The sequence below is a fragment of the Cavia porcellus genome, unplaced genomic scaffold (assembly GCF_034190915.1).
Source record: "Cavia porcellus strain 051 isolate PalLab524CR breed Dunkin Hartley unplaced genomic scaffold, mCavPor4.1 scaffold_14, whole genome shotgun sequence".
In the NCBI taxonomy this organism is placed as follows: Eukaryota; Metazoa; Chordata; class Mammalia; order Rodentia; family Caviidae; genus Cavia; species Cavia porcellus.
Window position 1 is genome coordinate 18,639,373 of NW_026947497.1, and position 72,089 is coordinate 18,711,461.

General features: G+C 37.5%; 1 protein-coding gene across 2 annotated transcripts; it reads right to left on the reverse strand.

The window, feature by feature from the left end:
• Nucleotides 1–18,572: 18,572 nt before the first annotated feature.
• On the reverse strand, nucleotides 18,573–52,922 carry Tnip3 (TNFAIP3 interacting protein 3). 2 transcript variants are annotated; one of them, XM_063260721.1, is made up of 12 exons: nucleotides 52,807–52,922; nucleotides 51,659–51,745; nucleotides 48,401–48,481; nucleotides 46,701–46,766; nucleotides 45,185–45,325; nucleotides 42,388–42,516; nucleotides 37,692–37,811; nucleotides 34,666–34,791; nucleotides 30,680–30,730; nucleotides 29,714–29,812; nucleotides 26,961–27,021; nucleotides 18,573–20,064 (listed from the first exon to the last, which is right to left on the reverse strand). In XM_063260721.1, exons 2-12 carry the CDS (start codon nucleotides 51,722–51,724, stop codon nucleotides 20,033–20,035), a joined length of 972 nt encoding a protein of 323 aa, XP_063116791.1. In that variant the 5' UTR covers nucleotides 51,725–51,745; nucleotides 52,807–52,922; the 3' UTR covers nucleotides 18,573–20,032. The 2 variants fall into 2 exon arrangements, with proteins under 2 accessions (XP_063116791.1, XP_023416145.1); XM_023560377.2 differs by lacking the exon at nucleotides 52,807–52,922 and having other exon boundaries at nucleotides 51,659–51,983.
• Between the last annotated feature and the right edge of the window lie 19,167 nt (nucleotides 52,923–72,089).

Below are 72,089 nucleotides of genomic sequence, written 5' to 3' on the forward strand. Positions count from 1 at the left end.
TTCTGTAAAATATATCTAGAATTACTTTTATTTCAAAAGACCAGATGGTTGATTGAGAGTGTACTTTTATTTTGGTTCAAAATCAAAATGACTATGCTCTTGGCAAATGTTATAAGATGCATAGATTGGGTTTTCTTATGCAAGAATGCTTGGGCTGAGGCAGGACATCTCTTCCCACCTCCTCCTCCCCTGGATGGTGACTGAATCAGCTGGGATGGGAATATACAAACTGAGTTCTGAGTAATCCCAGTTCACCTCTGTGCCTGGCATCTCTGTACCTGTTTTGCACATCTTGGGTTCAATTCTAAGGCTTCCCAGTGGTGTTTTTTATGTTGAGGCTTGTGAAGTAGAATCTCTCCAAGGACTCCCATATACCTTTTGGGTCCCAAAATTCCACTTTGCAATTATAAAACTTCATTCATGTGGTTCTTGAATGCCTTCTATCTAAGCTACAAAAGTTAAGAATTCTTGTCCTCTCACTGGATGGATATACTATCTAAGTCATTTTTCATGTATGAGCTACAAAGTAACTTAGCCTTCAAGGATCTTGAACTCAGAAAACATGTTACCTAATGATTTTTCTCCAGAATAGCATGTACCACATAGATCTGAAGGTAAACTGCTAAAATAGACTTTTCGAGAATAAAATGTCAAAGAGGTAATAAATCTAGGGATGATATATTGATCCGTGTAAGCGGTTGGAACAAAACTCTTGTGAGCTTTTAAGAGGAAAAGATGTAACAACAGGCAGACAAAAGCAGCTGGATTATAATAAAAATCTAGTGGCTGAATTATGTGGCATTTTGAAATGATAAAAACGATGAGCAATGATTATTCTCTTACTGTGTTTCAGACATGATACTAGCCCCTTCACTGCTCTCTTTATGTTCATAACATTAATACCACAGTCATTATTATCTAGCCATTTACTGGATGGAAAGCTCAGGGCAGAAGGGTTAAATTACTCGCTCAAGTTCACATAGAACTCACAAGGCGGAAATGGCACTGGCTGCCTGGGTTCAAAGTCTCAGCTTCTACTTCACCAGTAAAACTGTTTTTAACCTTTAAAAGAAATGCTCAAATGTAAAACACACAAAAAGATGCTTTATGGAAAATAGCTTGATATCATTGAAGCATTCTGTACAGAAGAACTCTACTGTTCATCACAGTTCATTCACTCTAGCCATAAGGTGGAAAAAACCCAAGTATCCATCAACGGATGGTCAATCAAAATAAAACACATACAGGTGGTGGAATATTATTCAGTCTGTAGAAAAAGTGATCTTTTTTAGTTTGACTTCACTTGCTAAGTTATTTATTATCTTCCTCCCCCACAAGATTATAAGGGCTCACTTATCATTGTATGCAAGAATACACTAAAAAGTATACCTGGAATATATAAAAAGTTTGTGAATAATAAATAATCTTTTTCTGATTTTAGTGCAAAAATAATGATATGTAACTGCCAGATAATGAAACAAACCATTTTACTGCATTCCCTGATAACATTATAAGTTGTACTCTGTTACCAGAGAACTTGGGAAAGAGGCTCTCAAGTTACTTCAAAGAGAAATTCCAAGGATATTTTAAGTGGGATGATAGGAAAACACTTCATTTTTTGGCAGGAATAAAATTCTCTTATTAAGACTAGCACACAGTCATGAGAGTTAAAACTTGGTGGTGATTCAGTGGTGTCCAGGGGTACAGATAATCATTGCTGGGTTGCTGGATGGGTAGGGTTGGCTCCAGATTGGTGAGATGAGCTTGGGGGCTGGGCCATGGGTCTGCTTCAAGACTTGCAGATATGTGTGAACTCAGTGGTCCCATTATAGGAGACATGGATGAATGTGTCTTCTGCTATTGTATCTCTTATAGGAAGAGTCAGATAACAGACTGCTCCGGGGTCCACAGTCAGGTCTATGCTTAGTGATTTTCTTAGTAGGGATGAAAATAGGTGTAGCTCATCCTGTCTCCTTTGGCACATAAGGCTGGCTACAAGACCACAGCTAAAAGGAAATGGACCCAAGTCGTAGACCATGGGAGTGTTTTCTGCCTTCAGCAGGGATTGTGCTCACTAAGCCCATCCGCAGAATGTAGGCTTCCTTCTCAAAGCGTTTCTCCTTGGGCTTAAGCTTCTCTGGGATTTCACAGTTTTGCTCACCAAAGATTCCCTATGCTAAATGACAGATGACATATAGCAGCATTTGGGAATTTACCTCCATGGAAGAGGATTAAACATAATGTTAGGCAAGGCTGACTGGGTGAGGACAAATGGAAGATATAAAAAACATAGGCAAGTCTGAGTTTTCTGTTAAATTTAACAAGATAACTAGATTTCCTACAGGAAAGTTTGAGAACACATACATGCTCCAATCAGGACTAGAGTAAAATTTGTGCTACTTATATCTTTGAACATGCCACTCTGCATTTGAACAACATTCTCAGCTGGAAATAGGGACAAAGAAAATGGAAAGAATAAAGGTCCTGGTGTTGTCCACAAGCAGGTCTGGGAGCCCAGATGGACTTTTCTCAAAGCAAAAGAACTGCCACTGGGCTATAGCAATTTACCTCTCACCCACGTATTATTTAAACAATGATTTCAGCCCTTCTAGATTAAGTGTTTATTTAGTCTCAAATAAATCACTGAGATAATTAGAAACAGGAAGTGCTCTTGTGTTTCATCCTCCCTTCTTTGACTGCTAAATACCCACCTTCAGTAAACAGGTTTCACCCAGCGATCCAATAAATGATTCAAGACTTTAAAGGAGTGTACTTGTATTAGTTAAGGGGTTTCCAATATTTACTGGTGCACATCTAAGCTTTTCATTATTTTATACTATTCATAGATTGATATAATCATATGCAACCTTCAGTGAGCAAGCTAATTTGATGGGGTGCTATTTTAAATGGGATAACTTTCACATAACGTTGTTGGATCTGAAAATGAAATCTTGTAGACACTGAATGAGTACCATGGGCAAACATGACAGGGTCCTATTAGGAATGCTACTGGAAGTAGCTGTGGAGGGAGGGTGGAACTCAGCCCCTTAAGAGGAAGGTTGGGACTATTGAGTTAGCTCTCAGCTCCTCTCATTAAAAGAGACTTAAATGAAGACTCCTGACTGCGAAGGGGAGGCCAGCCGGGCTGGGTGAAGGAGGAGGCTTCTCTAACAAGCCTGGTATGGGGCCTTACACAGAAAACTAGCACAATCGACTTCCTTTGTTGTTTCTACGTGGACTGATGTATGGGGGAGAAGGCCCTGATGGGTTAGTTAGGGATATCCCTAGAAAAGGAGCCAGATGGTGAAATAAAGACTCACCAAGATCAATGTGGCGTAGTTTCTGTAGCACCTTCTAGGATGGTTGTGTCTTACTGGGAGAAGAAAAATTTGTTTGTTCCCTTTCCAGTTGTACTCTGTGCTGCGCCTTGTGAGGATCCTGAATGTGCCCATATAAATGCAAAAGGGCAAGACCAATGTAGAGTGTAAACTGGGCACACAAAGGAACCTCAATTAGCCCACTTCCCATGATGTCAGTATTTTGATGGTGCCATTCTGTACTCGGCATATGGAGTAGAAGTAGGTAACCACGAATCCCAGATGATCTGAGCAGGAAAGAAGCATACTAGCCTTTTTGTCAAGCAGCTAGTGTTCTTTTAAACCCTTTTTGAGCTCTCTGCACCTTATATTTTTAGTGCCTGAGTATTTGGGAATTTTTCCCCATGGAGGATTGCCTGGTCCCTACCTTATTCTTTGCTATATGACCTTCAGAGTGCATGCTCACAGTGAGTCTGACGAAAGTATTATATTTAATTCCGGATAGTCATTATTGCAGGACCATTCTCATGAGTAAAGTTTGAGGCAATCATGTATGATTCTGACTCTCCTTTTTTTAGATCAAATATTTTAAGATGCAGGACCAGCAATAGTGAATTTGGCAATAAAAAAAGTGCAGGATAACGGTCATGGAGTGGGGAGAAATGATACGAACAGTGATGGAGATATCCTGGGTCCGTGTTTATTGTATCAGTATTTTTTGTTGCTTTGAAGAGATACCCAAAGTTTTGTTTAGTGTATCGGAGCAACATGGGTGACTTTTCTAAATATCTATTATCAACCTTAAGAATGTACGAATTCTTCAATTTTTTAAAACAATTCCTGCCATATGTTTAGCATCTATAAAGTAGTTTTTCTCTCTGTTAGTATTAAAAATTTAATGATCAGAGGCCCATTCATTTGTAAGGCCTTAACGGTCCTGGTTTTTGTTTTGCTGGGTAGTATCGTGTCCAATCATCCAGTGCATTGCTTTTCTTTTATTTCAGTTTGTTTCTATGACAAACTTATTATCAAGGTTGCTTATGTAAGTTGGTGAAAACCTTCAACATGTGTTTTGTCAGTCTTAGGAATTTAATTTGTGAAAGAAACAGACTGAGTCATGGGAGACATGACAGTTTTCCTTGCTCAGGTAGAGTGCTTCTCAAAATGTAGGTATCACTACTAAACCGTCTCCGGTCCAACCTAAGTACCTACAAAGGAAGAACTTACCACTGTCACCACTACACCTGGATAGGACAGAGGATAGGACAGTCCGAGCTTTCAGTTCAGAAGAGGTCTTACCAGTTATGGTGACACATGCCTGTAATCCCAGCACTCCGGAGGCTGAGGCAGGAGGATCGTTGTGAGTTCAAGACCAGCCGGAGCTACAAAGTGAGCTCAACGCCAGCCTGAACTGCATAGTGAGAACTTGTCTCATGAAGACAAAGAAAAAAGAAAGGAAAAAATAAAACCAAAGGAAATTCTGGAAAGAATAAAAGCAATGACAAAAACCAATTTCTGTTTTTCTGCCTCTGTTTTTTTGTCTCTTCTCTTTTCTCTCGCTCCCCCACCTTTCTTTCTGCAAATTATGCTAGGTGGGTAAGTGCTCTATCACTGAGTTACATCCCCAGTCCCAAACCATATTCTTCTTAAAACCTTCTGCAGCCACAAGTTTCATGGCAGCATACATGTAGTTTAGGTTTTGTTTTCATATTTCAAAATCTTGCACTTAATAATTCACTTTTAAAACATTTTTAAGGCATGTTTTTGGAGAAAAAAGACTTTTGTAGGGACTGTTTCGAAACAGAAGTGGCAAAATTCGGAATATCAAGAGTACATTTTCTTGCCACGTGGTCTGTGACAGAGGTTGTACAATGTGGTTTTGGTCAGTTGCCCACCATAGATTACTTTAATAAGGCTTTGCCTCAGCTTTTAGGGAACAATCTGTTCTCTAGGTCCTCTGCAACTCTCTGATTCACCTTCCTCATCAGTAGGGTGTCTCTTGGAAAGAAAAGCAGGCCCTCTTGGGAGGTCTGCCATCAAAACTTTGTCTCTTGAATATTCACCACTGTACTTTTAAGACACAAAGGAGCATTTTTATGGATTGACTTGTGTCTCCTCAAAATCAAAATTAAAGTCTTAACCCTATTCTAGAGTCACCTTCCAAAGCCTATATGCTAAAGGGGTGACCATCAGCCTTTGGCACCACTGGGAAGTCATAGAACTTTTAGGAGGTGAGGTCCAGTAGACGGATATGAAGTCACTGGAGTGTGTTCTTGAGGAGGATCCAGGGACATTGGCTCCTTATTATCTTTGCTTTCTAGATATGATGAGGTGGGCAACTCTGTTCATCATGCTCTTCCCATGATGTTCTCTCTCACCACAAGTCCAAAGCTGTGGGACTAAGCACTCATGGATTTAAACTGTGAATCAAAATAAATCTTCTCTTATTTTCAGTTATTTATCTCAGATATCACAGTGACAGAAAGTCAGGATCTCATGGTGTAAATTTCTTTGATTTAGAGTCACGGCAGTCGTCATTAATTATATAAGGATGAGGTCATCCAACAGTTGGATAGATACCTGCTCTAACATGACTGGTGCCCTCATGAAAAGGAGAAATTCAGATGTGCCAGGTATGTCAAATGGCCAGCAAACCACCAGAAGTTGAGGAAGAAATATGGAACTCATTTATCAAAGCCTCTAGAAGACTCCTAACCAGTTGACTCTTGGACTCTGCTTTCAGAACCAAAGCAACAATATTATGGTTAAGGCACTCGGTCCATGTACTAGTGCTTTAACAAACACCCACAAATACACCTTGGCCCAGTAGGGCTTTACTGATGCTACACTTCAGTTTGCCAGCCATTGTTCAAGACCTGCTGATGGCTTTGCTGATGGCAGCTGTGACCTGTGGCATGTCTGGGATCTTGTCTAAGCTTGTTCAGGGTTTTCTGAGGTCTTATTGTAGGATGTCACCTTTTTAAGTGATTTTGTCTTCTGTTTCCAGGCCTATGAGAAATTCTAAGCTGAAGTTGTTTGCAAGGCAGGGACTTACCGTATTTTTAATTCCTTTTCCTCTCTGAGCTTTGATCCAGGACAATGCGGAGGTACTCACATTGGGGAGCCCCTGAAACAGGAGCACAGGCACAGAGCTGAGAAAGCCGATGCCTTCAGTGCTGTTATTTCATGCATTGCAAATAGTTATTACTGTACCTTTAAGTTCTGCCACCAAATTAAGCAATCTAAGAAAACTTTCAGTTTCCAAATAGAGCATATAAAAGTAAAATTTTATTTGGTATGGAAATTTACTGAAACTTTAAATGTTAGATTCAAAGTATAGAAGAATAAATTAACATTAAATCTACTATTACTACCCCTAATTACATGAAATGCTATCATATTTATGATGTATGTTTCTGTGGTGATAATGTGGTTATTGATGCTTTGCTGAAACATGGTTGCTGGCAATAACTTATATGTAAATGCTCACTATATGTTAAGCGATTTATATGCTTAATTTTTTTTCAAAAACTCTGTTATAAGGATTCTGAAACTTAAAAAAATATTTGAGTAAAATTGTCTAAGATTGTGCAAAATCCCATTTTCTACCATAATTCTTTTCCTGTGTTACTTTTGTTTTTCTTCAAGGAAGAGAGAATTATTTTAATATTTTTGGGAACAAGCATGATTTCTTCTTTAAAATTTAATAAGAATAAAAGCAATGACAAAAACCAATTTCTGTTTCTCTGCCTCTCTCTGTTTTTGTTTCAAAGCAGAAAAAGGCATACTCTATTTAAAAAGGCAGTTTGGTTTTTTAACTCCAGGAAAATGATGGCTGTCTTTCCAAAGGATGAATCATTATCCATTTTGATTTGGCTAAGTTTCATACAGCTTTATTTGTAAACAGCATTTAACTACAGAATTTATTTTTATCTATATTCCTGATGGAAACATCTCTATTTTGGATGAAACTGCTTTATGTATTTTCTATATGTATGAGCCTGATTTTAAAATATATTGATTAGTTTATGAACAGAGAATTCTCGCATTCAGGTTAAAGTGGTGGCACCTACTGACCGTGCATGGTATTGCACCCTACCATCATTTCAACAAATCCTTGACATTGCAGAAAAAGAAGAAACTGTTCTGTCAAGTTTCATTGCTGCAGAATGCATATTTCTGGAAGAATGTGGTGTGTCTGGAGTACAAGTAGTCACAGAATATACATTTTTCAGACCTCACATTTATTCAAGATTTATATATTAAAAACATTAAACTGAAAATTAACTTGAATTTGTCATCTGTTATAAAAATCGCCCCAAAGTGTCTACGTGTGTTCCAAGAACATTCGTGATTGTCTTGCCATTAGTGGTTTTGATATGGAAAGCAAGAGACATGAGGTCCAGCTTATTTTCTTGTGTGAAGGATAAGAATGATGCTCCAGTTCTAGATCCGGGTTCAGAGACAGACAGATTTGGGGAAGATAGAGGTCCAGTTTTACATATTGGTCATCAGAATTTATTAAAGGATTTTCATTCGTATAGAGCATACTTGAGCAAAACTAGAAGAAAGTGTTAGATTTGTAGGGATCACAGTAATTTGGCTAAAAAATATTTTTTCAAATGTGGGAAGTTTCCTTGACCCTGAGAATTGGTAACACTGTGAGAATGAAAATCTCCCATCTGAGAAATCTCTGCAAGTTCTCAAACACATGTGAACAATATCTACTACTATAACACCAAGGATAGCTGTGAGTCTTTGAACGCTGTAATTTCTTTTGCTGGAAAAATTTTACATTGATTCTACTTGCAGGAATTATAATATATATATACATAAATATATGTATATGCAATTATTTATATATTATATATTTCACACAAGCATATATGCAAACAAAAATACCTATTGTGTTCTTTCTAATATATTTGAAAATGAATGCAAGGCTCTAATACCCTTATAACAGCAGATGAGATACAACAGATGAGTTAAGCAATTTGAATATTATATTTGTCAGTCTTACAGAATATTACCTTTGATCATAGTGCAATACATTTTAATATATTTTAAAGTAGAAACCATAAAAAATGATAATAGGCCTTATTCAAATTTTCTCCCAAATCTGACAAAGGTCTTTTAAAATATTTTAATGAGGCAAACATGGAAAAACTTACAGTGAAATTAAGACCAAAACTCATGTTTAGGCCAGCCATGTGGCTGGGCAGCACAGCACCTGCCTGGAAAGCACGAGGTCATGAGTCTGATTCCTTAGCACCAAAAAAGCAACAACACAGACAACAACAAAAAACACTGAAGCTCATGTTTAATTTCCATATTTCTTTTCTAAAGTGTTTATATGCATATGTTTTATGATTTCTATTTTAGTAGATTTTTTATAAATAAGACATATGAAGTGGCATTTCTTATGTAAGAACAATGTTAAATAAATTTTGATTTAAAAAGTCAGTGGATGATAGTGCTTGTTTAGTAACATTACATTCTAGCATTATCAACTTTCAGTTATTATGAATTAAAATGTTAATTGAAATATGGAATAGTTATTCTGCGAGCAGTTAAATTCCTGATGATTTCAAAGTTTCCTGTAAATGAGTACACTTTTGAAGAATTAGTCAATTTATAAATATTCTAACTCTTACCATGCTCAGCTACATTTTTGTATCGTACTGTTTGGCTTTCATGTATTAGAAGTTTCTTTCATTTGCTGCAAACTGTGCTGTGGCAGCAATGGGTGACACAAAGAAACAGACACTTCCTGTGCTTCCCGTGGTCTGAGGGGAGCGTGAAAAGCTACGTGAGGACGCGCTGACGTGCAGGCAGAGTGTAGCTGTGTCTCATTCCCAGTGCTGTCCTCGGTCCTCCTCAGCCTCTCTAGTAACATCCTCCTTATGCAAAACCCTGAAGACAACCAGTCGCATTTGACAGTGTATGTTAGACAAAAATCTCACAGTGCTAAGTGTTATACCAACATTTTGTCAGGTACGTTTTTCCTAAAAGAACAACTAGGCTTTGAAATATTTTCATGATATTCTTAGTTTTATAATCATTTAACAGTATGAGAGAAAGTTGTCTTTTGCATGAAACATGGAATGAAAAAATAATCAGGCAAAAACATTTTTGTTTATCAACAGAAGTTGTCTGAGAACTCAAAAGCTTTTATGTTTAATCCCTGCAAAACATTTACTTTAACCAAGTAAAAATGTAATATATTTTGTGGAATGTGTACAGAATTTAGACTTCAGGTGTTGATTATACTAAATGTGAACAGGACTAAGGACCTATAGTATCAATTTTCATAATGCAAAAAGGACAAAAAAACTTACACAAATCTAACATTAATTAAAGTCAAATATGCAATATTAGGAATTGGTTGGCATTCAATTTCTGTTCAGTGGTATAGGCAGAGAGATTTCTGTAAGACAGATTTCCCAAGATGTTACTGATGGAAAATAAACTGGAACTATTGGAGAAAAAATTTCCAGTAAGACACAGTAGTGGAAAAAGTGTTTTGTCATGTTCATTTTTTACTACAGGACTTCTCTTATCTCTTCATGTGAAGTGGTAAATTTTGAAACCGCCTTTGTGAGCTGTTTCCAATGTAGTTAAGATTTTAAGTCATGCTGATAAAGAGAACATACATAGGGTTAATAAAAAAAATTCATGTTATTCCTATAATCTCTGCATGAGGGGATCTGCAAAGCGGTGATTCATTGGTACGTTTAGGCATGAGGTGCTTGATAAAAGTGAAGTCCAAGCACAGGAAAGCGCACCTCATCACATATCCTCCAAGGACACCTAAGGATTCATTTCAAGAGGCTGTCACAGGCTGGAAGGAAGGGAAGGAAAGGAACTGCACCCACGGGTGGGTGGTGGCACAGGCCCTGACTAGACAGGCAATGGCAGAAACCCAGTGCCCTGAAAGGGCTGGATATGCCCAGTGGGCCATGGCAGGAAACAAGAGCAGGTAATCTAGACAGAAGCCCCAGAAACATCCAACAAGAATAACAGCAGAACGGATCAATTGTATAATTTAAGGAATCTAACTTTTAGAGTTAATCCTCCAATTTTCTAAATCCAGAGGCTTATTAGTTTCGAAACATGCAGATCGGAAGACAATGGTGAGGACTGAGTCAGAAGTGCTTGCTTTTGAAACCTAAGAGCATTTTGTCTTCTGAGTATTACACAAAAATCCTCTATAATCTCCATTCTATCTTGCAATTTTGAAGAAATTGAGCAAAACTCTGTTTCCAGTAGTTTGAAATATATATCCTTTAACAAATAAATCATAACTTGAAGCTAAATCATAGGTGCAATTGTGAAGCTATGGTCTAGTGGAATGATAGCTTTTTACATTGCAATCTAGTTTTCAGACAGAGCCAAATCTGCATTTGTCGCCTACGTAGGAGAATTTTGAAGATAAAACAACAATTCAGAGTAAAGTCACTTGAGGCATATTTTTGATACAAAAGTCTGAAAGGCACTCCTCTATTCTCTAGGGACAATCAGACTGACAGTGAGTTTCAACAGATGGTGCATTCTTAGATATTTGAAGTATTAGAAGTACAAATCTTTGAAAGATACCTTAAGCTATTTGTTGAAACAGCAGATAATTAGAGGTAAAAAGCATATACTCCAAAAGCTATTTTTTAATAATCTTTAATATTCATTTTTATAAAACTTAGTCATTTTTAAATTAAAATTTTACCATGACTACTAAATCTTAACCTATTTATTAATTTCTAAGTATAACATAAAATAGTCAAATGGACAACTAAAGTATTCTAGCAGAAATTTCCCAATGAAATATTTAATCTTATAATCAAACTTTACTCTTGATAATTTTCCAAAAGGTTTTTGTCCCAACACACATTTATTTCTGAGTAAATTTCAGATTGTTTATAAAAAGTATCCATTTGATTGTTAATAACATTGTAAAGCATCTGACAAAAGTCAGCATTAGTTTTATAGGTGTGGCATTTCATGATCTTGGTGTGAATTGTTAGAACACGCAGAGTGTTGTGATTTTCAAAAGGTTGCTTTCCTGCTGTCCTCACCTAAGGTGGTCTCACCACCATCTCTGCTAGTGTTACTCTTGCCCAGATGTAGGAGCACACGAAAGTAGGCAGGACAGAAGCTGGAGAGCATGGGACTGGCTGCGGGGCTGGGAAAGGACAGGGAAGGTCAGCCACCGCGCAGCCTTCCATGAGCGAGAACTGAGGCACAGTCTCGGCTTAAAACAGCCTCTGTTTACATAATTATTTTACATTCAATTTAGGTAGATGGGAGGACGGAGAGAAGGAAGGGAGGAGGGAAAAGAAGGAGAGGGAGGAGGGAGGTGAAGGGAGAACACAAGGTGCAGGGATGGAAAAGCGAGGGTTTCCCCCCAAACATTAGCAGTTTTCTAGTAGAAGTGGGATATGAGCTTATGGATGATTTTTACTTCTTTTTTATTTCATTGTTATAAGTTTCTAAAATAAACAGGTTTTAAGAATCAAGAAACATAATAAAAACAATATAAAATGTTGTTTCTGAGGTCATTTTACTCTAACAAGTTCTTTACCAAACAACAAAACAAAGTATTTGACTGACGTTGTGTTTTAATTATCACAGATTAAATTGAGAGACACATTAGCAGATTGTATTCAGGATACAAAATATACCTACGTATGTGTCACTGGCATTTAATTTTAATTAAACTTATATTCCTAAACCTATATTAATATATACTATATATATACTGACATACAAGAAATATATATATGACTTTTTCCCTGAGGTGTTTCCAGGCTACCTCTTTTTAAAAGATAACAGCATCTCCTACATCCTGAATTTTCTGACTCTACTGTGTTTTCCCCATCAGACTTAGCATTTTCTGACATAGTACACTTATAAATGTACCATGTATTATGTTTATATTTTCCTTATTAGAATATTAGGTCACAGGGTCATGAATCTTTTCAATATTTTATTTACAAATCATATTAGTTAGGGTTTTACTAGAGAAAACAGACATAGCATGAGATACACAACTGTATAAGAAATGACAAGCCTGGCTTATGATCGTCAGCCACAGGGTCGGATGAGGAAGCATGCAGAGGGGTCTGCCCACCGGAGGCTGAAGGATTTAACCTAAGGTCTGGAGTTCACCCCAGTGTCCCATCAAGTCTGCACCAGTGGGCCGATAAATCTGTGATAGAAGGCCAAAGGGTCTATGCCAGAAAGCTGAAGAGTCTACACTGGAAGCCAGGAGACAGCATCCAAGCCATAGGAGAAGACTGGAGCTCCTCCAAAGAATGAAACTCCTGTGTCCTTCCTCCTTTCCTTTTATATAATATTGAAATCGTAACATAGAGAATAAAGACACATTATACAATTCAGGTTTGTATTTGCTAAATCAGTAGTGGCCATTAAGCAGCTAAATTTATGATTGAAGGAAACAGTTTTTTGCTACTGAGGGGAGGAACAGAGCAGGAAGTTTGAGTACAGGGTCACCAACCAGACGTTAAATGGAGAGAGGCAGAAGACAAAATAAAGATAACACAATAATAAAGTTGTAGAAAGGCCAAGTACACAAATATTAGGATTTTTGTAGAATGTTATAAATTCAGTCTTTCCCCGTGATGACAGAAATCTTGAAGACAGACTGGATGAACCATGAGAAATATCACTTCAGGGACCAGGTTACTTGTGGAGCCTCTAAAAGGTTCTGAACTTTATATCCAAGTTTACACCTCAGTTAATGGGAGATTTAAGGTCATGGTGAGATGGTAGCAAGGTGTCCCAGGGGGCTGACGCCTCCAGCTAATCTCTGAGGTAGTTAGTTGAAATACATCTGAAGTTTAGGGTTTATTTGATCAAATGGCCAAGTGTAATGTATTATGCTGCATGAAGAAAGAAAAGAAAGAAGGGAAATAAAAATAAGGAAGAAAAAAAAGGAGAAAGAAAAAGAAAGAAAGAAAGAAAGAAAGAAAGAAAGAAAGAAAGAGGAAAGATTGTTCTTCTTGTTCTCTTGGCATAACAGGTGAGCGAGGGAAACAGATACGTAAAGAAAACAGCTCACGAAACAGTGTCAGTATCCTGAGGGCTGAATGCATGAAGCCAGCATAACTGGTGGCTTAGAGGAGAAGATGAGGCTGAGCTCTTGCTTAAACAGGGAGGAAACCTCTGGCTATTTCTCCTGCAGAATCCTTTGGAATGATCTTAGTGGTTGCAAATGTTCTCAGAGGCCATAATAAATTCATCGCTTTTTAGGGTTTGGGTCTAGAGTTCCCCCCAAACCTTCATGCAGCCATGGGTGGAGCTTTTTCAGAGGTGACTGAATGTAGAGTGTGCAGTGAGGGTGTGTGGCTACTAAATCAGCACACTGGCTGGTTTGGCACCACTCTAATCCAGTGGCCTAGATACAACATAAGGCAGAAAGAAGCTTGTCTTGTGCTTTGCTTGCTTGCTTCTGCTGTCTTCTCCTTGCCATGAACTGTTTTTCCTCTGGGATGGCCCTCTGCCAAGCCACCCTGCCTTGGAGCCAGTCAGTAATGGACTGAAAACTGTGAGCCAAATAATCCTTTACTCCTTTAATTTGTAGGTGCTATTTTTTGTCTCAGCAACTAGAAAGTAACTAAGACATCCTATATCTTGTAGATTGTTTTCAAATTTTTAAAAATAATGCCTTCTTCTTTGTCAAATGAAGTAGTAAGTGGAATTTAAAACCTAGGAATCAGATGAAAGTAGAATTTCTCTCTGAATTAAGTAGAAGACAAAGCCCTGAGAGCTGCCCTCTCCCTAGTCCCTGGTGGTGGCTCTAATGATTGCGCTGGGGGACTTGTGTGCACACAGAAACACCAGAGCGTCTGTTGGCTACACTGCGCTGTCCAAAGCTGGAGCAGAAAGAATCTGATCTAATTGTTGGAATTTTGTTCTGTCCTTTTCCCTTCCTTTGCTTTTCCTTATTAGTGCAGGAGGACTGTATAAAGATTTTTTAAAAATGACATGAATTATCTAGCACACTATCCTGTCAGAAGCCCTAAGCAATTACAGTCTTGGTTACACATAATGGCTTTCTTCAGTGCATACTGACATTGGATCTTCACGGCTCTCCGCAGGCTTCTTCTGCACACACAGGGTGTGGGAGGGTGATTCAGGTATCGTGGAGGGCAGTTTAGTGTGGAGCCGCTCTTGGTGCAGCAGTGACATGATCCATGAAACTGAACCCCTTCAGCAGAAGTAGAATCTCGGGGCCCAGTGCTTCTAGAACAACGGAAGCCTCTGTGAGGAGGGTACAAGGCAGGGTGCCAGGTGCCATACGGACTACAGCAACCAAGAGAAGGAGAGGTAGGCAGGGCAGAGTCTGGGGGTGGTGAGAGGAGCTGAGAGGTCGGGAGACAGGAGGCTGAAGAAGCAGGGAAGGGCAACAGTTTGCTAACTCACAGCCTTCCAGTGTGAGGGACTGGCTGACCTAGGCCCTCCCTCCCAGGAACAGGGGAGAGAACTATACAATCTAAACAGTCAGAGGAGGAGCGGGGACTTGAGCATCATGGTTAATATTATTATCATCATCATTATTACTTGCAACCCCCTGAGAAGTGTGAAATTTCTCATGTGGGCCACTCTGAGATTCATACAAGTCTTCCCTTGGTCCCTTCTGTCAGGGCAAAGGACACAGGACAAAGGACGGGGTCATGGGATGACCCTGAGTAGTTTAATCCACGTTGGTATCTCTTAAAGTGTCTCTAGTCTGAATGGGTCAGGCGTAAGGTTTTGTTTCTACCACTGATTCTTTATACCAGTTTGTGGTTGTATTTGGCCTCTTACCTTTATACACTTCTATAAATCAGATTTTGTGTGGGGTCATCAAGAGAAAGATTTCTGATTTTGTTTTTTCCTTCTTCTCTGGCCAACCTGGGCTTCTCACCAGCAGAGGTGTCTCCAGGGAACGCAGCCCTGCTCTTGCCTGCTCTGCATGTGGTGTGGGTCCCTGATGGCAGGCCATCAGCCTGCAGCTGCCTCAAGGAAGAGGTCCCCTTACAGACGTGGAAACAGAGTCTCACACTCAAGCCAGCGTGGCCCTGACTCAGCAAAGTCAGTGAATCAGATGGATTCTCCCAGCAAATTACTTCTTAGTAATAAGTGACTCACACTGAGAAGCTCTAAGGACTGGGTTTAGTTTATTAAAACAGTGCATCAGCACCCCTTTAATCCTGCTCTTCCTTTCTATATTGCAATGATCAGAAGTTCATTCATGTTGCTGAACAATTACATACTAGTGAAGTTAATGAGCTCATTAACTCTTCTTGGAAAGGCTTAGAATGATGTTTGTTGATTTTCTTGACAACATATTATGCACACAGGATTTGAGACAAAATAGGGGAACACTGAATTTTATTCCACAATTTTTTTAAATTTAAATAAACTTAGTCACAAATGGTGACGTCAGGGATCTGCCATGTTGCCCTCAAGGTCTGACAGCCAGAGGCAGAGTACGTGTGTGATATTGTGTGCAAGTGCAGTGTGGCCGTGTGGCGAATGTGGTATATGAGGTGTGTATGTCTGTGTAGTCTGTGTGTATGATTTGTATATGTGTGTGGGGTGTGTGCAATGTGTGGATGCAGATATGGTGAAATTTGTGGAGTGTGTCTGTATTTTAGGTACTGTTTATATGTGGCATGTCTGTGTATGGACAGAGTGTGTGGGTGTGTTCTGTGGAGTACGTGGGTGTGAGTGTGGGTGTATACTGACAAAAGGGCCTCATTCTGTGGAATCACAAAGGCAGGGAGTATAACTTTCCTGTAACAGATTTTTTTCCCTTGGAGCAAAAGATTAATGAGGTAGATATCAAAAAAGTGTTAAGATATGCAACAAAGAGACTAGACAAAAGAAATTATTTCTAAAATTAATGCAAAGTTGAGATCATAGCAAATATTTTCTTTTGAGCTGTAGAATTAGGGCCTAAGTAAGTTTGAGCCAGGAAGAGAAGGACCATAGTGAGACTGGATACATCAGCAATTTGACTGATTTGGTATCCCTCTAGGGTTTATGTCACTGAGATTTAAACCATGGGGAAAAGTGGCAGAAACCAAAAATAGGCAAAGGGATCCTCAAATTGGGAAGAATATGGGTTAGAACCTGTCCTCCCCTCCAAATACTCATTCATTCTACCAGACCGCACAAAGATATCATGTGCTGCCTGGACATTTTTGAAAATAAGTAGCTATTTAATAGCAATTGAGCTCAGTAACTGAATTGAAAGAGCATGTCTTTAAGTGGATTTCTTTAGCAACTAAGCTACATTGAAAGTGCTGATACCTGAAGACAACCACTGAAGCCTGTACCTGCATGAGTTAATAAGGTACTTTAATACTAAGTGTATACTTAAATTTTCCTATACAGTAATTTAATTCATTATTTCTCTTAACCAGGAAATAACTTACAAATTCCCTGTAACATTTCATGTTACTCCTGAGCAAATTATTTTCTCCTAAGGAATATACTCCTGTAATGCAACATAATGCAAACTGCAAAGGACCATAAAGCCAGGCAGAACTTTCCGAGGTAATGTAAAAAGCACCCAGAAAACTAAGTGGTCTTGATGCAGGCAGTTTTAAATCTTGGCATTGCCACTGACTTACTGTGAAATGCTCAGGAAATTATGGAATTTCTATGTGCCCTGCAGTAATCATCTATCACACGGAATGTTACACCTCTCCTGCTAGTGAGATAACTAAAGTGTGCACATGAAAGGAAATCACTGGGAAGCAAGTCTGTGTTCATTAGTGATAGCAACTTAGTCCAAAATATTATTTTTGTTTTTAAGGATAACACTGCCCATTATGGGGGGGGGAAGCTAGAAAAGGGCAGTATCATGGGAGACCAGACAGGATGGTTAAGACCCAATGGGCCTCTTCTGTGAGCACTGCACGGGGGAGCAAGGCAGTGTGATTGCCTGCTGACACACTGCAGGCTAGTTAGCACAGCTGAGGACCTGCTGTTTACCTGGACACATCCCATGGCTGATGGGAGGCAGCTGACTCCTGTTTTACTTAATTGCTTGTACAGTGTCTGAGTGAATACAGGTAGGGTGCAACAGTCACTTGTAGCTCTTTGTCTAAGGGAGACAGCAGCCCCCGTGGACCGCATATTTAACCTCTTCTGTGTCTCTTTGTTTCTCTTCCTGGCTGTCCTCTGGTCAGTCATAAAACTTGTAGGCTGGCTCCTATACAGTAGAGGCTGACTCTTCCTCCAGACTTACTAACTCAAGGAAGAACTTCTTCCAAACTCACATCTTAACGAGAACCAAGTGAATACATGTTTTTCTTCAAGAGAACCTTTGAATCAAACATGAAATTCTTTGTGATCACCAGCACCCTAAAACAAACATAATTTTACATTTCCTTCCTATGTAACACAGGTCATGGGACATCCTCTCCTTTCTATGGCATCCAGCTATTCTTTACACAACTTGCTGTGGCTGTTAATATGAGGTTAGGCGGAGAAGTGTGTTATGGGGATGGGACCTCGGATTACCTGACTATCAGGCTAACACTGTCAGAATCTGTCTTCTGAGAAAGACAGCTGCCTTCTGAAAGTTTCCCACACTTGCAGTCCTCCTCTGGGAGTTCAGGTGAAATAAGGACTCACTGAACTGAAATTTTCTTCCACTACATTAGCACCTACACAATATTACTGGATCATAGCATCTTGTTAATTAATTGGCATCTTGCTAATTAATAATAGGATGACTGCAGAGAGGGTATGTAAATCATATTTACTGCTGCTGTAACTGGCCTATCAAGGGAGTATTTCCATGTGTGTATACTCAGTTTCACGCCAGTGGGCACAAGACAGTTGGCAAACAGTTCACTATCAGAAGCTGGCATAATAACATTTCCACTAATTTGAGGAAATAGAAACTTTAAAATATGCCAGTGTCTTCACACAGCTAGCTTGTTAGTGGTCCTGTTTTTATGATTCACTCATACTGAAGTAATGCGTGAAAATGATTTGTCTTTTTGATAAGTAATAGCGAAAACAAAGAATTAGGAAATTAGTGTAAGAGAGCAATAATTCTTTCACAAGAATTATGTTCCAGGTGGACAATGACTAGAGCTAAAAATATTGAATTTCCTGTGGTCTTTCACCTTCCCTTTATGTAAAGTTTCAAGTACATCTAGAAATTTAAACAAAAATAGTTGGAGCAGGAATTAAGTAGCATAAGTTTTGGAAATTCAAATTGAATGGAGTCCTTCATGTTTCTGGATAGTTTTATTTTATTGCATATGCAGTGGATGCTCCTGGTTTTATCTAAGCATTTCCAAAAATAGAGATATTTTGTGATCTCAAACTTCTATTACATACTTATCCAGAGAGGAGCTCAAATTGGTGCTAGAAGAAAACTTGCTAAATGGATGGATGATACATTTAAATTTGCTGCATCTTTAGATACTGTCATGTCACTCTATCAGAATAACACTTTTCACTAATAATTGTTCAAATCCAAAGGAAGGAAAAGCACAAATTTAACCAGGAGTCAATCTCTTCTTTAGAGAGAGAGAGAGACAGACAGAGACAGAGAGAGAGAAACAGAGAGAGAAAGAGAGAGAGACACACACATAGAGAATGTACCACACACTTCAGGAAAAGAAAAATAGTACAATGTATTTATCAGCAGATGGTGCTACCGTTGTGTGGGGAACCTTAGAGGACACTTCCAGCCCATAGAAAAAAAATTGAAAATGCACGTTCAGCAGTGTCAGTGGCCAAGGTTATCCAGGCAACAGTTTACTGTACTAATAAATGTCTGCAATGTCTAATGGCCATAACTTTGACATCTCTTGTAATTGTAGAGGCTAAAGATAAGTTGTAGTATCTCAGGATGTCTCAATAATTTTAGTATTAAGGTATTTTCAGAAGTTTTTCTTTTCCTGACATGTGTATACATTTTTCAGTGGACTTCATACCTCTATCTATGTTTGTGTGTATACATACACACATATATATATATATCTCTGCACTATTTCTCTAACTACATAAAGACACAGCACAGAGATCCCCTTTCCATTAGGACTTTATCTTTCATAGCCTGTTTCATCTGAAAATGAAATTGATCTACAGTTTTTCATCATTTTAAACAAACCTGTCTAAAACATAGTTTCAAGTTTACTATTTTATTAAGATTGAATCACTCATTTAATTTCAATATATATATTTCTTCAATCCTATTGTAGCTTCATTCAGCCAACAAAGATGAACATAGTTTCTAGTCAAACTGGCAGAAGAGCTGAGCTCCTAGGGAAAAAGGAAACAAAGTTCAACATATAGAACTGCAGGCAGTTTTCTTTCAGAAGTGTATACAACAGGCCACACCCCTACACCAAAAACTGGGTTGCTTAAATCATGGAACCATTTCAGTAAATCCAACAGTCCAGCAGCAGCGTGTTGGAGACAGTTGCACACGGCCAAACCCCATCTCAGGAAAGTGGAGGTCGTATTTACTTGTATAATTGGCTCCTCAGGCTTAGTCAGGATCTCAGCTGCCAGAAGTCTCTGTCCATGCCTCTGTCTATGCCAAGCGAACACTACCAGGCTCTCACATGGGGTAGGCGATGTGTGGTTGTGGCAGACACAAGCCACGGTGAAGACGCAAAGCAGGCAGAGCCTTCAGCCAGGCACTCCCCTTGCTTGCCAGGCTCCTCTGTGGGTGTACACTTCTACTGATGGACTTTCTTTTCTGAAGAGAAACCTAGAAAAAACAGTAGGAAAATGTTTCAGATTAAAAATTAAAATTCATTTTTCTCCTTCTAGCTTAGGACTAACATAAACTTCTGGCTGGCAATGAAGAACTCCCCACAGGTCTACCCTGGGAAATCAAGAGGTGGGAAATGGAGGCTTCTTATTTTAGGCACTGACATATGCTTACCATTTTGTGAAGACAGTTGTGGCTTAGTTCTAATCATTCCTGAAGAAGAATGTTCTATACTAATTCTCATTCTGAGGCTAACATTCCAGTGGTTTGGGCATTTCCTTATGAAAGTGAGTCATTTCTATTGCTGTTAGATTCAGCTCTTAACCCAGAGAAAGATAATTGTGCCAAATGTATGCAAGGCTGTAGGCTGAAGTATGGCCCTGAGTACATTGTCAAAGCCACCGAGCAGACCGCTGTTCTTAAAATGTGTTAGTGTATCATGAAGACTAATAAGAAAATTGCCACAACTGAACACTACAATCAAGATAAAAATCAAAAAGCTTTACGTGGAACAGGAAAGAAATTACAAAATTTAAAAATGTCAAGAAAGCATTTTCATTACAGCATAAAAATATATCTTTTATATTTGCTGCCTTGCATTTATTAAATCAAAGGTATGCCAAGTCAACATTTTTTAACAACAACAGCAATATCCCCAACAGGAAGACTGTAAGTTACTTGCAACTATTAAAGTAAGAAGACATTTAAGATTGAGTTCTATATCACTGCTCAGTGATATAGAACTTGCCTATCCTGTGCAAGGTCCTGTGCTCGATCCCTGTTACTGACCACACACACACACACACACACACACACACACACACACACACACGAAAAAGAAAAAAAATGAACTCAAAGTTTAATTCACAGATCTATTAATCTGAAATTAAGATTTAACCAATTAATGATACTATTCACAGGTATTTATTTTAAAATAGTTTTAAAAATAACTCTTTTTGTTATTTGTTCTGTGCTCTTGTGAAAGAAGTTAGAATCAAGGTCGTTACTGTCAAGTTTTAGGAGGAAAGAGCACATAAGATAATCAATGGCAGAATGGAAATTTCAAAAAAAAAAAAAGACAAGTCTTGAAGTTTCCCTATGCGTCCTGTCCTAAGGCTGGCCTCCTGGTTATAATGACAAGGGAAACAAAGACCACCAGGGAATCAAAGATGCTCATTGCACTAGAGAGGGTAGCTGGATCCTATGAATTTGATTAGTTTTAAAATACAGTAGGGTCTTTGCAGATGTAATCAGGTTAAAATAAAGTCATGCTGGATTAGAGTGGGCTCTAAAACAACACGAGTGGTGGACCAACAAGAAAAGAAAAATTTACAGACAGACACAAGGGAAGATGGTCATGCAAAGATGAAGGTCAGAACTGGAGCTATCCGGCCACAGCCATGGGTTCCCTGGAGCTTAGAAAGGGTACCAGAGCTTACAAAGGGTAAAAAGGAATTTCCTGTAGAAGTCTTTGGAAGGAACGCAGCCCTGCTAACACTTGAGTTTTAACTTCTCACTTCCAGAGCTATGAAGAATAATTTTCTGCTCTTTCACATCACTTAGTTTCTAGCACTGTGTTATGGCAGTTCTGTGATAAAATGTTAATCAGTATTCGTATATAATTTGTCACTATTAGACATCAGTAAAGACTAGTTCCAATATTTAGGATTTGATCGTCTGTATTATAAAGAACTAATTATTTTTGCTTATAACACGATCTCACATGTCTACTTTTCACAACCTTCCAAACATGTAAGAATTGAGCCCAAGTTCATTAGACAAAGTTCACCTAGGCACCTTTTGAAAACTTTGCAGAAGGTACTGGCCTGAAACTCAGTCAGAAATCATAGTTGTTTTACATTTCAGAGAAGGAAAAGCAAAGGACACATTTTAAAGGCGTACTAACTACTCTGCCATAACCATTCGAGAAACATGGAAATCACTTTACATCCCATTCTGGTGACACTTGAAATGAGATTAAAATGTCCTTTGTGAAATCACATGTTTCTGCACAGGAACAGCAGCTTATTAGCATCTATGCATTTCAATATATTTGAAACGCTATTTGCTGGCAAAATAAAGTGGGGTGGAGAGAAGAGGATGAAATGAATTGAGATGTGTTATATATACATACCAATTCATTACAATGACTGTAATCATTATGCACTGCAAACATATTAACAAAAATTAAAAAGAAAAGTAGAAGATATTTTCAAAAGTCTGTTTCATTCTCTTTACTGAGAAAGTTGAGCAAGTCTCAAATATCTTAAAAACTTTCATTTAAAATGATTTTTATCCTTAGGTTTTAGAAAAAACCCTGAGCCTTTTTCTGAGTTATGTTCTTAGCTTTTTTTTTTTTTTTTTTTTTGAGACAGGATTTTACTGAGTCATAAATTGCCCAGGATAGGCTTGAAATTGGACCCTCCTGCCTTAGCATCCCAGAGTTCTGAGACTACAGGCTTATACCATCATAACAGCTGCTGAAAAAAAATTTTTTTTTTTGAAAAAAGAGTTGATTTTCACTGTTTGTAAGGCATGTTAAAGTAACAACAGATAGCCCCTGTGATCAAAACTGGGAGCGGAGACTGGGAGGCCATGCTGTTTGGTGTACACTACTTCTGGGCTGCAGAGTTCTTCCCTGGGCCCCACCCTTCAGGAGACTGTGCTCCAGCCTCCTCCAGCCACACCCCTCCTCCAGCAGGATGAACATCCTTTCCTCCAGTACAGGCTTCTGGCACCCAACTGGGTTCCCCGCCCACATGGCCCTGGCTCTGTTTTCAGAACTTGCACCGCCTTTCTCAAGGCCTGAGTCTCTGCAGGGGTATCATCTGCATGGTGGTGAAAGGTGTTGGAAGGAAGCTGGGATGTGCTAGCCACACCTACCTCAAGTCAACAGTCCAGAGCCCACACAACGGAAGGAGAGAACCAGGGGATGGGGTCAGGGGCCCAGGCTCAGGTCTCCCTAGGCCACCACATTCTGGCTTTGGAACTGAGTATTCCCAGTTCACTCCAGTATATGTATCAAGACAAGAGGAGAGATTGAGAGTTTCTAAGCTTGGTTCCTAAAATTTACAGGTATCGTGTGAAGCTCTCCATTTATTCTTGTATCATGTCCCAGGAATGTTAGAAGAGGACCTAGTGGTATCATTGAAGTCTGATCACTTATTACTCACTGCACCTTTTAAAATACATGATGCTACTTCTCTCTATACAGTCAGTGACAGAAAATAGAGGTACTATTTCAGATTTAATTATCAGAAGAGAAATAAGGAGATACTAAGACAAAGCTATAATGTGATACATTTATTAGCAGTCCAAAATATAAACTTATGAATAACCAAGAAAGCCAACAAAATAAAACTAGGTGGTTTACAAGCCAGAGATTAATTGATATTCATTTAATTGTTCACATTTCTGACACAACTACCGCATGATCCAAATGGCTCATTTCTAGGGGATAGCGAAAGGAAATGAAATCAATATATAAAACAGATAACTGGCTTTCCATGCTTATCATAGCACTATTCATAATAGTGAAGATACAGAATCAATCTCAGCAATCAACAGATGAATGGACAAAGAAAATATGATCTACTTATATGATGGGATATTATTAAGTCTTAAGAAAAATGAAATCCTGTCATTTGCAGCAAAGTGGATGGTTCTGTATAACATTATATTAAAGTGAAGTGAGACAGACACAAAATTGCAGATACCATAAAACTAAAAAAGTTTATCTCAAAGTAGAAGACAGCAGAATAGTAGTTACTAGAAGCTATGAAGGGAAGGGACATAGAAGAAAGCTGGATAATGAGTATCAAAACACAACAAGACGTCAAAACACAGGAAGGTAAATAACGTTCTACAGCACAGGGGGATGATTATAGTGTGCAGTAAACCTATTATATGTTCTGTGAAAAACTAGAAGCTGAGAGCTCAAGGACTCTGAACAATAATCGGGAGATGGAAATATTAATTACCTTGATTTGACCTAAAATGTGTACTGAATGTGTACTGAAATATCACACTGTACCTTATAAATTTATGTAATTATGTGGTAATTTTTAAAAAGTAAAAATACTCACATTATGAAAAAAGAGTATTTCTTTAATATAAGTAAAATGAATTTTAAAAAAATGAAACATGAATTTTAAGAAATAATTTCTGTTTACAGATAATTAAAATGGGCTCTAATTTTTTCCTTTGTTTGTTTTAATTTTGGTATTTTCAGCCTAAAAATTGGTATGCTGATGAGAAACATATTCTTGAATAATAGATAATTTTTTTGTCATAAAACAATGACTATTATTTCATAATTGTTTGCACAATAAAAATATACACACCTGTGATCTCTTAATAATCATTGCCATAAAATGGATTCTGAGTAATTCAGACAAAAAATACAGATTAAAATTTTTCCAATTAAATGAACCAAAACATGACAAAAATCAGTACTACCATGAAATAATAGCACTTGAATTATTTGTGACAAAGATGATTCCAGTTATTGCCAGTTCTGATGGCCTGGCATGAGCTATGAATTACCAGCAGGTAGACAGAGAGCAGTATAGAGGCGAAAGGAATCCTAAACAGGTAGGTTTCTGAGTAGGGAATTATCTTCTCTGGTGGGATCCCCGCTTATGATGGGTCCTCTTCCTTGGTGCAGATGTGTCACAGTCCCCCACGACACATGGCATGGAGAAATGCAGCTTTCAATCCCAACCCCACCATCAGGGCTGCCCATGCACAGTTCAGGCCAAGAGACACTTATTACACATTTACTGTCCCATAACAATGTGTCTTTTCCCTGTGACATCCTATGCAGGCGAGTAATACAGATAGTATGTGTTGTGATTTCACAAAATAAAATTATTGAGAATTAAATGGTAGTCAGATAATCAACCCTTTTTCATTTTCACATCTACAATTTTTGAAATGTTTAATATAATAAGAGAAACAGATTTTCAAAGGCACTGTAGGTGGTGTTTTAAAGCACAAGGTTTGGGATTCTAAATATTAAAAAATCCAGTCTTAGAGCTAAATTTTGCATGTACCTTCAGTATGCTACTTAAATTTCCCAAGCCTCAGTTTCCTCACATGTAAAATGGTATAAAGTAATCTTATAACATGACTGTGAACTTTAAAATAGTTGTTTTTTGTTACCAGGAATTGAACTTACAACCTCACACTTGCCAACCAGGAGCTGTGCTGCTGAGCTACATTTCCAGCCAAAATAGATACTGTTTTAAAAAACTCATATGTTATATGTGCAGACATTCTTACTCAGTATTCTTATTACAAAATTTATTATATTTCCCTAAGTGGAAAAAAGTCAGTTGGTCTCCTATATTCACTACAGAATTTCATTTTGCACTTTAATTTAATTTCCAAAGCACAATTTATTTCTACTTTATATATGTATTAGATTCTGTACCATCAATTCAGGCAGAATTCACTATTGATACATAAATGGTTGGATGGTATTAGACAATTTTCTAGTAAGTGTTATCACAAAATTGCAAATCAGAAAGAAAATACCTTCTATATTCATTCCATACCAATAGAAAGTTAGGAGTTATAATTAGCTGGCAATTCAATCGTTATATAACAATGGATTTCAAAAACACAGATATTAAATAGTAATCATTCTAGTTAATGATATTCCTTTCTAATAAACATTTTCAATTATAGTTGGAACCCAAGAACATCATTAAAACCACAATTTAAATTTGTAGTACAGTGGAAAGAAAATGGAGAGTATTGTAGTTTCCTGAGAAACACTTGGAAACTTTATTATAGAATTCTCACTTTTTATATTTCTTCTTTAAGAGTCTCTTCTAAACTATGGCCTTTCTCACTGTCACTGCTGCTGTGCATATTACGTGACACCAAGAGGCTCCTTCACTAGACTATGGTGGAGAGAGCCCCAGAGGCTCGAGAGGGTCACCACAGTCTACAGAACTTCACGTGGCAATCCTGGCTGCCCACTTCCATTCCATAGGAGCTCCCTTGCATCCAAAACTAACATGATATGATCTCGGTTCTGAATTGAATGTGACCAGATTTCAAGTGTGGCCCACAGTTAGTTAGAACAGAGTTCATCTGGAGGTTTCTAGGTGTATTCACATCCGTGGAGGTAGGCGTGTGTCATTAGAGACTTTAAACGTAGCGCACATTGCTAACTTGGATACATGTGACAAGAGCAGAAATGGGATTCTGTTTACAGTTTATGCATCCCACTCCTGGGTGGCCTCAAGGGACTGCAGAAAGCAGTAGTGGGAAGTTTGGCAGATCCCAAAAGAAGGAGGAGAATGGTAAACCAAAGAAAAGTAAGATAAAAAACACTCTCAGATGTATTTTATAGGTGACTTTAGTCTTTCGCGGTGTAATTTGACGTGGGTGTTGCGGGCAACTCTGGCCTCAATGAAGAAGAGCTCTGTCTTGGAGTCTGACATGCAGTCATGAGGGAACACATTTCTGAGCCTTTGGTTTCCTCTGTCTGTCTGCCAGTGACATTTAAAACATCTGTCTAGAGAACTCCACCTGGATTAGTGGGTGTGCATCTGTCCTTTGTAGTGGAATCGCAAAGCTTTGTTGTTGTTGTTATAATGCAGTCCTGCTGAAAGTTTTTATTCCTAACCCCAGATGGAATTCTGACTCTGAGACTGGAAAAGGAATAGAAGTGAGAATTGAGATTGATGCCTTTCTCCATTTGAACATTTTCTTTGTCTTAAGGAGTTCGATTTAACCCCAGGTGCATCAAATTAGAGTTGTGGGTGTAACACAAATTTACAGTAAGTCCTCCCCGAGTATGAATGGATGTATGTAAACACCCAAAAGGATCCCATGCAAATGTAAACATGAAAGCATGCTCAAAACAGCTGTGGTCTTACCGTTTGCCTTGTGCTGTACATCTGGCGGAAGCTGGTCAGGAGCACGCCCCTGATAGTCTGGCTGTGTGAAACAATAAAATATTATTACAGCAATATGAACTTCAAACAAAGCATAGTGGCACATTAAAATATAATTATGCTCTGAGGCTTTTATCAAACAGGCAACACAAAAGTAATTTCTACCGAGCCTGTTGCCGACTTACCCCTCATCCCTACCAGCATCTCTCCTTACCCCTCCTCAGTTCATCATATTTGGCTACAATTTCTGTGATTTTGAAGTTGTAGTGGTTTTGTTTTTTGGTTTTTTTTTTTTAAGCAGATATGTTTTGAATTTCTGCAGAAGTATAAACACTTTTGTGATGCCAACTGCAGCCCATAAATAAAACAAAGTATTTTACCATAAACAAATACTGTTTGTAACCCTTACACTGGAGGCAATGAGACCAGGAAAAACAATACAAGCTTATTGTTTCCTAGTGGCTCAAGGACGAAATCTAAGCCATTATGTGAGCATGATGTACAGAGGTTCAGAATGGTGACGCATGACACATTTCTCCCCTTGTACTGTCCTTAGCAAAAATCCTTCTCTAAATTCCTTAAAGGAATTAGAATTTTCTTTTGGAATTTTCCCCAAGTCTACATATATTCAAATAAGAACAGTTAGATACTGAGTATCAGAGAACAAGAACAAAAGAACTGAATAAATAATAATCTCTAGACCTAAATGATCAAGACAGCGCCAAGGCTGCCATCACAGTGCTCAGCCCCTTGGATGAATTTCAGCTTTATCGGCTCCCCAGAATCAGTCTGTCTTGCTGTTCCAAACGCTCTCCCTGCCTCCAACTTCCCCATAAGACACAAAGAATACAGACCTTTGGTCCAATAATTTAATCATCTCCTATAAATAATGCAACCATGAGCCAGTAGGGAGCACTTTTTAAGGCTGCCAGACCGTGACCATAAGTATAAATGTTTGGTTATCTGACAAGACACTGAGAAATGCTGTGTTCAGTGTAGTCTGACCCCACTTCACCCTGACTCAGACACCTAGCGCTTAGCTCCTTAGGGCCCACAAAAGAGCTAGAGGAGGAAATGAGATCACTTCTGTTTTTTATCTTCTCGTTTATTTTAGATGTCTCAAGTAACACATAGGATAAATGACGTGAGCCCACAGTTTTATATTCCAGGAGACTTGCCAAAAGAAGGTAAGTATACTGTGATTTTACCAACAATATTGTGTGTAGCTTAATTCAGGATTAGATACAGGCAAGGAATACAAAATATTCTTTTAAAATTAACCCTGAGGTTTTGTTAGATTGAGATTATGTTCAGTGGGATACAGCTTGAAAATGTAGGCTATCTTACACACTTGGAATCCTTTTGCCAAGATAAAGCTTTATTTGGTGTTAATTTTATGTGATCTGGATTACACTGCCTTTTGTAAGTGAAAGCAAAATTTGGTGAGCCATTCTACATGAATTATTACCTTCTTTCCATTCATAAAGATTTCATAGAAATGCTCTCTCCTAGATAAATCTGAATGACTGCTCAGTTTTATAATCTTTCACAACAATAATTCCTCAAACTTACTCGATCTTTTTTATGTTTGCCCAAATCTTAGCTTACTGTAACATTTTTAAAAAATATTTTTAAAGAAATGATACCTATGTTTGAGGATTCCAGGAAGTTCCTGGTAAAGACTGAAAAGCAAGAAAACAGGTAAAAAAGACAGGAAGTGGGGGAGGGAAAGCAAAAAGAACCAGTGAATGTCAATAGCAAGAAAATGAGCCCTCAGCACATACCAGGGTCAAATAAGAGATGCTCATTAAATCTTGACGTCTTCCACCACCCAAAGAGTCATTATCTGCTCTCTTGGGAATCAGGCTTCATGTCACACTCAGATACACAACACAAGAGTTTCAGGCAACCCAGAGAATAGCACGTTCTTCATAAGTGCACTTTCAACAACTTTGATGAAAAATTTTCAATTTTTGGTATAATTAGAATCACAGGTAATGAAATCTAAGGTATGAGTATTGTTGTTGAGAAAATCAAAATGCAGAAAAATGTGCATCTGTTTTCCTAAATAAAGGTTCTGCTTATGTGAGTGAAATGGGGAACAGAGGCTAGCACCCCATCCTGGGGGATGGGTGAAGGGAAAGCTGCTCTTGAGAAAGAAAGAAGGCCTTGACTGTCCAAATCAATTCCACTCACAGATAATTGCTCAACTGTTCATTTTAGTTTGCCTGGGTAGACACAGTTATGGAGAGCTACTTAAGTGGGTCACTTTATTTCAGATCTTTTAAAAAAGTCCTTTCAAATGGAAAATGTCAAAACTGTTTTGCACACATACAATGATATTCACAGTAGTTCAATCTATATACAACAGAAGAAAGCATTTCATTTGTTTTGCTAATTCCTCTTTGCTTCTCTTTATACATTCAAGTGTCTTTTGGGTAGAGTCAAACATGCCCGTGGAAAATGATCCATCTAAAATGTTGTTAGTTCAAGGAATTACAGCTCCATTTGCTATTGGCTAGTTAATTTCTTCATATCCATGTGCCTGGTGGATTCAGTGCCCCAAGGATAATTACAGTGGCCATGGGCCACTGGAGCTTTTCAAATTGGAGTTGGAGATAAAATAGAGGTTCTTTCTATAGACAACAGCATGTGCCAAAATTCCAGATATACATGTAAGTTCTACCAAAAGAGAAGACCAAGAGCTTGTTGTAGGAACGGGAGCTCTTACTTACTGGGTGCTCTCGTGGGTCCTGTGTAGCCCTGGTGCCTGCTGGTTCCCATGGATCCGGGAGGTGGAAAAGTGAGCCGCAGGTACAGGCTGGGCGGTACATCTGGGGAGAACAATGCTGTCAGTTCAGTGGACGCGGCTGAAATTAGGGAGTCACACTGACATTTGCCTTACACAATAAAGTTTGGTTTAAGTCATCAAGTTTTGCCTAATATGTCATAATTCCAACTCAAAATAGTAAAAAAAAAAGTCAATATAGACTGGAGACTGATACAGTGAGGAGTACAGGCTAAATCCTACCTCAGATGACAGTACAGTTAATTCTTCATTTTGAAGAAATTAGAAACAGTTGAAAAATACATACAGTTAATTGGGTTTCTTTTGAGTCATATTCACACAAGGTCCTCATTAAATACAAACCATCCATTGGACCATAAAGTAAGTTTTATTAAACTCTAACCAGAGACATAATTAAAGTCTAAGTAAGAATCTATGAGCTAAGATAAATAATATTTATTTTTAAAGTTACTAAAGAACTAGTGAGATGGAACAATTCAGAGCCTCAGAAGAGATTTTATTTTCTAAAAAGACAAAAGTCTGTGATGTAGTTTTCCCAGAAAGTTGTGTAAGCAGCTGTAAGAAGTACCAAAGAAATGTATTTCCCAGGTGTGGGTGTGTTTCTGAAGAAATTTTCATTTGAGTAAACACACACCAAGGCTAGATCCATTGGTAACACACTCTCCACAGCATGTGTTTTTCATGAAAAGCTTTGGTGGCTCTTAAGCACAATCCATCCATTCATATTTTAGTGGATAATGAAAAGCATGGGCTGTCCTAGGCCATCTGTAGCAGAGCTTGAGCATGTTTTAATCGGGACCATGAAACATACTGTACTTGGGGAAAATGTGGGGATGAGATTTAAAATTTCCATTTTAACCATGACACTCGAGCATAGGTAAGGATAACATACCTGCTTTAGTTGCCTTTCTAGTTTTTCTTTCTCCATTTGACAAGCTTTTATCTACAGGGGGAGAAACATTTGTTTATCAGGAAGAGTTCAAGTCTTTGGGTTCAAGACCAGTCTTGCACCTGCTGTCCCTGACCTACTCAGAAGCCCAAGAGAAGAGGGAGTGATGACAGCTGACATCATATTTCCCCCTCAAGATATGCTTTGACTCTATCTTAACACTGTCAAGTGAAATTTACAAAGCTCAGTAGTTTTAAATTGTTATTCCAATCTATTGAATCCACGATAATTCTTAGCTTTGAGTTGTCTATTTTGAGTCACGTATAGAAGTGCCTTCTCTGGATCACTGAGAGAAATTAGAATTGGGCAGCCTGGCATTCAAAGGATGCTTCCATAAGGTTTAGAGGGTATATACGCACTTAGCACAGCTCACGCACTGATCTATATGCTGCATGTATGTTAAGTTCTTGTAGCTCCCCAATGCCCTCATGTGATACTTTACATTATCACCTCACTGGAAATATGAGGGACTGAATAAGTTCTTCAAAATCGCACTGCTCTGTTTTCTGTCTTTTCACTATTTAAGGCCCAATTTTAGCAGAGTCACCTGGATGGAGTTCTTTCCACATCTGATGCTCCCAGAGAAAAAGAAAGTGGTTTTGCTTTGACGCCTTAGTAATATCATTGCCATCCCTATACTCCACATTGTATATTCCTATAAGGAAGGCATACCCTTTATAAGGCATGTCCTTCCTTTGTATGGAAGGACACATGCCCCATGTCTTGCAAGATAATTCCTAAGTCTTGCACATTGGAACTACTCGCTCTTCCCTTCATCCTCTCGTTTAGCCTTGTATGTTTACTATGTGACTTTTTAGCACAGTGTACACTACGTATAATCAATACTTGATATTTGTAGCAAATATGATCTATAAAGTCATCAAAAATTGAACTAGTGCTCCCAGGAGAAATTCAAGGTTAGGTTCCTGTAACCTCTGGTTACAACATTTTGTTGCAACTAATCGATTAATATACAACCTTGTTTTATGTGTATTATTGCTTAAAAGCATGTTAGTTAATATATATGCATATATATATATATATATATATATATATAGTTGACTATCAGTGAACTCATAGTCAATAGACATATAACTCATGCCTGTGCAAAGTTTACACCCTTGTTTTCTCTGTAATGGCACATCAGTGTCCTCTTACATTTAGGGACCCTGGGCAGTACTTTAGCACTAGGTGTGAGGCCAGTTTAAACAGTGAAGTCACCGAAAACAAACAAAAAAATGTAGAAAAACATAGTACTAAAAAAGACTGCAAAAAGGCACTATACAGTATACCCACTGAAATAAAAAGTTCGGGGGAGGGGAGTCGAGGCAAAAGAGGGGGTAAAGGGATCGAAATGATCAAGATACGTTATATGTGTGTATCATTTCCCCAAACAAATATCATTACTCTGTATTGCAAGCACACAGCAATTAAACAACATAAGAAGGCAGAGCTCTGCGTGGTTGACTTCAGCTGAGAATATATGTCATGTGTGTCAAGTTTGTTAATCCACAGTTTGTGTTTGTGAATACACTGTGAAAATACACATATCAATTTGAGGAGCAGATAAGTTCACAAATACAGAATTTGAAAATGATGAAGACAAGCTGTGTGTCTTTCAGGACATTACGAGCCTTTTAACTGTAAGGACCGTTTTTTTATTTCCTTACAACACATGGCAGAGTACTTTGCAGAATGAAAAGATCAAAGTTAGATTGCAAGAAACTGAAAGTAGCACACAAATTTTACAGTTAAATGAAACTGTTAAACATGACTGCTTTGATAGAACATGATTATGAAATGTTTTTGAGCCATGAGTTGGGCTGGGTGTTTTTATGGAGGTTCAGACCCCTTACAGAGAAGACGTGAGGTGGTTACCTTTATTCATGATTCATAGGTGAGCATCTGTGCAAGGGTTAGGTAATTTGCTTAGATTTTAATGAACATTCTAGATGTCACTGAGCCTTGTTTCATTTTACGGATGAGGAAAGGGAAGCATAACATCCAATGAATGGCTCAAGATCACCACTAGCTGAGTGTCAAAGGAGCCAGGATTACAGGAACTTTCTCCTAGACTTTTCCTCCTTTTAAGCACCTGTTAGTATCTTTCACTCCACTACCCTGCTTACTGGTATTGATGTAAAATATCCTAAGTGATAAAATGAATATACTCTGGGATGAAACTAGTGCCAGAGTAATTTGACATAAAAATTCCTTTAACACTTCAGTTGAACATTAATAATATACTACTCAGCTAAGACAATGTCAGTTATTTTTATTGTACCATGACATTTAATCTGTTGTTATACATGTGATGTAAATCATTAAGTCAATGCACTATGTCTTTTGGGGAATTTTACTATTTTTTTCTCCTGAAGTGAATGATTTTTGAAAAAAATATTGGGCTATTTTTATTTTAAAGAATAATTTATTTATTGTTTCTGAACCTGTAACTGAACTCAGGACCTCACAGTTGCCAGGCAGGCACTGTAACACTAAGCTTATCCCCAGCCCTAAAGAAAAGTTTTGATAGTTTAATATATTACTTAAATCTAAAGGTTGGTCCTTCACTTATAAGCACAATTTTGCCATCCCATACTTAAACAGTGTTTTTATTTTCTTGATGTTAATAGAAAATTACTTTACAGATCAAAATTATCTATGGGTCATAACGCAAAATGTTAAATAGATAGATATATGATCCTGAGTGTTCTAGAAGTTCTCTAAAGAAAAGACAATAACCAATCTTGGATACAAATATACCATCAATTTGAACTTAATACAGTTATATGAATAAAACTAAAATACGGATGAAGGAAAGTTATTATTTGTGCACTGGCAACTTAAAACAAATTAAGGCTACTTTGCATGTAAGAAATAAAAATTGACGGAGTAATTTCTTCAAGAATAATCAAAACATTTTCTCACCCATGTTTGATAAATTATTTATTAATTTGCATAAATTATTCTCAGAAAACTAATTCTACTTGTATTTTTCTAATTTTCATTCTTTTATTTTGTTTCTCTTAATTTCTTAAAAAGGAAATGGTTCTGGCCAATAGTTTTCAATATAAAATTAAGAATTTCAAGCTAATCCTTGAAAAACAATGAGGGAAAGAATTAAATTTAATTTGTATATATTTTTATGAGGAAGAAGAGATGAGTAATAGTTTAAACATTTGTTTGAAGACTAAAAATCTTCAAGCTAAAGAGCTACTGTAGTGTGTCTCACACAATATTCCTTTTTATTAAAAAGCACTGCATGACTTTGCAAAGCAAAAATGTTGTGGTTTATTTCATTTCCTCCAGTAAAAATTATGTTAGCTACATTTTCCTTCATTAGCATCAGTATTTACCCACCATGGCAACTTCCTGAGTCTACTTTTAATATATTCTATTACACTCAATTTTAGTTTGCTTATATTTAATAGATTCTATTCCAATAAACTGGCTTCCTTGAAACTGCTCTAATTATGCTAAATCTGAGTTAGCAAAATCCTAAAGTTTCACCGGTCAAATACACAGCATTTAGAAAAATGTATGCTTTTTAAAGATAGGAACATTCCAACACAATCTTTAAAGAAAATGACAAGAATTTAGAAACCACTTCATTATATTTGAGTAGTAAGTAGAATAATATTCTACCAAGATAAATATTATTTTTAAAAAGATCACAAGAACTGTATTTTATAAAAGACTTAGGAATCCAATTTCCTCAGCAATTCCTTAATGCACTTAAGTTAAAAGCAATTCCCAATCATTTTCATTTCTTTACAAGATTGCGGAAGAATGATTTCATACCAGGTGCTGCCCTCTTAAAAACATTGAATGTCAATTAAAAGAAATAAAAAAAAACTTCAATATTTTAAAATAAGAAAGTAAAAATAAAACACACATGTGTTGGCAGATTACTTTGTTTTGACTTATACCTGAAAACTCAGCCTGTTCAACTGGGATTGAGAAGTTTGATTAATTTGCTGTAGCTCTTCTTTCTCCTGATTAAGTCTTTCTCGATCTGAGCGCTCCTTTTTGAAGTCTTCTTCATATATTTGCACCTAAAATATATTAACTTGCTGTTACTGTTAGCTTACTTTTTTCTTTGGACATTTAAATGATTTCAGAAAATGTATTATCTGGGTCTTTCCAACGGGAGGCATTCCGACCTTTTTCATGACTATTTCTTTATGGTAGGATGGAAAGCACACATGATTACCATTTTATCTTTCACTTTCAGAGTGAAAGTCCTTTAATTTTTCCTCCTTGAGCATGCATCCAGAATTCAGAAGTGAACAAACAACATGTTTATGTTTTTTTTTAAAAAATTCCCCCCATCCACTCTCCCGCTGCATGGTCTATTTGGGACTCACACCTGCCTAATGTTAGGTGTTTCTGCTTTGGAGCACCAGGCTCTGATGCTGGCAGCTCTCCAAGATGGAGCCACTTAAATGTAGACATGGTGAAGTTTCTACATATAAATTTTGAGTTAAGTGAAGTTAAAAAATAAAAGGCATGTGCAAAACCAAAGCATGATTGTTGAAAGGCATTCAAGAGTTTTATCTTATGTGAGTATTTCGGGAGGTATTTTACCAGAACACATGATAAACAGTATTCCAAATATTCCAAAAAAGTGACCAAACTTAAAAATAAGTTATTGTTGTTGAGTGATGACTTGGAAACTAGCATATGAAACTATGAAAATGAATGAAACTTAGAAAATTAAGCAAAAGATTTTCTTGAAGACCATGACTTAGAGTACTACTTATACTGAAACTTCACAGGGATTGAACTCAGAGTTTTGGTCACCTTAGGCAAGTGCGCAGCCACTGAGCATCAATCCCAACCCTTCAGAGCAGGATTGCTGGAACACTAATTCATTGTATTTTTGTTATTATGATATTATTGTTGTACTAGAATTGAACTCAGGGGGCACTTCACCATTGAGTTATATTGTCAGCCCTTTTTATTTTGGTGACGGAGTCTTACTAAATTTACCACACCAGCCTTGAACTTGCAATCCTTCTGCCTCAGCCTCCCACATATCTGGGATTTACAGGTGTCTGCCATACTACCCAGCTCACTTTTATCAGGAGCAGCTCAAGAAATTTTAACTAGAGATGTAACCACTTAGGTCAATAACAGAACAAAATGCAAAGGCAAGAGAAAAAAATTAAGTAATACAGCTCTTGATAGACACAAATGCTTTTTTGGATAGAAACACTACAACAAAGCTACTTGCTGCCAGCTGGCATTTTTATTTTATTCTTTAGTTTAGAGCTGAGGTTCAATTTCAGACACACACTAATGCCCTGTCAATGATTTTCAATGACATTTTTGGTGGGAGAAGCCAATCTGATCAGAATTGAACCCTGTGGCTGAGAATGTGTCATCACTGCATTCAGGCAGGGGCCAAGATTCTAACTCAGTTTCTTTGTGAATTCAAAGCCTCCAGTGTTGCACGTGGGACTTGATGCAATAACTATAGGTGCCTGATTAGAAACACGTGCAGTTAAATTGCAGAAAGTTAGCAATAGAGCGATCCCACAACCAAGGAGAGATGAAGTTTGGTCAACTCTTGGGTGATCATGGAAGAAAGAACACATGCCACTCTATATCACACTTGAGCTAAAGCATGAATGTACCTCCATGCATCAGAGCAGCTGTACCACATGGGTATAACTATGTGAGCTGTTGATTCAAGTGTCTGAATGTAAACAGCACCCCTACTCTCCCAAAGAATCCTGGCTAGCACTAACAGTACTTTAGGAGTTGAGAATTTGATAGAGCTTCAGTAATCTGGGTATTACCCTTATTTTCTTCATGGATTATTAGATTGTATGCATAGAAGTACATTATTTAAATGTGTTTGCTAAAAGAGAAAACTCAACTTTACCACCAAGTGCTATGAATTGTTTAGCTCTGTTTATATATAGGCTACTTCTTATGAACTGATTACAATAAAATAAGTTAACAATAACACAACTGCTCAATTAGTCTGTGTATTGCAACAAGAATACTGTTACTGATATTTCTCAGGCAAAACTTGTCAACTAATCACATTGAAAAGATCAGAGAAATAATACTTTCCATCCCTTTACTATATGACACTGTGTCATCCACGACTAATACAGTGGTGTCAATTTGTACTTCAGGGGTTGTGATTCCTTTATGTAGCTTATATTTGTTGATATCACCCTGGGCTGCTCTAAATATTTTACTTAATTGGTTTATTTAGTCTCCCAGAGGAAAAGAAATGCATGGCTGATCACCCAGGAAGACAAACTCCAGCTAGCTGAACTAAATGTAATATAAATAGTTGGGGCAGTGCTATATCCTTGCAGTTTTATGTTGATCAGTGCAGAAACTGTAGATAGCACATGCGAGTGCTTGCTGTCCACTTGACAGTAAAGAGTGGGTCTGGTGAACAGGGAGGAGGGAGCTGCTGTTCATCAACACTTTGTTGGTGGTACCATCCATGTGTGTGGGTAGCTCAGCACATCTGGCTCTTCAGTGATTATAATCATTGCAAAATACTTTCTTTAAAACTGCACTTATTGTTCAAGCCAGCTGCTTGGAGACGACTGTCCTGCTGTTGTTATTTTCAGAAAAGAGTTTGGGTGAGCAGTGTTTTCAAAACAAATCATGCCTCCGTGAATTTCTGTAGTCGCAGGACCAACAGCATCTCACCCAAAGGTTAGGTCGGTTGTTCCTTATTTAACTGTGTGATCTTGGACAAGCCATTTAACCCATCTGAAATGCAAGTTCTTTTATAAACAATGGGAGGGCACTAGCTGGTCTCTATTCTTCCTATCAAGCTTTAAAATTAGATAATTCTAATTAAAAGCAATGTGAAAACCTGTGACATGTTTTGAACAATAGGACACCCAAACATGTCCAAAGAAGCATGAACAATGTGCCCAGTGCCCTCCCCACAGGCACGCCACTTCCAGCTTCTCACCTGCTGTTTGAGGACTTCCATTTCCGTTATCATCTCCGCATGGCTGCACTGGACTTTAGATTTCCCAGAACAGTCCTCGGGAAATGAAGAACTCTCAAGCTTCAAGACATCCTGAAGGGCCTATGTGATAAGATGAGCACACTGTTGATCTGAGACCTGCCACACTCTGTGGACTCCTCTGTGATGGCTACACTTGTCTCTAGCACACCGACGAGGTAGCATTTCATTTGCAGTGTTGCTTATGTGACCCAATAGTTTTCTTCTGATTTTATGCACATGTATATTTTCAGGATTTCTATCTTTTCTCCAAGGTGATGAGTATTTATTCATCCTTCATTATCATAATGGGGGAATTAATGTTGGGCTCCCCTCTAGCTGGCTAATTAAAGAAAGAAAACTTACATATATGCCTTTTTGCAGATTCTCTGCTTCAATGAGGTACATATTCTATCAGTGATGCTCAAACTATGGGGAGGATCAAAAGGATCATAAATTCCCATTCCTGAGCAATGAACCCAGAGACTGAGTCAGTAAACCTAAGAACTGGTATTTTGCAAAAGCTGATGTTGTTGATCCTGAGTGATGTTTTGAGTATTGTTCTGCTGTGTAATCATACCATGCCCCTAACATGAAAGGGAAATTCACAGCGACATGACTTCACACATATGCACTCTCTTTCCCCTGTTGTGCCACTCACTTGCTGTCCTCCTTCAGGATAACATGTCCTGGCCCGGCCACAGTTGTATTTATTCCCTATTAAAACATCTAGTAACACACCACAAGGTGGGGTGACATGTACTAAAACCTGGTGTTGTTACTGTGGAGTGAGGAAGTAAAGAAATTCAGAGATAAATATATTCGCCAACAAGATCATCATCCTTACTCATTAACTGTTTATGTTCTTAGCCTATACTTAAATCTTATAAAAGATATTGCTTCCATTTTAAAGACCTAGAGAGCCTGGAATGGTGGCCCATGCCTGTAATTCCAGCACTTTGGGAGGCTAAGGCAGGAGAATCACAAGTTCAAAATCAATCTGGGCAACTTAGCAACTTACTGAGACCCTGTCTCAAAATAAAAATTAAGAAGTAGCTCAGAGTGAAGGCCCTGGGTTCAATCCCAAGTACTAAAGAAAGGAAACCTTTAGTTCTGATGACTCAATAAAAATGACTTTACATACTGTAATAGAACATTTCTCATCCTCCTGTGGCTTTAGAGACACAATATAATGACTTGTTCATTAAGCAAACGAACCCTTCACACAAGTGAAAAAGGTTCATTCTCAGAGTCCTGAGAAGAATTTACTTCCTCTGTGACTATTTCTTTAGTATTTCAGTGGTGCTCATCCGATCACATCAGTGATAGCTCATTCCCTTGCATTACTCTACACCACGGTCATAAAAGCCAGAAAGGAAAAGCATATCTGTGAGTAGGTGTTGTTAGACTGGGAATTTCCTAATAGAATGTCTTAGAATCCACAGATATTGTCCAGCCAGACTTAAGTATCATTTTTAGGAAGTTGTATGAGAAATAAGAACTTTCTTCTTCCTCCAGTAAGAATTTAGAAAAAGGACAAAATTACTTTAATAATTTATGTCTCATCTATTTCTGAGTGTGTGCATGCACTTGTGTGTGTGTGTGTTTATGTTTGTGCATACGTGTGTGTGTGTGTGTGTGTGTGTGTGTGTCACAGGGATCAAACCCAGGTCTGCAGTATATGAAGCAGGAGTTCTACCTGAAGTACATCACCAGCCTTGTTGGAATTTATTTAAAGCTACATATATCTAGGAAATATCAGAATAATGAATTAAAGCAACTATATGAGTAGTAGTAGAGAGAATCTAGGATCAGGTGAGCCATCTGGATGGTGCTGACTTATCTGTCAGCCGATGTCTTACACTCATGACGAGACCTTTTTTGGTAGATCTTGTTACTTGAATGTTTCGATTGTTTCATATGATTCAGCATTTCAGAAATTTTCATATGAGTCATATGAAATGTGAGTCTAGTGCACACGTGTTCCATCTTTGGGTTTTTAGACTTCCTCAAGAAGACCTTTCTAATTCACTTTAGAATAAGTTATTTGCCATCAGTGCTGACATACTGAACCCATTCACCCATCTTGCAATGTTCAGACTATGGGTGGCCCCTGAGAGAAGAGCCTTAAAGAATATTAACATTGGTTAAAGAGTTGTCTCCTCTGTAGATACTTAATAAAAACAGAACCTGCGGGTATTGTCTTCAAAGCAAATACTGCATTGAGTGCCCATTATTTTGTAAACTTCTGAAAAACATATGTTAGTTACGAAGTTGTTATCAATTTCTGCTGGGTGAAGGGCTCAGCAGGCAGCCAAACTGTGCAAGCAGGAAAGTCTCCAGGCTCCATGCTGTTAGGGCTGGTGGGCACAATCAGTTGCCTATGCAAAATTTTCAATAACTTCTATTTATCATCACCATAAAAAAGAAAATATCTGTCATAAAGCAGAAGAATAGTGACACTTTGTACCTTATTGAGCCTAATACAATGTGCTATGGAGAAAGGAAAATCTTTTTACACACCTTCCTTGTCACTTTACAGTTAGGTTTTTTTTAGTGACAGTTTAAGATGTAGACAGGTAGGATAAATCTTTCTAGATTTCAGCACTCTTTTATTTTTTTTTTCCAGATTACTAATATATAAAGTATTATGTATTATCTTAATATAGGCTGGTTAAATGATCAATCTCGGGTGCAAAGTTGGCTATGGAACATATTATGTACTAACTAATTAAGTTCATTACTTTGTGTCTTCATCATTTGAACTGACTCAACAAAAACTTAAGAACTTACAGTGAGAAAGGCCTACTTCTCAGGGCACGACAGTGAATGAACCAGAACAACTCAAGGCCATATTGTGTTAGCACTGTGAGCTCCCTTCTCCATAAAAACATACATTATATTTTGCAACTGCATAGCTATAAAGATGAATATATAATATATGAAAACCTGTTTACAAGTGAAAGACACACTTTGTTTTTCTGATTTTAAGTGAACCAACACCTACTCATAGTAAAAAATACATTGAAGGCCTCGAACACTATGTCTAGGGCAGTAGGAGAAATTTCTACTATGCAAAAATTCTGTCTTCAGAGAACTTACAGACAATCTGGGAGGCAGGAAACAGATATGATAATGCGTATGAGACACAAATATATGTTAGGTAATAAAAGATTCCAAGAAAAATTAAACTAGGATACAGGAGAAGTAGAAAAGTAAAGACTTCTTTGAGAAAGTGACACTTGTATAAAAACATAAATTATACTTAATTTTTGAGATTTTATGATTAAAACCATCAGAATTATAAAATTACTGTTTTTCTCATTTTTAAAAATTCTGTTAACTCTACACAGAGATGCAACAAAAATGATGCACGTACAGGAACATGAGCAATAAAGCCATTTTTGCCTGTTCTAAACCTATAGTTTTATATCCTGGTGCCTACATTTAGGGAAATGAGCTAAAGAATATCAGAAAATTTGATATGGTATAAAAATGGGAGGGCTTTAAAATACAACTCCAATTACTCTTGGTTTTTTTAACTTCTCTGTGGAGAACATTCCAACAAAGGGAAAAATACATTTGCCCTGTAATTTTATGTCTGAATATTTTCTTTCGCTCTTAAAAGCTCAGATACAGTGTTGATGCAGTCAGTATGCACTTTCCCGTGTTCTCTTGCATGACTTGTGCCCCAGGCAGATCTAATCCAGCGGTACATTCCTAAAGCATCTTGTCAACTAACAAGCACGTCCTGGGCGCTGTGAGGCTCCTTAAATGATGCTTCTGAACACTAATTTACTACAACCCAGAGAAATCAGTCCAAAATCAAAAACTGAACATATTTGAAAGGTCAGACGTCTACTTCTGCTGCTATGGGAGATAATTTTTGTTAGTTTGACCGCAAAATCTCTAGTTACAGATGTGTTTCTCAACACAACCACCTGTGACAACACGTTCCACACATGGCTTGGCTCTAAGAAAAACAAGTCAACAGAAAAGAAGTCCCTAAAACACCCTTCTACACACACGTGTGCATGTGCATGCACACATACACACACACACATCATCATCATCATCATCATCATCTTTTTGTAGTGATTCCTTCCTTGAAGAATTAAGTTGGAGCCAAAATATTAAACCATTCCACATCTCAAAAGCTTGACTTTTCCTCCTGCCACTGTCATGACAGGAGGGTTTTGAGTTTACTGTGACAGCCTGAGTTTGGTATTAAGTGTGCTTTATATATTGGGTATCACAATTGTCCCTGGGTGACTGCTTTAAAGAACAATTTGGTTCCTTAAGAAGATTTCACAATTGGCTAAGACGTTTGTTATTGTACAGACACCCACTTGTTTTATCAGGCTCTTCAAACCACAGAAAAAGAAATGCCCTTACCATCTTCTATAATTTCTCTTCCTTTCTGCTTTTTGTGATGAACTCTTGCAGGAATATGAATTCTCTGAAGCCTCCTTGGCCAAGTATGGCTGGAAGCTGAACCCTGCCTGGTAGTTACAGAGACCATCCTGAGCTGGAAGTTACTTTCTGTGCTCACTGTGAGGACGGCGCCACACACAGCTTAGAGTTTGTTGAGTCTCAGGGAAAACACGCTGGTCTACAGAAGCTTTCGCTCTGGGCTCCCATGCTTGACCCGGCCCGGTACCTTATTAAGGCGTTTTATTTCACATTCGTAATGTTCCCTCTTCTTATTGGCAAGAGCGTTTTTTTCCTTCAAAAGCTTGTTCTCTTTCTTCAACTCCTGTATTTCTTCATTTAGGTTCGCCTGTTCCTTCTGAAGTAGAAAGCAAGAAGACAAGATGAAAATCAGTAAAAGTCAAAGGAGATGATACTGTGGGAATCCTTCTATATCAGATGCTGGGGCCCATGGAGGGGTCACCCTTCTGACATACAGGACAGATGAGCCCTGCCAGATTTTTTCTTAATATTCATTTGAGCAATATTCTTTGCAGCAAGAACAGAGTTAGGACTGAAGATATCTATTCCTGTGTAAAACCTTGGTACTATCTCTCAGAAGTCTGGGGACCCCAGAAAAAGATAAAATCTCCAATCCTCTTTGTCAGTGGTCCAAATAGATGGATTTGCCAAGTAATTGTTGGTTGATAATATATTTTTGCTAGATGATAAGTATGTGATTGAGTAAAAAATGTTGAACATCTTAAAATGCAAAATTTATTATTGCAACAGAATAATACTAAATATTTCAAAATCCACTCTGTACTAGTCAAAGGGAAAAAATTTTAGATAAGCAAGACCCTTCACTAAAGATAATTACTCAGAACACAGGATTACTATGATTATTATTTTTAAAACAAAAGATCAGCTCGTTCAATTGCTCATACATCTGTGTTTTAGATCATCAGGAAGTCTAATGTTTTAAATAATTGAGAGTTAGTTTGTTTAGACACTGACAGGTTCTGGACTTAGACATTTATATATCACTTATGTCTTAATTTTAAATTGTAGACAGTAAAATTTTGAGGGAGTAAACTGGATGAGAATATGGTAAATAAATATTACAGAATACAGGTAACTCAAGATGAGAAAAGAATATATATATATATATATATATATATATATATATATAATATGTGTGTGTTAAAGTAATGAAATATTTTATTCACTAGTATTTCTCCAAGCAATCTAGTTTAGGGAATCATTTTCTTTCAAAGCAGAAAGTTTTCTATTTTCTCTTATTTAAATAAAATGAGCTTACACACTTGAAAAATGAACCAATCATTTTCTTACTTAGCATAATTTAAGAGAAAATTATTTCAACAGGAAAATGAGTCAAACTGCAGGGAGGAAAAATTACTAAGATTCCTCATCAGGATGTAATTGGAACAGGAAGCGACTGCCACAGAGCAGAAAGGGAACTAACTGTTGAGCCCCTTTTTCCTGACTCACTATGACAGAATCATCGTCAGCCAGGTAGGCAAACCTGGCCTGGCGCTGACTGCTGATTTCAGACATGGCCTTAGGATTGGTGTATGTTTTAGAGTACTGACAGTGCCTCACAACAGTAGTGATAAAACTTCACCTGAGACTATTCACACTGTCTTTACTGTGCCTGAAACAAAAAAACAAACAAACAAACAAAACCCCAGACTTTTAGAGTTTAATCTTTACTTCTAATTTTCTACTATAGCCATGAAGTCCATCACTGAAAGTAAAATCAGGAAAAAAGAAAAAAAGCAGAATCCATTTTAGAAGATACTCAGAAGTATCTTTTTTTTTTTTTTTTTTTTTTTTTTTGGCATCTCACTTGTCACCATCTAGCTCTAAGCAGGAACTGTGAAAGCCTTAGAATTTCAAGGCGGGCCCAGGCTCCATCCTCAGAGCACGAATTGATGAACATTGCCAAGCCTTGCAGGCGTCTTTAAACCTTCGCTTTCTCATTTGCCCCCATTAGAACTAAGGAGCGAACCCAGAGAGCTCTTATTTGATATAATATTGAGACAGGGTCTCATGAAATTGTCCAGACTGGCCTTGAATTTGTGATCCTCCTCCCTCAGCCTCCTGAGCAGCTGGGATTACGGGACTGTGCTGTTTAGCATGGTGGCTTTTTTGCCTTTACATGACAAACTTGTCTTTCTCAAAAATGGGCTGACACAGTTAAATGACATAAAGATGGTTACATATGTCCCAAAATGCTCCCCCCCCTCTCTCTCTCTGTGTGTGTGTGTGTCTCTCTCTCTCTCTCTCTCTTTCTTTCCTTCTTTCTTTTGATACCACAAAACAGACTCTGGACCTTGAGCTTGCCAGACAGGTGCTTATGCCACTGAGCTATATCCTCACACTTAAAGTGTTTTATTTTTATGAGTTTAAAAGTAGCACCTGCCAGGCACAGCACTGCTTATCTGTAAACCCAGTTACTCAGGAGGCTGAGGCAAAAAGACCAAGAGCTCGGGGGCCACCCTAAGTAATTTGGGAGACCTTAACTTAATGTAAAAACAAAAATAAAAAAGACCAAAGTAAAAATGGCTTGGATGCGATATAGATCAGAGACAAAGTGCCAAAGATCAGCAGTGCAGAAAAAGGAAGTAATCCCTGTTTGTGAGATTCCATAAGCCAGAAAGCCACTGTAGAGTTGCACTCCTGTCATTAACACTAGGCATCAAAGCAACACACGTGAATAGGAACTTTTTTCCTGCTAGACTGAGAGGCCTTGGGCGTCGTCGTCTAATCCAGGGACTACTTCCCTTACGGGTAGGAGGGCAAACTGTGGCTGTTGTGCAAGGCACGAGGAAGCCAGCATCCCTTGCACCAGTTCCCGAGAAGCGGCCCTTGATGGTGCTTAGAGACTTGCGTAACCCACACACCCTCACACCCTCGCACTGGGCTCCTACTCAGCAGTGACTGATTTTCACAAAACGGTAGGGTTTCAGCGGGAAACCGCCCCCCGCTTTCACTCAGATGCTTTTGACGAGGCCTCCACCCACCTCCAGCCGAGGATCCCGGGTCAGGTCTGCAGGCCTGGCATCCACCCTCTGACCCTGTGGCCGCTCCCGCTGCAGTCGCTCTCTCTCCAGGGTGCCCCGGACTCTTTCTGCGGCGACTAGTTTCGTTTTCAGTTCTGTGACCTGAGGGAGTGGGTCACAGACAGCTGCAGACACCAGTTCTGAAGCCCTCCCTCCCCCAGGAATTTGTTCCCAGACTTTGCACTTAGGAACAGATATGTCCTTCTCCAAGACATCCCCTGAGAAGTTCCACGTCCCAGAGCTTGTAACACAGATCAGAGGACTTAGATTTTCAAAAGCTTAGTCAATGGCGAAGAGCATATGCCTTACATAGAGGCAGCCTCTGGATCTGCGGCCACTCCTGCTTAGGAGACAGTGAAAACCTAGACCCAGACTGGTGGCCTCTGCTGTGTCACCTGCTCTCAGCCCTCAGGAGAGGCCTGGGCTGACCAGAGAAGCCAGTAGGTTAGGACGCAGGGCAAACAGTCTGCACCAGGGAAAGCAGACACTGCCTTGAACCTCTCAGGAACCTGCAGGGCTTGACTTCCTACTGGACGGCAAATCACACAAGGCAAGGTTACCCATTGTCAGCGTTTGTTTTCACACTCCTGCCTGCAAGCAGCTCAGGAAAGCAGTTTGAATCTTTGTCTTTAAAATCTGGACTCCCAAAACACTCCTGAATAGACACTGCAAGGCACCCTGATTTATGGCCTGGTGCAGTGGGAACATTACTTTGCACCTTCTAAATTTAATACTTCTGAGTATCAAAATGGGGAACAGTGTTGTTGGATTACTCACTTGTGGTCAAGTTTCTTAATGCTGAATTATTTAGGGGAATTTACTTTCTCTCTTTGAAGACAGAATACTTTTAAATTACAAATTGACTTTTGTCTATCCGAGATTTTCTCCACGGTGTTCCTTTCTATCAAGCCAAAGCTTCTTGATCCTACTTGTGCTTTTGGGTGTGGGGTAGGTTCTCTTTCACTTTCACTGTTAGTACTGTTTGTTTCTTTATGGAAAAAATGTTGCAATTTAATTAAAGGATTGCAAGCCTCTAAGGCTTGGTTGTGCAATGCAAGGTGGTGCATGCCTGTAATCTCAGCATTTGGGAGGCTGAAGCAGGAGGATTCCTTTGAGTTCAAGGCCAGCCTGAACTACATAGCAAGACTCTGTGTCTTGGCCTTTTATAACAACATGAATTTCTAACAGTCCCTTACCTCAGCTATGTAACACAACTTGTGTATTTCTGGCAATTAGTAACAAAAGGTAGGTCAGGAGACTCTACACGAGGTAGAATAAATGTGCATAAGAACTCTTAAATCATCACCAGAGGTTATTTTTTTAGCATATTTCTTTAGCAACGCTCAAGACAAATTCAGACACTGCCCTCATTTTTCAACAGCTGGGAATCCACAAGTCTCTTTTAGCTGAAATCAATGAGGATTTTCACACACTTGGTCCCAACAGGATTACAAAAACCCCAAACAGAAGTTTTTACCTTTCTTTCATATAACTCTTTCATATTTCTAAATTGCTGATCCCATTGCTGGTTAACTTCCAGGAGCTGAAATTAGTAACATTTAGTAAATTAATAAAATATTTCTTCTCATTTGGAAATGTAGGCAACATGCAGTTACTTTTTCAGGTAAGCTGAGGTTTTGGAAATCATAGGAGGACACAGTGTTCCCTCCAGTATGTTCTAGTTGGACTTGAATGATTTAATTAGACATTTTCTCACCTTTTTATAATTCTTTCTCATATGAAAAGCTACTATGAATTAGGTATTTCTTGACAAATCAGCTGAATAGGTTCATCAACCATTTTAGCTTCTCTTATTTCAATTCCCATCATCTTTTTTAATGTAACTAGAATCTGTAAAAACTGTAATCATGGGTAGTTTTTTTGTAAGGTGTATTAATAAATTGCTAGCAGCATATGAAATGTCTTTTCTCAAATACTTATATATTTTTCTATGGGCTTATACAGATGATTATAATGAATTGTCTAGCTTCAAAAGAAATTCATATCAAAGTCTATTAACTGGTAATCATTTGTTCACAGTAATGTGCTTCAAAAGATTAACACATCATCTATGATATGTACTCTGAACGGATATCACAGTTTTGAAAGTGTAGATTTTCAAGGAATAATATTTTTACTACAAGGCAACATTTAGTGCCAATGCTTTAAGGATTTAAAAACTGTCTTCTAAGTAGAAACAACAACACTGTGACTGGTTTTAGTTGTTTTGCTTTTGTAATTCCCTATATTAAGAGAAAGTATGACACTTATTAATATGGGACAGACACCAAGAATACAATCACAATGATCAAAACTTGCAAAACTGTCTCTTAATTACAAAACAAATACCTTATCCAGAAAGGCAGTTACAGACCAGGTAACTCTTATGGTGGAAATAGATGGGGTTTTTAAACATACAGTTATGTAATATTATTGAACAAAGATATCTGATCTGTTGGCATTTTGAGGATTAACATTCTTTTGCGATAGTAACGTTACACTGCTACTGTCTGTCCAGTAGTTTTCCAGGAGAGCGTGATATTCTATGCAGTGTTAAACAGGAGTAGAAAGTACCATAAGAGAGAACACAAAAGATGAAATACACAGAATAGACGAGACAAGGAATTGCAAAATCGCTGACATATGGAAGGTTAAAACTGTTATACTTTTCACTTTATCCTCTGTCAATAAGAGTAAAGCAATTCTAATATTCATTAAACACAGAAAATAAAAACAGTATAATTAACAATATTTGTTAGTTCTCGACAACATTTTAGAATTAAATGTATCTTTAGGACAACATTCTTTATTCCTGTGTATCAGGATGCTCTTATTCATGGTGTCATTCCGTCTAAGTCAATGGTACTTAAAGCCTTTGACAGTTGGAGTTTGAAGGTAAGTCATTTTTCAAGGTTTATTGAAGGATTCAAGTGATAAACTAGCATAATCCTGTGAGAGAACCATTTAACTTTTGGGAAAGTTGAGATTATAATCGTCAAATTTATGATTTTGTCAGTTTTTATTTAGCATTTCACAAATACTGATAAAAACATCTCCTTTTAAGCTAATGCATCCCAGTATCCTAGAGATTTTATTACTTAATAACAAAATAAAAGATACTACAAAATATTCTATTTTTAAAATTATTAACATAATTAATCATTATTTCTAAATTACCTCTTTTCTCTGTTTTTCTAGGCACCTTATTTTATATTCAAGAGGACTTGTCAAGTTTTTCCTTCTTGATGATTGAGCACGCTTGAAAAAAAATTGAGACAAAATAATATGCAAAATAAACAAGAGAAATATTGACTTTCACAAATGCCATAGCTTTAAGCTAATTCTTACAATATGTCAAAAATATCTGACTCTGGGGTTGGAAATGTGCAGCTCACTGATAGAATGTGTTTGATATTCAAGAGACTCTGAGTTTCATCCCCAGTAACAAACACACACACACACACACACACACACACACACACACACACACACACAATCTGATTTTACAAGCAACAATCCTCATACTGTAGGGCCTTCATCATGACTTGTTGATGTATCAGCTTCATATTATATTTATAGAATTTAGTTACCAAAGTAACTCTCCAATGCATTACAATGTGTCTGTGTGATAAACCACAAATTATAATTTCATGAATTCTAATTTCAATCTTTTTCAACATAAGAAAAGACAGTGACTTATAGAAATCCGATGTTTCTGGGGACATCTCAAATGCAGCAAATTGATCACACAATGTATAACCATGACTGAGGTCATTAATAGAAACAATGCTCATGGCACAAATATAGAAATGGTCATAGATTATCTGGTACTATGTAATTTTAACGAGTTTTTTGAATTAAGCCACTAGAGTAAAAAGTTTAGAATAATAATAAATTATTGGCATAATGAAAAAATTTTTCTTTCCAGTTACATTTTCTAATGAGAATATTTCTAATGAGATTATTTATTTAAAGAAGGGAACAAAATCTCTGGAAGCTGACTGCCACCTGGTTAAACTGATCACCAGCTACACTCACACAAAGATCTGTTTCCTCAGGCCAGGGATTTAGCTCAGTGATGAAAGCACCTACCTGGTAAGTGTGAGGTCCTAAGTTCAAAATCCTGGTATCCCCCCGCCAAAAAAATCCATTTCCTCTACTGAGGAGCAATCATTTTGCTATCTCATCTCCAAGTTACTTAAATAATACAGTAAACTGAGCTATGAGGGTAGTCCCTAAATCTGTATTCAGATTTAGGCTTCATAGTTACTGTGGACCATCCAGTGGCTTAAAAGCATTTATAAGTAAGAAATATATCTGAGTATGTTGGTCTTTGCCAGCAATGTTTTGAGGAAACAGTTTTGTAATCATTGGGAGATTTTAAAAAACTTTTTCATTAGAAATAACTTATGAAAGGGTATGTTTCTATCTTGGTCTATTTATGTATGTCTCGGGTGTTTGTTTGTTTGAGATAGGATCTCACCATGTAGTTCAGGCTGGCATTGAACTCACTATGGAGCCCAAGCCGGCCGTGAACTTGTGGCAATCATCCCACCTCGACCGAGTGCTGGGGTTACAGCATGTGTCACCAGGCCCAGCTTGTCTCAAGTATTTTAGAGTTTGATATTTTATACCTGCAAAGATGTTGTTCTTCACTTTATTACTTTCTATTTATTCACTTGTCATAACTAAGACACTATCTTAAGTGGCAGCTACTGTAGGTCCATGGAGTCAGAATGATTACACTTGCTGTTAACCTCGGGACTGGTTCGCCTGAACCTCAGGAGTGACATGAAAGCCCAGGTGAAAAGTATGTTCAGTTTTGAAAGTGAACTTTTCTCCTTTTGGGGAGGTTTTTAAGAAATTGGACTCATTCTGGGTTAGGCTTTACTAAACATTAAGCATTTTTGAACTGAAAAAATGCTGTGAGCCAACCCTACTTAGAGTGTCCTGAGCTTATCACAGCCGAATTGCACTGAGACTGGATTTTAGGTCAGTAATGGTCACCTCGAGAGCATATCAAAGTCACTGCTGTGTTCACCAAACACTGAATGCAGTCCCTACATTTGAGATCAAAATTTCAGGAGAGGGAGCCAGGGCATCTCTATTCTAAAAAACTCTCTTCTCAGATAATCAAAATTTTTACTTAAGTTCAATATCCTAATGTAGAAATGTGAGGATAGAAATGTTTAGAAAATGTTAGGTTTGGGTCCTCAAAAGTCATCCTTTCTATCTGTGATATAAATAAAAATATGTAGCAGCAAATATTTGTGTGCTCTTGCCTTCTGGAAATCTTTTTTTATTGTAAAGAGAAAAAAATAAATAAAACAATAAGAGTTTCTAAACAGGTTAGTAGAAGAGTTACCAGCAGTAAGACAGTATTTGTGGTGTTTGTTGTGATTTGCCCTCATAAATAATTTGCCCTAAAAAAATTGTAAAATGCTTTCACCCTTAATTTTGATTTAAAAATGAAAAATTCTTCAAAAGCTAGGTGCTAAATCTTCAACAGAACTGAACTGTAATTTCAGGAGTACTAATTGCTGAAACTGAGATGAAGAAAGCAGAAAGGATCAAAAATAATGAATATGAACAATTACTTAATACAAATTAGTCAGCATTTTAACAATGGTTTATATTCCTCTGGTACAGCAAAGTCAATCAAATACCAACGCTTTGGGGGAATATTTGTACTTGATTTGCTTTTTAGTTGTTAATAAAGTTACCTTATTTACAGTCAATACAAAGATTTTTAGTCATTGGGTTCTAGTAAAGGGCCTGTGTTCAAAACAGTTACTCCCTATGAGTGACTTCCTATAATGATGTTGTATGAAATATAATCTATTTTCAGTGTATCTGGCAATTTCTGTACTCTAACAACATCTCATATATTCAAGTTCTGGAACAATACAATTAATTTTCTAAATTTTAAGTGAATTCAGTTTCTCATTTTACTTTGAGGAATCACTTTTTTAAAAACCAGGATGCATTGTAAATAATTACTTAATTCAAATAGTATTCTTAGTAACTGAACAAAAGCCCTAATATCAACTGTAAATATATACTTTATTATAAACACTACCACTAAATGCTCATTTATAACCTCACAATATAGTATTCTCTTTAGCTTTTTATACTGAACAACGTTGTTCAAAATTAAGAGCAAATATGGAGCACACTGAATTGGCAAGCTGCGAGGAGTTCAAACAGATTTAATCCTATCATTCTGTAGCAAAAAGAAGATACAGTCCAGTGGATTTAAAGGAACTGCAGTAGTCATCCATATACCTTTTCTATATCTAATAACATTACTTGAAAATTTAGAGATGTTCTCCAGCAAACTAGTTATTTCTATTCTTATGTATCCTTGCACAATTAACTAATGGAAACTTATCAGTGTGAGATGCACCAATTCATCCCCAGAAGTGTGTTTCTTACCTCTGCATGCTCCGTAGAACTTACAGCAACATTTGTTCCAATTGTGCCTTCTTCCAAATGTGCCATGGAAGCTTTTTCTCTGCAAGTCTTGGGAAGCAAAAAGCAAAAGGAGGAAAAAAATCTCTTATGGTATCTTTTACAGTGAGACTGATCCTATAAAATTTGAAACTCGCAGTCCACCATTAACTCGTGTTAGAACATAGCAATGGTGATTTTTCATTGAAAACGAGCAGAGTTGACTCTATGGGAATTACACAGAATAAACTTATAAGCACAGAAACTCTGATTTTAACTTTTCTCTTCCAAGCAGGGATTTCCCAGAATGTCTCAAGTAGGAAGGCTGTGACTAAGACCTGGGGCAGATTAGCCTTGCTATGGTATGTAAATTGTCATTCTTCCTTTACTGGCAGTTTTTCCCACTGGAGGAGGAAGTTACCACCACAGAAAGCCTGGGCAAACCAAGTCTTCCTCAGTCGCCTAACTACTACAAATGCATTGTATTTCCCACAGCAATTAGGTAACTGGTGATTTTTTGACAACTTGAATTCTTGTTTCCCTGAAGGCATGATTTTCTGGCACTGTTTTCTAAATATGAGGTTAGCTGTGGAGAACTTAATGAGTCATGCGTATTCTTCTAGTGTTATTTATTCTTATGGAATTACAAGACAAAATGATTCATTATCCCCCCAAATGGGAATTATTTGAAAACCTAAGTTTCTATAATGACTGAAAATTTAAACTTGATTCTGAAAAGTAGGACTGTCTATTCCATAGGTCTTCTAGATTTTCACCAAGACATTTGAAATTAAAACATTTTTCCCCTCTAACATTTCAGTTTTAATAGTGGGCTCCTGTTATTTTATAGGTTTTTGGGCAGCACAGCATTAGATAAATCAACCAAATGAAAGCTTGGAAGTGACAGCTAACTTGGTAAGGCACCAAATAAAAGCTTCAAAAAGACACTTAACTTGGAGCAACACAAATATACCATCATTTGTGGACTTGGGGTGTGAGAGCAAAAGAAAAGTCAAGGAATAGAAAATAGAAATAGGAATAGAAAATAGAAATTGAAATAGAAAATAATGTGTTGCTAAAAGGAAAAAAAAGTCATAGCAAATCACTTAACTTGAAGCTTGCATTAGACTTACCTATGACATCTCCACATGTACATAAATTCTAAGGCTTCTGAAGTGCAAGCCCATTTAATGGAAGTGAATGGGTGTCTCTTTCTTTTCTTTAATCTCTCATCATTCTTCCTCTGTTCTTACCATACTGAGTTCCTCCAAGTCCTGAAATAAGTCCTGCTGGCTTCACATGTGTGATGCTGAATGCATCCTGTTTTAACCAGTGACCAGCAAAACCTAGCAACTGCCTGTCCTGCCCTCTAACCTTACCTTGACCTCCTCTATCCAGCCAGGAAGAGCACTTTGGCAAGCATCACAGTTGTTTATGAATGTATTTATCTCTATATGTAAAATATCCCGGCACAGAACCAGTGTTTGACATATTTTCCTGAATGAATGCATTGATAATTATTTATGTAACTATTATACAACAAGTTCATGGACTTTTTGTGAGTTTCGTGTATTTACTCCCTGATATTTTCTTGTTCTTTTTTGAAAATATACGTGTGGGTGAAAAGGAGAGATATTGCCTTAAGGCAATACTCCAAAAGACAGGTGAAAATGAAATTGTTCATTCAGAGTTCTAAAAGTAAAAGTGATACCTAAAACATGCTCTGTTTGGAGGACAGCAGTAGAGATTTCTTGGAGAAATTTTCTGACAATTTGTCAACAGTAAAATATTTTCATTAGAGAAAAACTATTGTAAAAGTTTTCTTGTACACACACATATACCCCCCACCACCACCGCACCACAGCCCGCACACGGAGTAGTGATAATGTTAAGTAGTTCAAAGTTCTTCTCAGCTTTATGTTTGTATTTGATTATAAAAAGCTAGTGGATGTGATAACATGGACCTAGACAAGTAAATTGAAAGAATTTCCTTGCATTGTCTGCTGGGTCTCTGTCAAGGTTAGGGTTAGCATACTTATTGTTAGGTGTGATGGCTTTTATTAAGTGGAAATCCTGTGCCTGTGCATTTCTCACCACAATTCTTTCCCCTCTTATGCTATGCAGATTAACAACAAACACATTTTTTATTAGCTGAAGAAAGCCATATGATTACTTACAAATGAACAACTCTTTTTTTGAGAGAAATGGCACACTTACTCGCTCAGCCTAAGGACTACCCTAGAGGTCTTCTGTTACCCTTGTCTCGTTTGCCTGGCCTCTGCCTTCTCACAGGTGTTACATATTTCCAGAGTCTGCCTTTTAGTAAAGCTTTGGATCAAGAGAAACCTCATAAAAAGCTAACAACTTTCAGAGAAACACAGGTGTCACTCCAAGTTTTCCAGGCTGTTTTGAAGATTTTTTTCATAACTAAATATTTTGCAGAAGAAAAATTTTACCAAACAAATGTGATAAGGAAAAGAACAAGGAACTACCAATCATTGGTTTGTAACTACCATCTGAGTTGGAAGTAATTTTTATGAGAATTAATCTACAGAAAGGCCATCAGCATGGGTTTATCATGGAGGTATTCTTTGGCAGATAAAAGAGATAAGTATGTTTTAAAAATTCTTTTTAGGATATTGTTTGGAAAATCTTTTCCCCCCGAATCTATGTGTAGGCAGAGGATCAAGCTGTGACAAAAAAAAATCTGGCCCTGGAGTTAAACAATCTGTATCCACATCTCAGCTCTATTATTCATAATGTGGCTTTAGCCAAGATGTTGGAGGAGTCTAAAGTTTAATTTATACATTTATACAATGGATTCACGATAGTATCTTCCTCCTAGAGTGGGTTGCTGTTTGCAATAATACATGGTAAGACTACTAACAAATTTGGAACTTAAAATAGGATCACTAATCAAATTACATGGCAAAAGGGTAGGACTATTCATAATGTAAGTATCGGTCACCATGAACATCATAAGAGTGAATTCTAAGGAAAAGTAGGAAATATTCCTGCTTACAATCAAATTTATACACATAATCTCCTATTTTTGGATAGCAGAACCAGTGTAGTCAAAATGGTCATATTTCCAAAATTACTACACAGATTTGATATAATCTTAATCAAAATATCAGTGAAATTCATTACAGAATGAGAGAAAACAATATTAAAATTCATATGGAACCAGAAGAGACCCGGAAAAGCAAAAGCTATCTTGAGTAACAAGAACAAAGCAGGAGGTATCACAGCTCTGGACTTAAAGATATATTACAAAGCTACCATGATAAAAACTGCATGGTGCTGACACAAAATCACATATGAGGGTTAATGGAACAGAATAGAAGATGTAGAAACAACTCCAACTGCATCCAACCCTTTGATCTTTGACAAAATACCAGAAACATACACAGGAGGAAAGATAGTCTCTTTAATAAACAACATTGGAAAAGAATCTACATGCAAAAACATTGAACGTAGACTCATATCTTTCACCAAGTACTGAACTAAAATCAGGATAGATCAAAGAACTGACAGTTAAAACAAAAACACTTAACCTGCTAGAAGACAAAGCAGGTAAAACCCTTCAAGGCATAGGCATAAGCAAGGACTTTCTGAACAGAACCCGAGTTGCACAGGAATTAGTATAGAGAAACAACAAATGAGACCATGTCAAACTAAACACTTCTACATAGCAAAAGAAATAACCAAAAGAGTGAAAAGAAGACCAGCAAAAAGTTTACCAGCTGTTCCTGGGACAAAGGACTAATATGTAGAATACATGAAGAACTCAAAAATGTTAGAAACCTCAAAATAAAAGACCCAATTAAAAGCTAGACAAGTGAGGTAGGTAGGACCTTCACAGATGAAGTTCAGATGGCCAAAAAGGTACATGAAGAAATCCTCAACATCAGTGGCCATTGAGGAAATGCAAATTCAATCAACACAGATTCCATTTTATCCCAGAAAGAATGGACATAATAAAAAAGTTAAATAATAACAAATGCTAGAAGGGCCATGGAGGAAAATGAAACCTCCTACATCATTGGTAAGAATATAAACTAGTACAATCATTATGAAAAATCAGCATACAGATTTCTCAAAAATCTAAACTTAGAAACTTCACTCTTCGTGGTTATTTTTGGACTGCAAAGTAAACTTCAGACCTAGTGCTTGCTAGGTAGACACTGTATCACTGAGCTATATCCCTGGTCCAACCCAGGTCTTGGGTTAAATATATGTTATTAGTGATATATGCATACACATGTTTAAAGTAGCACAATGCATAACACCTAATCCTGGAAGAAACTATATGTTCATCAACAGATGAGTGGATAAAGAAAATAAATTTATACACAATGGAGTACTATTCTGCCATGAAGAAAAGTAAACTGGAGTCATTTGTAGGACAGTGGATGAACCTTGAGACCATAATATTTAATGAAATAAAAATGAGGACATGAGCTTCGATATTGCATGCAAAATCCAAAATATATATAAAGAGGCAAATAAAAGATAGATGATAGGAAGTAGGAGAGAAATTTTTCTCACATGTGAAGTGGATCAAGACATGAGCAGAGACAGGAGGGAAGGAGCAGAAGGAAGGAACAGGAATGAAAAAGAGGAACCGAGACATTACATACAGATGCCAATTCCAAACACAGAGCCTGAACACTGGATACTGCAAATATGACTAAATTTCTAAACAAAAGAAATGCATACAGATTCATACATTTATATAACTATACACACATATAACATATAAATGTGTACATGCATGTACACACCCAAATGCATAATTGTGCACACTCATGTGTATATGTCTACATATATGAAAATCTGGACAGCAAATGAAAACCAGAAAATAATTGATCAAGATAGAAAAAAAAGAGCACTCATTCTTGAGCTTTAATAATCATGGAAGAAGTTGGAGTTTCTACCAGACTTCGAAGGGTAGACAGACTTTTAATGGATGATGAAAGCTGAGATGTCACATTACAGAGGGGCAAATTAATAAAACAGACCAGCAATGGAAATGAAGGGTCCAACAAGTCAGTTATCTAGAGTTCATGTGGAGTCCCGGGGTTAATTTCAGTGAAAGGATAAAAGCTTTAAACTTCAGAGTATAATTTTGACTTTATAGCACCTTCCTGAGGAAGACCTTTGAGCACACGAATGACACGATAAAATGGCTTTTTAGTACAAACAAGCCTGAAGCTGCACATTATGTATTAAATAGGTGAGGCTGGCAATATTAGTTAATAGAGTCTAGAAAAAGGGTTACTGAATTATTCAACGCAGTACGGCAGTGAAAATATGTAACAACCAGCTCGCCCAGGCACCGGGGATGACAGCAGTCTGAACTCCCGGCTCACTTGCCTACCTGTCTCTTTTACTGAGAAGCGTCAAAGTCACCTCCTCTGCCTATCTAAAACCTGTTTTTTGATTTCCCTACAAAGCTTGTCTTTCTTGTCACAACAAACGACAATTTTCATTCTCTGGTCAAAAACCTTGGTGTCATCTTTAACTCTGCTTTTCATATCAAAATCTGTATGCAATTTATCTGAATGTTTTATCGACTCTTTAAAAATGTAGCCAGAAAGTGCAGGCTCCTACAAGATCCTGGAGATTTCTTAGTTTAATGACCACTTAACAAAATGAGATAAGCACGCCTTTTCATAACTTGGTCAAAATGAGGGCTTTAATATTTGCTTCCTGATTTTATTTATAAGAATATTTTAAGGGCATTTCCAGTGGTAACTGATCTATGACTCTGTCAAATCCTGCTTTCATCACTTACTGGCTATGTGACCTTGGGTAAGATGGCGCCCGGAGGCTGACTCAACCCCACTGAGTGTCACCTTTTATCTGGCAGTGGAAGTAACCTAAAAGTTTCCATTCTTGCTCTCCTCCCCCATTATCAATGAAGTAGGCAGAGTGAGGCTTCTCAATGTCATTTCAGCTTCTTTCTGCATAGAGAATAATAGTGGCTTCCAGTCTTACTCAGAGTGAAAGCAGAACTCTCTGCCGTGACCCAATGGCCCTGCACCATCTAGCCATGTCTCCCTGGCTTCTTCCTCAGTGGCCTTCCATTTCCTCACTCTGCTCTATATTCTGGCCCTTTGAATTTATTCTTTGCCGACAAATATCATTCCAATAGGTGATGGTGGTAAATGTCACCTGTTTATTGAGAACTTGGCTTTCTGGCTTGACATCACTCTCCGGCTAGTACATTCTAGCTAGCTTTTTGGCTTCATTTGTCTATATAGCCTGTATGTGTAGATTAGACATTTTTCTTCTTTAATCGTTGTCTCTCATCACTAAAGTATAAACGTCATGACATCAGTTTCTGTGTGTTTTTATATTTCTCGAACTTAAAATAATGTTTACTATTTTCATGTCTGCATGTGAGACACACACACGCACACGCACACGCGCACATGCACACACACACACACACACACACACACACACACTCAAAATCCTTTTTTCCTTACCAAAAATCAATTGTGTATTATACCTGAAGCAGAAATAATCTCAAAAATTTATGAGACCTACAGATCAGAAACTGCAACTTCTTGGCTTCCAAACTACCAAATCTCCTCTCTTTGATCTTGGACCCCTGAGGATCAAGAGAGAGTATGTCCCAGATTTCACAGCATCATGGGCACGTGTGCTTCTGCCCCTGCAGGGGAGGATTCTGGAACAATTATTCCGATGCAGTTTAGCAATGTTGCTCAAAGTCTGCTTTGATTATGCATCTAGTTTTTAGCACAGATCAGATACAGTCTAAGACAAATTGGCTTTTGTTGAATAGTCTATAGTCTTTTTGAAAATGCAGACTTTATGAAACTTTCCAACCTGTAGATTTATTAGTGCTCTACAATAGAGCTATAGCTTCTTTGCAAAGAAGCCCTGGCAGAGTTCCTTATTTATTGCTTTGTGGTCTCACTGTGCGTTGTGAAGCATCAAGTCTAGCCCTTATCACAAAGCAGTCGTTAGTTTAATGTTTCTTTCTCCCAGACAGGCTATAAAATTCTTAAAGGTGGGTCAGTAGTTTTCATTTTAGCCTTGGGAACTAATATAGCACCTTCAGAGCACAGAGTAGTGGTGTAATATATTTTTTATTGAAAATATCTGTGTATGTATGAGACTCTATTAAGGAAGTCACAGTACACCTCTGCTTCTCAGAACACTGTCTGGGACACAGAATGTCCAAAAGGATGTCCTAATTTATGTTTTGCCTACAAAATAGAAATAATGTAGCAGGACGGTCAGCACATCTTTGAAGAGTTATTCTGTTTTGGTAGAATTTTCTTTTTACTCATTTTGTAGATAAATATTTTACTTTTTCCCATTTTTGTTATAGATCAATGTTACTTTTCCTCTGGAAAAAATCCTTTAAAATTTTTCATTTAATATTGGTTAATGTCTAATAAACATCCATAATTCTGTGGCAGAAGTTTTGAAGTATAAATTGTGGTCTTCCATAGCATTTTCTATATTTCTGACAATCCTACTCCACCCAGATCATTTCATGATGTTTGTACCACAGAACTACATGTCTTTAGGAAGAGGAACCACACATGTGACTAGAGGACTATAGTAAACATCAATTATTCCCCCAAAACACCAAAATGATTGAGATTTCTTGCAATCAACCAGAATAAATTATTTTCTAAGGGTCAATAGGAAGGCTTTAGATTGAACGTAAGTTCAGTTTAGAAAACAGAACTATAATTTTGTATAAATGAGGTCTGTGATTTTAAATATAGTATCAGCTTTCATTTGAACTCTATAAGCCCCTGCAAAGTGTTGGAAAAAGCATCTTTAATGTCAATAAGAGTGAAGTTGAAATTCATAGATGTTATCTGATTTGCCCCAAATCACTGAATTCACACCAAAACTCACTTAATATCTCTTATTTATTGCTTTCCATAAACCTGGAGAGATATACAACAACCAAAAATTTAATGGACAAGATATCATGCACTTCTTTAACACAGGAGCCTGAGCCATTGAATACATAATTTAGGAAATTCATGGGACTTAAATTAGCTTGACTTTTGAAGTCGTATGAAATACTCATCTTGGTTGCATTGGTCACTTTCCACTTCTGAAACAAGGTGCCCAACACTCACAACTTGACAGAGGACAGGTTTACATGGCTCATGGATTCCAGTGGGACTCAGTCCATGTTTGGCTGACTCTATGGCCGAAATGCCTGGTGGAAGAGTATGGAAGAGCAATGCTGCTCACCCCATGATAGGCAGGAAGCAGAGAGAGACAGGAGGACCCAGGGACAAGAATACATTCTTTCTGGTGAAACTTACAGTGACGAGGCCACACTTTTGAACATGGGGCCTTTGGAGACAGTTTAATCTAAACCACAATATTCTTCCCCAGGACCCAAAAGAACTCTTGTTTATCTTATATGCAAAATGCATTTAGTGCATCTGTAAGAGTCACCACAGTCTTAACAATTCTAGCATTGCTGGAAAGTCTAAGATCTCTTCTGAGATTCAAAGCAAATTCTTAACTGTGAGTCCCTGTGAAACTGTAAAAGAAAATTAAACACTGCTTACATACAGTGGCACAGGGCGAGTATTCTCATTCCAAACAGGAAAAAAAAAATACAATAAAAATCAGTTTAACTAAAGCAAGACTGAAATCCAACAGGTCAATCATTAACTCCTGTAGCTTTGTGTCCACCTCGAAGGGAGGATTACATCTAAGTGTGAGCTACAAAAGGCTTGTTTAGCCCTGGCCCTGTGGCATTGCTGGCTGCAGCCCTTATGGCTTCTCTGGTCCCACTGATTGGCTCCAGCTTTCCTCAGTAGCTATTACAAGTTTCTAGTGTTATGCTTCATGTCTCAATCTTCCTCCAAAGATTCATAGTTTGTAGGTGGGGACTTTTTCAGAGTTGGCTGAATCAAGAGTATATAATTGATTCATGGCGCAACGGTAGGATTAAGGATGGGTATTAATCAGCATACTGATTGGTTTGGCACTGCCCTAATCCTGATAGACAGGATACAGGAGGTTTGTCTTTCCCATCTCAGTTGCTTTGCTATATCTGGCCACAATAAGCTCTTCTGCTCTGACGACCCATCCTACCTTGGAGTCAGCCAATTATGGACCGAAACCTCTGCAAACTGTGAGCTAAATAAAACTTTCCTCTCTTAATTTTATCTCAACAATGAGAAAATTAACTGAGACACCTGGATTTTCCAGCTTCTTAGGGTTCTTTACTGAATGTTCAGCTTCACTTTCAGGATTCACACAATGCCTTCTCAGTACTGTCTCTCTCTCTCTCTCTGGACTTCTTTAAATTTAGATGAAAACCTTCATTACTCCATACATTTTGTACTTTGTATGCCTAAAAATACATTGCCATATGGATGATGCTTAGGTTTGCTGCCAGATCCAGGAGTATCCTGGACCCCTGGACCATTGCTCTAGGGGCATCTGAGTACCTGGATTACTGAACTCTGGAAAACACTTCCTTCGATGGCTTTACATAAGCTGAGCTTGATGCTCTCTTCTCAAAGCAAAGTCTTTCAAAGTTGTTTATCCTTTTATTCCATTGAACCTGAAAAGGGTTGGTGTTAACCATTCCAGGGTAGGTTTAATACATTTTTCCTATTGTCCTAAAGCAAAGTGTTTGATTTCTTTTTAATGCTAACCTTCTTATCTTCCTTAAGCTCTAACTTTTTAGGCACTTCCTTTCTGGTGAAATTACAAACTTTCCACATCATTCACTTTTAGTCCTCCCCTCAATTCTTAGTGTAGATCTACCTAAAAGCAACCTTCAGTACCTAAACCACAGCCTAAATATTGGGCTGCTTTGAAATTCCTTCTACCAGATCAATTAGTCCACTTTCTTTACTGACTTTCTTTAAATTCAACATCACACAAAGTCTTAGTATAGAGGAAAAATGCAGACAAGCTTTTTGACAGAGTATAGCCTACAACATCTCTTATCCAATTATCAATAGAGTTTTTATTCTCAACTGAAACATAATGAACCTGATGGATTTTACTCTCTATGTCCTGTTTACCATTTTGTCCTTCTGAGTGCCAAGCAGAATCTTAGCATTTTAAGATTTCTCTAAGCCACCATCAACAAACCGTTCCAAACTCATCCTACAAACCAGTTCCAAAAGCTCCTAAACCACATGGTTAAGATACAGTAACAAGAATTCTGAATCTTATTCCTAGTACCAGTGACACCACTCCTAGTATCAGTTTTCTTTATTTGCCACTTTCTCATTGGCGGGACAAAATAAACAACATCTGGAACTTAAAAGACAAGAGGTTTGTACGGCTCATGTTTTCTAGTAAGACTCAGTTTGTGGTGGCTGGTTCTGAGGCAGAAACAGTAGAGTACAAGGGCACAGTAAAGGAAAACTGCTCATTCTGTGGCAGCCAAAAAGCAGAGAAAGAAGGGACTCTTCCAGGTTGTGGTACCAATTATGTGGCTTCTTTGAAGAGGAACATGAACCTTTGCTACCTGTGAACATGACACTTTTGAGACATTTTGGATCTAAACCATAACATCCATCCTATCACTCCTTGCTAGAGAATAATTTTTTATTGTTAAAGGCTAGAGATCAGAAAAGAAAAATAACCTTCAAAAATGATAATCCTACTTGTTAATATAAAAAAATTTCTCTCTGAAGGAGAATAAATCTCTGATCATTTGATAACAACACAGATTACTTTGTTTCTCTCATTCTTTGCTTGTGTTGATTTCAACTTCATTCATACTTTCATTCTTATAATAAGTATTATAATATTTAACTATGAATCAGATAACTTTGCTAAGTCCCACAACATGAAAATGAGCAAGACCTATGTATATCTTACTTATTTTCTGGTTTTTACCCTGCTAACAATGGAATCTTTTCTACATCATTATAAAGAAGTGATTGTCTAGATTAGCTTGGATGCCTCTGGGGAAAGAGAACTAAGGTAATAAATTTTAAAACTATGCCTGTAGATGATAGTTACATACAGTGATATCTTAGTTCACAAACTTAGTTTATTCTGTGATTCTTGGGAAGATGGACATTTTTATGTTCATGCAAGAAAAATTGCTACAGTCATGTTGGTCACCCAACGCAGAGTTCACAAACAAAAGCAAAATTTTCCTTGAATGTGTTGGTTTCCAAATTGAATTGTTTGTTAACCAAAACTCTACTGTACTTTCTTGGCCATACCTTATTCTCCCCACAGGAGCAAAACAATATAAATGTATTTCATATGGAAGATGGGTATTAGAATAGTGTATTGTTTAGTTATGGCTGGAGGTGTCCATTTTGCTAGTACCTTTTCCATACTTATAAAAATTGCTTTCAATGAAACTAGAAATATGAAGTGTTATTGAGTATTAAATTCAAAAACTCAGCTTTACTTTGGAAGTGCCTTTGAGAAGTTCACATCCTGTTGCAAAGCTAAACTGATCAAGAACATAATGTGTTTGCTAAATAAAAAACCTACAAATATGTTCAGTTGGTATCTCCCCAACCACATATTTACTTCTGTAATATTCCCATGAGTTAACAAATTTCTTAATCCGAAAGGCCACATTATTATTCTTCTTTCTAAAATAGAGGGCATGGCCAAAGTTAGTTGCTGGAAACATTCAAGTCTGGTCAATGTTAAGTGATAACTCCAAAAGGAAGTATAGTATCTTTGTTCCAAGCTTTCAATCACTTGAAAGCCTGAGACTCCAATTCTCTGTCTTTGTATGGTCCTGGGTCCTTTATATTATTTTAATTAACCTTTGTAAGTACCACAAAGATCTCTCTTATCACTTCTAGTGGACAATTTCCTCCATGAGCGCTGAGTTATCATTCTTTCCTGACTTCCCTCGGAATCTTAACTATGGCTGTTAGTACTATTCGTTTTATTGAGCCAAGGCAAATCTTCTTCCACCTGTTGTTTACATTTCCATTCAATTTCCTATAACTCTATCTTTTATGGAACTTCAGGAAAATTTTCCCAGCATTGGATCTGAAAACTTTTATATACAACAGAAAGCATCTTACTCAAAAGTGTCTGCTACCTATTAACAAGGAAGGAGCCTTGGTTTATTTTTCAATTGTTTTGTGTTTCCTGTCAGTAAAGAATTTTCTGTCCACTAAGTAAATTCTTCCAAAAGTTAGAGTGAGGTTTCATATCCCTAATTTCTTAAGAGTTTTAATTTTTTGTTCTAGGGTTCATTTTTAGCTTATGGACCTATATTTTTATTTTTCTGAAATGCCCAGTGGTGTACTGTGTAGAGATAAGACTTCAAGCTGGGCAAACACAGCGAGACCCCCATATCTGGGTACATACTGATATTCCTGATATGGAGGCCTTTTGGATTCCTTGTGACAAATGGAAGGAGAAATATATCACAGATGAAACAAAGGAGCAACCTTACACTATGGTAATATTTTAGGGAACAATCTGGTTTCCTTACGTAACCTGTTTAACAACAATATTTTAAAACAGTTTTAGAATCAGAAGACTGAAAACTATAGTGAAAAATTGAGAACAGCAGAATGAACATGGCTCATTTAAATAATTTCACTTGGTTTCCCTGCAGCCAGCTAGCTATAAAGAACACACAGTGAAGCAGTCAGGCCAGCACAGACTATCTTACCACCTAAGAACTCAGAGCCAGAACTTTTCTAGCCAGCTATTCAAATACTTGTCAAAGAAGGGTAAATAGATCTTTATGCCACACTTCAACAACTTTTCTAACAGAAAAGAAAGATGGATCAAAACAGACTACAGCTGCTGACATTAGGATTCAAAGAGGAGGCCAGTAACTGCATGAGACTAACAGTAAAGGAAATTCTGAGACTCACGCTTATCCCACTAGCATTTTGCTGTTGATGAGGATACTTTTGAGTTTATTCAATAATTTTCATTTACTTCATGCTTTTACATTTTCTTTTACTTATGGATAAAATTCATTTTACAAATGAGAAAATAAGATTTTGATCATTAAAATACAATCATGATCAAAATGGAAATACTTTCCATTGATAATTGTATTTTGATAAAGAATAAAGCTAATTTAGGCTACTCAAGAATGACTAAAGGAAGAGAAACAAGATTGTTTGTTGCAGTGAAATGCATCAGACTTGATCCAGGCATGACTTTCTGAGCACCAAACGTCAGTGGCAGCATTGTTCTCAGAGCAAACCCTGACCAACATTACTGCTGCTGTCCTCAACAAACACCAGACAAGATGTCATAAGAAAAAAATAAGAAAGAGTATGGAATCTTCCAAGTACTCGGACATCTGAAAATATTTTTACATTTACACAGGATTCCCCAAAGACTTCCACCACTGAGGTAATGGGGAACTTTGACCATGGATGTGTGCCCAGACCTCTTCATCAGAAGTTCCTTGCATGAGCTCCCTATTTGATGCCCCCAAGCCCTACATAAAGAAAAATGCTCTATTATTCTGTGTATCCTACAGATGGCCTTTTCGCCCTCTGTCTGCCTGCACCCAGGCACAATAAATGTCATGGCCTTTACACAAGCCTGGTGGTCTCTAACTCAAACAGTTCCTTACAATATGGTAACAAAAATTTGTGTCAACTTACTATAGTTGGCAAAAGATTTTTGTTCATAATCTTTTAAAATATTTGGATCTATTTTATTTGTTTATTCATTCATTTTTATTGGTACACATCTGCGGTACATAATGCTTACATTTCTTGTTTGGAGTTGGTCCATGTGTGCAACACATTTTAATTCCCTTTGTAATCCCTTTTCCTCCCTTCTCATCCCTCTCCCCCATCTTTTAATCCCCTTGTCACTTGAGGTTGATCTATCTCACTACTTCCAATTATCTGTTTCATTTTGCTCTTTGTATTTTTGGGTTTCTTACATACAAGAAACCATGCAATATTTAAACTTGTGTGTCTGATTTATTTCATTTAACATTATGGTCTCAAAGTGCATCCATTTCCCCAGAAATGACTCAGGTTTAACTTTCTTTATGCCAGAATAGTACTCCATTGTATGTAAGTACATTTTCTTTTCCTATTCATATCTTGCTGGACGTACAGGTTGCTTCCAACTTTTACCTCTCATTTCTTTTCAGTCTTATAGTCATATTACTCTCCAAACTTCCCAAATTCTCCTTCATGCTTTTTACATAGGAAAGAATATTGAGGCCTAGAATTTGTCTTCAGCCACTAGGTGATTCTCCATTAATTTGTACAAGCAGCTATTTAAAACCAAAATGTTGCAACTGCCCATAAATTGAAATCAGAAAAAGGAAAATAAGCCAAAGACAGGACAGAATTTTTAAGCAAATTTAATTCTACTGGATGTTTTTTGAAATTTGAGTTCTCCCAGATTCTAGCCTTGGATTTCATTATCAAAGAAACACATTTGAGGTTCCTATCCCTTTCTTTTGAATTTGAACATATTCTGTTGCAGGTTCACTAACATTTCCATAGCTTAAGGATATAACTTGGCTTAATGAACTTTCATCTAATGTACATTTTTAGAAACTTAATATCAGTCTCACTAAGGCACTTATTTTTCTTGCACCTGCCAGACTTTAAATGACTTTCTATTTCAACTCTCCTAGAATATTAAGTATGTTTTCATGCAGTTCCTCCTGCTCATTAATAATGCTTTTCCATTTTCTTAGAACAGTGAGTCAGTCTATTTCTCTTCTAGTAATTCTCTCTTTCCTTATTCTTGGAAATAGTAGTTGGTAAAAAGGGAACTTGTTACATGTCAGGCCCTTTCACTAAATCGTATCCCTTACTCAGCTACAACCTTACTATCACATAAAGTCATAAAGAAATAAACATTTGGCTCCTGAAAAAGAAGCCTATTGTTATGCTGACTTCGTTCAGTGGGAAAAGTATCTTTCTTAGTCCCTTGGTTATCAGCTTGCCCTTGTCATACTGAAACAGACATCTTGTTAACTTTATTTCCCAGTTCCATTTGTATCTTAGCAAGAATCTTAAGAGATTTTGTTGTTGTTGTTGTTCTCAGTAAAGGATTTCATCTATGCAGTGAGACTGTGTAAATAATAATGTAGTAAATTCCAGCTGTGAACTAAGCTGTTTCCTCCATGAATCTAATATTAGGGGCTGGGGATTTAGCTCAGCAGCATAAGCGCTTGCCTTGCAAGCAGGCAGTCGTGAGTTCCATCCCTGATACCGATAAAAATTTAAAAAAAAATTTTTAAAAAAGAACCTAATATTTGAAGACACCTTCTGAGAACAATTGAAGAAGATACACTAGAGGCAGAGTGGGATGAAGAATAGAGACTCCTGGGATTGTTCTGGGGGACTACCCTGGGGAGAGGGTAAAGTCCCACTGGTTTGATCCACAGGTGGTGCTTTAGGCCTAGCGGGGAAGAACTGCTCCATTGACCACACTGTTCTTGACACCTACGAAATCTGGTTAAGGTCCCAATGACTTACACAAAGGAGGGAAAACTGAAAGGAGGAAGTAGAGGTCAGTGGTTCCAGAAATTGGACAGATTTAAGTTCAGGTCCAGAATCTAAAAGCTATAAGATATGAGAAAATTAACCTCACTGAACCACAATTTCTCCATCTGTGGAAGGGTAAGAATAAGTGGCCTACTGTAGAGTAGTGCTTTGCGAAGTGCTGGCTCAGAGTGGCACTCAATAGACAATAGCTAAAATCCAAAAGCTGAGAATCTAAAAGTACTGTGGGACTCACGTAGAAAGTTGGGGGAAAAGTCTCTTCACATCAATGAAGGGAGCAATGGTGTTAGTTGCCTTTGGAGTCCTGAAGGACATGTCCTTGGCACAATTAACATGACAAAGGCTACACACCGGTTCTCCTGACAGTGGTACAGCGACATCCAGGAGCAGCAGTGATAGGTGAGTGTATGAAAGCCAGCAGCAGTGAGACACTTTAGGAGATCAGAATGAGAGACACCAAATGGTAGCTTCCACACAACTGAAGGATTAGATTTATGAATGTAATGTGCATTCGATTTCATTCTGCAGAGGCTGAGAACTATTTGTAGAGTGGTCTCTGGGCATAAATTGATTGTAAACCTTGTTTTATTATGATTCAAGAGGCCAAATTGTTTATTACCATTGTCTGCTAGGAAAAAAAAAAATCTACCTTTATGTGATACTTTATACTCCACCCTCAAGAAGCCCATGATTGGTAGAAAAAACAAGCACATACATAAATGATTACAGAACTGAAGAAACCAAACCCTGAACAATATATAAGTAAAGGCAAAGCTTTAGGATGAGGCTGAGAGAAACTTATATAATGCTGTAATGGTCAAGAGAAAGTAGTGAAAAGCTTGAACGGTGATAAAATCAGACAATGAGCAAGGAGGGAAGGATTTCCTTCAAGAATAATTAGCAAGTAAAAGGCACAGCACATGAAACTTCATGGTCTGCTAAAGGATTCTGGGTGCCTAGAACATGAGGCATCTTTTGAGAAGTGGAATTATGTATAGAAGACAGCATGACACTGCAAGAAAAATATGCGTATGCGTCATTTCATATCTTGAGATTAGCACTTTATGACTTTTGGAGTTTGGGACAACTTTGAATTTCTATGAACCTTTATTTTTTATCTGGGAAGTGAGAACAAAGACAACCCTATCTAAGTGTGGTTATATATAGCAAACAAACTATAAACACCTGTTACAGTAGAAGCTCAACAAATCCTCCTGGTGGTTTATGGTAACTAGTAGAAGGATCACGAAGGAATTTATGGCATGCAAAAACACTTGAACTTTTTGAAGTAGGTAAAAGAAAGCTCCTTTTATAGAGCAAGCGCTTGTGCATTAGCAAGATCTATGTAGATGGGATGAATGAAAAGAGCCAAAGTCACAAGATCTTGAAAAGGGAGAATTGGTAAGATCCTTAGAGGCTTAAGGACCAGGATAAAGGAAGGACAGCACTTGGTCTTGTGCAGCATGGTACCCTTTGAGATCACACCTAAATTTGGATTACTGAATTAATCTATCAACTTCCATAAGTGTGTATTGGAGTGGAAGACAGGAAAAGTACAGATATCAGGGAAGATATGGAATTCATTTCGCAAATCCTGAGTGAAAGTGTGTGTAGAAAAGGACTTCCGGTTCACAAGGAACACATGCCTGACAGCGTCCATATTATCTCAGCTTAATAAGCCAAGAACTATGACCAGAGCCCTGAGTAACACCAACAGAACAGGGAGATGTACTGGAAGTCAGTGAAGGCAAGCGAGAAGAAAAGGCATGGAAGTGAGGGAGGAGGATTTAAGGATTAATGTCAGTGGAGGAAGGCATTTTAAGGAAGTTGAATTAGTGAATAGTGCAAAATGCAAATGAGAGGGTAAACAAAAGATCAGATCTCAGGTCACCATTAGGCTGATCAAATTAGAGGTTATTAGTGGTGGGAGGGTGGAGGGAAGGAAGGGGATGAGATGATCAATAAGATCAGCTATGACGTGTAAGAATGAGTTAGCACATTACTCATAAAGTGTGTGGGATTTCACACAGATTTAAAGTGCAGGGAGGTTGAGTACAGCAATAACCTCAGTTCATGAAAGTTTCTGTTTGTGAATAATTTGGTTTCCAAACAGCAACACTGGGCAAACTTTTGCTTCCGTTCTTCAACTCCACATCAGGTGATGAGCACACAGCCATCCTCCTCATTGGAACACGAACACAGTGGTCTTCCCCAGAATCATGGAACCAATTAAGTTTGTTAAGCGAGATACCACTGTATAATGTTAAACTGATACAAAGTGATAAAGGATGAAAATATAGGAGCTCCTACACTGTTTAGTTATAGGTCTTCTCACAAAGTTGTGTTTTTCACTAAGTAGGGTTCTCCCTGATTTCCAGCTTTTCATTTCAGTTATAGTCAACTCTTTGGACTCTGTTTCCTAATGGCCATTTCGTATCTCCATGAATTTCCTTAAACCTTAGATCTCTTTGTAGATGTCTTTGCCTCATATTCATAAGGAAGATAGAAAGCATCAACTAAGAATCTGCTATCTGTTGCTAGGAAGTATAGGGTGTAGGAGAATGAAGAAGTTCATCAAGGAGTTGGTGGGAAAGCCAGTGTATTCCAGGGTGACACAAATTTCCACTAAGTTCCCCAAATCAACTGCACTTGTTATCACAGAGATGGTGACGTGGATGCAGAAAACATTCTTCTCATATATGGACAGATCCAGAGGACAGAGGAGCAAAGGATAGAGTGAGGAAAGGAGGTCAGTCATGAGCAGAAGATGGTAACCACAGAACATGAAGAGAATGGTAATGGAGAGGATTAACATGGTGCAATAAACTTTCTTTCTGGGGCTAAACAAAATGTAAGAATGCACACATTTCCATGAAGCAATGATGTTCTATGTGGATGTTAGAGGTGTATTTATGGCAACTTGGAATAGAAATATAATGAGAAGAAAGGAAGGGGAGAAAATACCTTTGTATTTGTACAAGGCATCTACAATGTGTAGATGCTTTCTACACATTGTATATCTACTGATGATTTCAGAAACAGATCTATGAGGATTATAGATTCTGCAACTTTCTCTAAGAGAAAAAGATATGAATTTATGGTTTTTATAAGAGTAAATATTTATTTAAGATTCCCAAGCTCCATTAGCACCACAGTAAATGTCTATGTAATTTTATAGTCTTCTCTAATAATCTATGTAAATGTTTTATAATGACCGTAAACTACTTTGGAAATCAAAACTAGAGTTATTTTAAAATCGAAGAATGAGTAAATTTTTTTATACCAGCTGTGCTTCCAAATCTATTCACATTAGGCTTCTGTAAAAACCATGACTAGTTGTGCTGATTTTAGTAATTTAAGTGGTTTCCTCCAAAGAGTTCTTGTAAAGTATCCTTTTTAAAGCAGCATCTTTTCTTCACTTTCCTGAAGCCACCACCGCCTGCACACTGCGACCTGGAAGGTGACTTCCACTAAAGGATTTTTCAGCAACAGGAAGTGACTGCATCAGAAAGATTTATACTGGTTCGCTTAATCCTGTCAGCCATCAAGGAAGTACATGACTAACTGTAAATGATGTGGGGACTGTCCCCCTAAATTCTTGTTGAACAAGCTATTGAGGATAGACAGAGATGAAGTAAGCGTGTTTTCTTACCTTTGGAGAACATGAAAATCTGTGACTTGTTGTGGCCTCTTTTGTGACTCCTTTTGGATTAGGAGAAGCATTTCTCTCAATCAGATCCCGGATTTTATTGTCCAGCTCCATGCTTTCACACCTGCCCAAGGCAAATGAGACAGTCACATGTGACAAGGGTAGTTAAAAGTTATTCAAGGGCACAGTGAGTTTATCAATGACAGGAGAGTGTAATTGATACATAGTATCTCTTTAGAATCTCTTGAGCACTAATTTTACTTTCTGTTTATTAGTCTATGCCACAAGATCTGATTAAGAGTATTAATGCTAATTTTCACTTGCACACTGATAGAAAGTGATACAGTAACATTCATAGTCTGATAGCAATAATAAGAATTGAGTATGCAAAAAGCCATATGCTTTAAAACATTTTCTTATTCAATGAATACAACAAATTGTGTAGTAAAGATGCTCCTCATTTAATGACCTACCTGTTTTAAGACAGTTTGAACTTAAAACCTGTCACTTAGAACTCATCTCTCTCTCTCACTTTATAATTCTGTACATTTTGTTGATAGAGTCTCAATGTCTTTTTTGATACAGTACACCTTATTTATTCAGTAATGTAATTTTTGCTGACTGCTGTACATACTCTGTAGTCCTGTAGTTGTACGTTACATAAGAGTTATACAAATAAAAATGAAGTCATCAAGTTGGAGTTTCCTTTAACCATTTTTTTGTTCTGTATGCTTTAAGGCACATACCATATACAATGCCTCATGTGGTCACCAGTTCAGTTAAAAATCTAGCCATAGGAATTGAATTGGTCATCAGATGGAGGAGAGTCTGTAGTTCATTGTACTTTAGGCATGTTCACTAAGAACACTGTGCAAATAGACTCAACATTCATAAAAACACAAATGTCTTTAAAATATGAGTTATTTCTATAATTTCTGATACTGGAAAATAAGCTACCTGACATTTTTTGCCTCAATATCCAAAAATTATGTGGTTTGCTAGTTTTGATGCAGAAACGAGTGATTTGGAGCACAGGTCTTATGAGACTTAATGATCACATATGATTATAGGAAGAACAGCTGTGCCAAAAGACCAGAAAGATTTATCAGTGTACTCTTTCTATTGTGCTAACTTCTAATAACTATTTGCTTCCTATAGGTCCTTAAGTTGTAATAAAACTGATTCATTTGGAGTTCAACAAATTCTCAGAAATAAACAAACTCTTCAGAAGTGAAATTACCTTTGAAACTTCTTGATATGCAAACATGTCTTATATCATATG

Excerpts from the sequence above, each read along its gene's own strand:
- Tnip3 (XM_063260721.1), bottom strand. The coding sequence starts at position 51,724 with ATGGCACATTTGGAAGAAGGCACAATTGGAACAAATGTTGCTGTAAGT. Across the intron at positions 37,812-42,387 it reads AAATAAAACGCCTTAATAAG|GCCCTTCAGGATGTCTTGAA; the intron begins GTACCGGGCCGG and ends CTTATCACATAG. Across the intron at positions 20,065-26,960 it reads TGTACAGCACAAGGCAAACG|GTTTCTCTTCAGAAAAGAAA; the intron begins GTAAGACCACAG and ends TGTTTTTTCTAG.